The 53,857-nt window shown below is 36.6% G+C and overlaps 4 protein-coding genes across 6 annotated transcripts; 3 read left to right on the forward strand and 1 right to left on the reverse strand.

Annotated features, from left to right (window-relative positions):
• The first annotated feature begins 16,499 nt into the window (after positions 1-16,499).
• On the forward strand, positions 16,500-17,696 carry LOC136217337 (cytochrome b561 and DOMON domain-containing protein At5g47530-like). Its single transcript, XM_066003935.1, has one exon. The coding sequence runs from the start codon at positions 16,500-16,502 to the stop codon at positions 17,694-17,696; it is 1,197 nt and encodes a 398-aa protein (XP_065860007.1).
• Positions 17,697-22,076: 4,380 nt separating this feature from the next.
• On the forward strand, positions 22,077-23,478 carry LOC136220888 (cytochrome b561 and DOMON domain-containing protein At5g47530-like). The gene has a single exon (XM_066008716.1). The coding sequence runs from the start codon at positions 22,163-22,165 to the stop codon at positions 23,330-23,332; it is 1,170 nt and encodes a 389-aa protein (XP_065864788.1). The 5' UTR covers positions 22,077-22,162; the 3' UTR covers positions 23,333-23,478.
• Positions 23,479-38,775: 15,297 nt separating this feature from the next.
• Positions 38,776-39,957, forward strand: LOC136217338 (cytochrome b561 and DOMON domain-containing protein At5g47530-like). Its single transcript, XM_066003936.1, has one exon. The coding sequence runs from the start codon at positions 38,776-38,778 to the stop codon at positions 39,955-39,957; it is 1,182 nt and encodes a 393-aa protein (XP_065860008.1).
• A 4,452-nt stretch (positions 39,958-44,409) lies between these two features.
• LOC136219296 (uncharacterized) lies at positions 44,410-48,177 on the reverse strand. 3 transcript variants are annotated; one of them, XM_066006654.1, is made up of 6 exons: positions 47,786-48,177; positions 46,118-46,546; positions 45,665-45,891; positions 45,355-45,501; positions 45,050-45,274; positions 44,410-44,937 (listed from the first exon to the last, which is right to left on the reverse strand). In XM_066006654.1, exons 1-6 carry the CDS (start codon positions 48,041-48,043, stop codon positions 44,697-44,699), a joined length of 1,527 nt encoding a protein of 508 aa, XP_065862726.1. In that variant the 5' UTR covers positions 48,044-48,177; the 3' UTR covers positions 44,410-44,696. The 3 variants fall into 3 exon arrangements, with proteins under 3 accessions (XP_065862726.1, XP_065862728.1, XP_065862727.1); XM_066006656.1 differs by having other exon boundaries at positions 44,411-44,937; positions 46,118-46,569; positions 47,786-47,924; XM_066006655.1 differs by having other exon boundaries at positions 44,412-44,937; positions 45,665-45,888; positions 47,786-48,176.
• Positions 48,178-53,857: the final 5,680 nt, after the last annotated feature.

Below are 53,857 nucleotides of genomic sequence, written 5' to 3' on the forward strand. Positions count from 1 at the left end.
TCCCATTATTATTTCCCTTAAAATTCATATTCAAATTCTGCCTTTTTGCAAAAGCAACTAAGTGTTGTTTGACGACTGCAGTATCACTTGAAAATTGATTCTCATGTTGAAGTACTAAAGAAAACACTTACTTTATAGGTGGTGGTAATGGCTCCATATCCCCATATAAAAGAAAAGTAAGTGTTAAATGATTAAGAAATATTATAATTAACTATAAAATAATCAAGGCAATTCCTTAAGGTCTGGCTCCATATCCCCATATAACAACTGTGTATATAAATGTAACTCATACATATATCTTCTTTATTATGATTTTTACTTTAAAACAGTTCTAGTGATTTTAACAATCTTGCTGTAAATGGCTTTCTTACGTTCTGCAATGCTTCTACTTTTGTTGTTGGCAATGGTTGTAAGTTATTTCTTGCTTACTTGGAAGGAGTATTGTTTGTTCTATTTTTATTGAGATTTAAGATTTGTTTATTACATGCTAGTTCCGTGGCAGTCGCACAGAAAAGATGGACGCTCGACGATTTTAACTTGGAAAAGCCTATTGGAAATGGAGGTTTTGGGCAAGTCTACCTAGTTCGGGAGAAGGAGGTTAGTTGTCATGGATTACTTGCATTTCTTGATACAATTATTAGTTTTGGTGTCTTTAGTTATTGTCTTGGAGTTTATTTTTTGTGCGGTTGATTACTTGTGGTTTGCAGTAGAGTAGACATTTCTTGATGCATTATTGTTTTTAGTTACAGATAAGATTTGCTGTTTTAGAGTTTATCTTTTGTGCGGTTGATTACTTGTTGTTTGCAGTAGAGTAGACTATCTCCTTCCAAAGAATGAGTTCCAATTAAATGCATAATTAGTTTTTGAGGTTGTTTTCCCTCTATTTATCAACTGAATGGTCTAGAAGAATGGAAAGAAGTTTTCATTCCCAACCATATTACATAGATATTGCAATAGTTTTTTCCTTCTAAAGACAATAATAGCAAAGTTTATCGCATTCTTGCACCCTAAATAAATAGTCGGAGCCAAATTGATTGTATACATGTTAGAATGAGGTTTCATATGTATTTTCTTTACTAGCAAACTTGATGCGTCTCCGAGCGGTCGCTCGAGAGACTCACTAAGGGATAAGTATAGCCTGTCGTTATCAAGTAATAAATTTGGACAAGTCCACGTGATTTATACCGCAAGTACCAAACTCCTATGCTTCTGATGTTATTTAGGCTATGAGGGGTTTGAGATTGATGGTTTTAAGTTAAACTACTCCTAATTAGATTAAAGCTACTCCTAATTAAGTTAAATCTACTCCTAAGTGATCTTTAGCAAGGTAAATTAACCTGGAATGAGATGGGGTGATACGATAATATCAATTGTTAACCTAATCCGAGTCACTTATGCCTAAGGCGATTAACCCCAACTTATCCTTCTATGGTTCCTAGCGTGTGATTCCTTTGTAAGGCCGAAACTAGCTCCGAGGCTCAGAAATTTGGGTTTAATCTTTCATAAGGTTGTCAATCTTATAGGCCCTGACTTAGTCAGATTCAACTCGCAATATGTGCCTAGACGATATTTGGATTTATGAACGAGTTAACCCAGAAAGGCAAAGTATAAGCAGAAAAGCGATAACAATCAATTGAATAAAATAAAACTTAGATTAATATCAAAGATGAGGAATTGTTTGTCATGGGGATACAATTAGCCTAGGATTCATAGAATGGATCAGAGGCAAATAGATATAAAAGAGAAAGAAATCCCTTTCAGGGAACCTGTCGACCAGTGTAGACGTCTTCCTAGGACTTGAAGGATGGAAGCCTTGGATAATCCTCTTGGAGCACGGAGTTTGGTGTTCTTCAATGACAGATGGAGGAAGGAGGAGGATTCTTCAAGGTTAGGGTTAGGGTTTTTACACAAAACTAAAGATCTTCTAAGAACTAAAATTAAAAACTAAAAATTGATTGATGAAAAACTGATTACAAAAACTGTAAACTGACTAACTTTACAATTTGTCTAACTGATTATTCCTAACTAATGGAACTATTTATAATGAAAAACTAAAAGCTATTCTAATAAAAGACTAATTAGTAAAAGGCAAAAACTATTCTAATGAAACACTAATTAATGAAAAACTATTCTAATGAGAAACTAACTCTTCAAACATTATCTAATAAAAACTAATTAATTTCTGGGCATGGAAAATCAAATTATTTAAATACGAAAAGCCCAACGATAATCCCTAAAAATCTGCCAAAATATTCTGCAGAATTTTTATTTGAATTTAAACTCTTGAGTAGGTTCAATGAATCTGATCAGAAAGGCTGAGTCCAATGAATCTGGTCAGAAAAGCATCCTGATTCTGATCCTTAAAAATCTCCACCTTTATCTCTAAAAATCTGTACAAAATCTCATAAAATATTGCTTATATAATTCACCCAAAATTAATTAATAATCCTACCAAAAATCCTTTTTAATTACTTAAGTCAAATTTGATTTATTTTTTATAAGTTAATTTCTTAATTTTGGGTACAGATAAAACTCAAAATAACATATAAAGATTAATTTATCAAAAGTCACAAAATACTTGACAAAAGTTAGGAATATTTAATAAAATGCTAAAAAAGTAAGGGTAAATTCCAAAAACAACCCCTGTGGTTTCATGTTGTTCACAAAAAATACATGTGGTTTGTTTTTACCAAAAAAAAAGACCGTGTTATACGCCGTTACACGAAATAAGGAAAATGACTTAACAGTGTTAAATCTGATGACGTGGCAAGGGGAAAAATTGTCCGAATTAAAATAAAAAAATAAAAATAACAAAAAAGAAAAAAGAAAATTAAAATAAATAACAAAAAAACAAAAAGAAAATTAAATTCTTCTTCTTCTTCTTCTTCTGGACGACGTCTCCTCCACCGTACAGCGTCTCCAGCAGCTATCCTTTCACGATCCGATTCACAATCTTAAACCGCTGATTCCGAAATGCATCATCTCCGTTAACAAAACGGTACAACAACGAACCGGCAGGAATAGGACCTTCTGAGGCAAAATAGAACACCGCACTGTATTGATCCTTGCGAGAAACTTGACGATTAACGGCGAGAACAAAATATTTCAACGATTCTCCTTGGGAATGTGCCTTTCTGAGAGCGAGCATCACGCGGTTGTCAGGATAGGCGAGAACGTGATCTAGTTTGGAATTACTTTAATCCAATCCATAACGGCGGGAGAAAGCAAGTAATCGCCGGCCGGAGATTTTAACCGTTTAGGTGATGCCCAACCATTGACTGGAAATTTCTAGAAATAAAAAAGAAGAAGAGCCCAGCCGTTGACTGGAAATTTCCAGAAATAAAGAAGAAGAAGAAAAAGAAAAAAAAATATAAAGTGGCTAGCTATTCGAAGTAGAAGAAGAAGCCCAGACGAAGAAGAAGAAGAAGAAACCGAGAAGAAGAAGAAGAAGAAGCCCAGACGAAGAAGAAGAAGAAGTTGAAGCCAGAGAGAAGAAGAAGAGAATGGTGGTACAGTTTTATTATTTTAATTTTTAATTTTTTTTTGTTATTTTATTTTTTTATTTTGATTCAGACAATTTTGCCCCTTGCCACGTCATCAGATTTAACACTGTTAAGTCATTTTCCTTATTTCGTGTAACGACGTATAACACGGTCCTTTTTTTTGGTAAAAACAAACCACGGGGGTTTTTTGTGAACAACATGAAACCACAGGGGTTGTTTTTGGAATTTACCCAAAAAGTAATTCAAAACCTAAAATTGACAAAACAATGATAAATTACTATTAAAGCAAATAAAAAGATAATAAAAGATACAAAACAATCCTTAAAATTGTACTAAAATATAGAGATTTTTTTTTATCTCTATCACCTAACCAATTAGATCTTCATGCAATTTTGAAACAGTCTAATACTAGTGCCGCGCTAAAGATACTCTCTAGGAGTTTGTTAAAAAAACACAGTGAAAATCTTCTTGTAAGGGAGGTTGAAATTCAAAATCATCTTCATCATCCTAACATATGACACCTGTATGGGTACTTCTACTATAAGGTATATTTCCTTTGTTCTATTGAAATCTTTCAAAAACCTCCTTTTCTTTTATATGATTTTTTTGGTTTATCAATTTGTTCTTTTTTAGATTACCTATGCACTTTTGATAAGTTTTTCCCAAATTTGTATCAATAAGAGATGTTTAGTATTAATCCAAACAATCCTATATACAAGCCATAATAATTAAAAAGAAAAATGAATTTTGATACGAAGAATAAAGTTTTTAAAGATAAGTAAAATTACCGATTCACAACTCTCTCCACCATATAGAGAACATCTTCATTCGATTATCATCTTCTTTGAAACAATTTATGGCCATGGCTGGTAAATGTTTGCTTAGTAAATTACATATGTGGTGTACAACATTTGCACCATTTCACACTTTAACCTTCAATTTTGCACACTAAAGTGTATAATTTTATAGGGGACCTCACACTATGGTGTACAATAGGTAAAAATGACCGATCATTCCTGGTCAATACAAGTCAAACTCAAAATCATCCATTTTCAACTCATCGCTTAAGAAAAGTGGGACCCACCGAATGTATAATTACCCTATTACCCTTAAATGACTATCCTCGTCTTCATCTACCCAACCCATCTCACTCTCCTTAATTTTTGCACTTTTCTCTCTCTCTCTCTTTCATTTATATCACCCTCTCTCTCTAAAAATAAAACATGGCAGTTTCTGATTCAAAGTTGCATGACACATGAAATGTCAAAGTACTACGTGGAAGAAGCAATTAGCAATGCCCCTTTACGGACTAATGGTGCCCCGCCCCTTCACTACATGGACCAAACTAGTTGTTTTCATATTATATTTAGCTTGAAATTCAATATTATCTATGGATTCCTTTTATATTCATATGCAGATTTATCTCATTGAATATAGTGATTTCTCCATTTCCTTTATCAAAAAATCTTTTCCACAATGACTTTCTTTTCTTCTCTTCAATATCTATCTTTGGTCCACCTGCTTTGATTTGGTAATAATGAGAATTCCTCTTCTTTTAGATCATGTGTTTTACCTATAGTTATCTAAATTTTTACATGGCTGATATGTGAGTCACTGGCCATATAGGCTACACATATGTGTGGATGGAATTTGAGAGGGTCTTTGTTAAAATGATTTTTGGTTCAACTAGCTAGGACAAACTGGTTTTCATGAAATTGGTGATTCACTTTTTTATAATTTTTGAAAGTTACTCATCAAAGTACCACAAGAAACATAGTCTGTAAAGTCAGAAAATTTCATAGAAAATAGGATGAAGCATCATCATGATTGATGAGAGACAAAGAACCCATGAGCTCCTAGAGTTCATTGGGAGAAACTTGGACGACGAGATCCTGAGTTTTATGCTTCTGCCATTTATTGAAGGCATTATTGATTGAAAAAAACTTTGCAATCCTAAGATAGAAATAAGAAAAAATTTAGGGTGGGAACTTTTGTTTTTGAGAGAAAGACCTAATTTTTCCCCATTCTAAATATTTCCCCAATTGCATTTTCAAACCTAATTTATCCCAAAAAAATAAAATAAAAGGGCTAACACAATTTATCCCCAAAAAATAAAATAAATGGACTAACACAGATGAATGATTGGAATAAAAAACTCATCTCCATGAAGAACTTTAGCTTAGAACGATGACTCTAAAGCTTACCTTTTCATTTGGCTGACCTTTGTAACCACCAGAATCGGATGCCATCTCACTCTCATCTCGATTCTCTCAGCCCTCTTGTTGGTGGTTTCCCGCAAGTATACAGTTTGCACGTTTAAGTAATAAAAGATATCAATCACACAGAGAACACAATTGATACTTAACTTATATTGTTTCTTTATTCGTTTTCTCGAGGTTTATAGAAAATTGATATTTGTGAAATATTTTCTAATTCTAATTACAGAAATTAAATCTAAACTACAACTTATTCCAAAGTTAATTCATGCTAAGCCAAAAACACAACTTTAAACTTTGCTTTATTTAAAATAAATGGAATAAATTACTAATTGATTCAATTAGAGGAGTTAAACTGTTATCAGTCTTTTCTTTCGATCTTAGATTGAAAACATTAATCAAATTCAGAATCTAAACCCGATTACTCGAATTACCGTAATGACCAAATCTAAACCCGAATTTACTTAAGTGTTCAACAAAGTTTACATGTTCGAATACTAAATTTCTTTCTAAGCATTTTTACATGTAAACGCCAATTAATAATATTTAAAGAATATTGTTAAATCAAACTTTAAGTAAAACAAAGTGAAAATGGAATTGAATTAAAAGATATATTATTATTATGAGTCATAAACATCACAAGTTTAACAAAGAAGAACAAACTTGAAATGCATAAAAACAAAGTAATAATTACGGGTTGTCAATCCTTTACTATACTTCATAGGTTCGTTACGCCTTGATTTGCCTTCAATTCTGGATCTTCTTATTGAGTCTTCGAAATAGAAATCTCTTGATCCACTTTGAAGCATAAACGTAACTTGGATAAGCCTAACTCTAAGTACAAGAAATCCTAATGTATGTAATTAAATAATAGAATTTTGTGTAACTCTTTTTCTACAGAATTTTCCTCCTTTTATAATCTCCAAAATGTATGCTGGCGAGGCATGTCAGTTAGTGAAGAGTAGCCTCGATCTGGATGAAAAGATGCGTCGCTTGGATGAAGATAAGGATGGAAAAGTGCATGAACTGCTGCTGACGGGTCCGAGAATCAAGAATCTCGATGGCGACACGTTAGGGAGAGAGGGGGAATAAGCATGCGTTTCCTTGCCAGCGCGCCTCTGCCGAGATTTTGGCAATCTCGTCAATGACAGAGACTTTGCTTCTTGTCCTTGGAGAATTATTACAACTTCTCCAACGCGACTTCCAATTCTCGGACGTGACTTACTTGAAAGCTTGCTATCTTGCTCAATTTTAACCCATTTTTGCTCTAATTTAACGTTTTCCAAATAATTAATACCTTGCAAACAAAACTCAAATATCCACGTGAAATCTTTCCAAAATAAAGTACTTAACACATAAATTACACAAAAACAAACACAATTATGCATGCTAAATTAAGTACATTTTGGACTTATCACCTCTCTATCGAGTCTGGCCGTTGTGGTGCTGGTGGGTGTCTGTCTTCCTGAAGCATCCAACTAAATCATTCAACTAAGTTCTATTTCATGCCTTCAACTTTCAAATCTTGAAAAAGTATGCTTCATTCCATTTCATTTTTCGATTTCTAGCAATCATGATTATAACTGGGTTCTCTGATATTTCATGTTTCGGTTCTTTGATTATAATTTTTTTTACTGTTGTATTGATTTCAGTCTCCAATTTGATTATTATAATTGTTGTTGCTACAAATAGTACGTGAGATTCTACAGAATTAGTCGCGATTCAATAGGCTTGTTAGTATCTTGATGTAATAGATAATAGATATTGCCTATTCCTTGAAATACATATGGAAAAATGCTCTTACTTAAATAAGTAAGAAGTAAGCATTGTTTTTTTCTTGCATATATACATACTTGCCTTAAAACATACTAGACTAGTATGAGGGTTTCGTATGAAAAATAAGAGTTAGGTCTTCTTTTTTTACTGAACTGAATGCTACTGAACTAAACTGAATGTTATTGAACTGAACTTAACAATATTGATAAATGATAAGGGATATGGGCCAAGCCCAACCCAGCCAAGACCAATAAGCCCAAAGCAGGCACTCCCCACCTATAAAAGGGGACCAAACTGTTGAAACACCTTTCCACATGATTTTGATTTGACAAAATTATTTAAGTTAATCCATGATTAAGGGGCAATTAAATTTAAGTGCTTTGATTTAATTGTACTAATGTGTTTGTTCAATGTTGAGTATAATTATAAGTAAGAACAGAAATAAAAAGTACGACAGAATGAAGTCAGCATGAGCCACAGAAGCTGAGTAGAACTCGACTCATCATAATAGAAGAAAAGTCATCTTCAGACAAACGCTTGAAGATGAAGCTGACTAAAGAAGCTGAGTGGAACACAACTCAGTATCAAAGAAGAGAATTCTTCCTCTAAACTAAAGCTTGCAGACGAAGCTGACCACGGAAGCTGAGTAGAATGTGACTCAGTCTCGCTAGAGACAAAGAACAAAAGCAACGTCTATAAGTTCAAGCTGAGTATTCGACAGGACAGTGCGAATGATCCGTTTGCTAAAAGATAAGATCCGACAACTGTCTGCACCAATAACAGAAGCTTTGGAATTACGCACGGAGACAGTTTCAAGACGCATGGGTCAACTGGCCGTTAGCTAAAAGACGAAACTGACGGAAGAAGACAAGCCTGACGCCTGCTAATTTCAGACGACAGGATTGGCCTGCAAAATCTGTATGCTGACCAGTGAATGACTCAAGGAGCCGTTTGAATTCAACGGATACTTCCAGATTCAAATGATTGAGGCTTCAGGGATTCACTATAAAAGGACAAGTGCTTCACTTGGATCCTTTGCCGAATTACAAAAAGAAAAAGAGCATACATACAAAGCACATTCAAACAAGAAAGAAGATCTTACACCAAATTTCTATATCTGTGTAAAAGCTAGATTGAATTTGTATTCATCTAAAGTGTTCTTCATCTAGAAAGAATAGATTTGTATCAATTGTAAAAGATTGAGAGAGTGATGCTGAGTACTCGGTTTTAGTACTCAGCGGTAGAGAAAAATCTGAGTGTTCGGTTATAGCGCTCAGTAGGAGTTGAGTAGATGAATAGAGGAAGGTACTCTTGCATATTCAACTGCCTTGTAAACGGTTTGTGCTCTACCTTTAAAGAGCTCAGTATTGGATTGAAAAAGCCCGGAAGGACTCTAGGGACTGGACGTAGGCGGTGAGGCCGAACCAGGATAAATCTTGCTGAGTAATTCCTAACCCTTTCTCTCAATATATATATGTATGTGCTGTTTGCTTAAATTACTCAAGATATAAATTGTATAAGCTGACACTGAGTAATCAGAGTGCTGAGTTGGAAGCTGACCTTAAGTGTTACTTCCTAACTCACAAGTAAAACGGTTCTAGTCAGCCTCTGACTAAAGCTGTCTTACATCTCTCGGCCGTGCTGACCAAAACTGAGTTAAGTAATTCAAAGAATTTATTAAGTCAGCGTAATTAAGCGAAAAAGTTATATTAGTTCCTAACCCCCCCTTGGAACTAATCACACGGGACCAACACAAACATCCACCAGAAATGTAGGATTTCTCTCCTATTTATTACACTAAACCACTTTCTTACCAAATACTAACTTGACCGTCGGAGTATCCACCGGGACCATTTCCGGCGCAGGGACAATATCAATCTTCCGACGAGCCCACGAGGACTCCACTTCTCCATTAATAAATTATAATAAATAATGATGAATTATATATTATATATAAATAATTATAATTATAATAAATAATGATAAATTATATATATATATATATATATATATATAATAGATTATAAATTATATATAAATAATTATAATAATTATAATAAATAATAATCAATTATAACAAATAATGATGAATTATATATAAAGACATTTGATGCGCTGATTATGTACTAGTGGCTAATGGATCAGCTGATGTCAATGCCGCTAAACTTGAGGAGGCCCTATGCTCGTACTGGGATGTGGGGTGGAACTACTAGGATTGGGAGCGTCTCGACGGGAAGTTAAGTATGTTGGACTTGCTAAAATTAGCAGCATTAGTTGTTTGTCCGGTGAGTCAGGTACCCAATCCATGGTTCTGGACACTGAGCATGTTAGGTGTGTACACAATCATGATGGGTTATGGTTTGCTGGACGTCCATGCCCCGGCTGCATGCACGAACTTTTGGAAATTAATATGGCAGAATCAGGTCCCTAAGAAGATTAAAGGCTTCATTTGTCAGGTGGCCCATGGTGCAATAATGTGTAATGTAAATCGTGTGTGGCAACGTCCAACAGACTCTTCGGTGTGTGCATGATGCCTATATGACAAAACTGAATTACATGTTCTGAGGGACTGTGCGGTGGCAATATCTTTCTAGTTGAGACTCGTACGGCTGCTTCACTGTCCTGCATTCTTTATGGGAAATCTATCAGTATGGCTGCTACAGAATCTGAGTGTTAATGAGACTATTCAGAATGTTCATTGGCACGTCCTCTTTGCATTTGCAATTTGGTGGTTGTGGAAATGGAGAAATACATGCGTGTTTAAAAGCAATTGCCAGCCGAGGTATAACACATATCATGTGGTAAGCTATTGTGAGGAGTTTAATCAGGCTTACGTTACTGTGTTTGATAGTCGATTGGCAGTCCCTTGGAGTATTTGGATCCGTTGGCACCCGTCTGAGGAGGGATGGGTCAAGATTAACACAGATGGAGCTTGTAAAGGGAATTATGGCCTTGCTTCGACTAGGGTCTAATTCAGGATGTGCATGGTCTTTGGTTAGGAGTATTTGGTGCCAATATTGGCTATTGTACAATCTCTCTAGCTGTGAACTCTGGGGATTATATTTCGGTCTTTGCCTAGCTTGGGAGAAGGGGTTTAGAAGGATAATCATGGAGATTGATTCAAGAACTATGCTTCATCTGCTCACTAGTGTGGTTGAGATTTATCACTGTCGGGTGGTACTTGTTATAGTTTCTCGTGATTTATGAGTGCTAAATTGCTATTTATTGCATAAAAAGTTAAAACTACATATACGATTTTCACATAATTTTTTACATTTTCTGGACCAATTGGTGCTCAAACTCCCTCCCTACTGTCTAGTGGAGGTTTGATTGCATCCATAGTCCTCCAAGTATCGGAAATAAAATGTCAATATCACAAAACTTCTTTTTTTAACATTAAACTCGTCCAACTTTACATTTCATTTCAACCTTGAATAATAAAACACCTAAGCAAATAACTTGTCATACAGACTTTTATTTTCAAGCAAAGGAGTTGATATTATATTAATTAAATAGACAACTTGTTCAACAAAATATATCAAAAACAGAAAAAAAATTAGGTAAGGAACTCTGGAATTTTAAGAACCTAACAAAATTTAATATATATGTATTAGAACTTTCAAATTATAATTGACTATTATTAACTAATTAATTTTAACTTCTGAACTGATTAATTTATCACTACTTTATGATAAAAAATATTATGAACTTATTTTATGCTTTCTTGAAAAGGTTTGCTTATATATAAAAAGCAGGGTGGAAGTAGTTGTGTATACAAGCTTGTAAAGTTTATGAAAAATGATTTGCTCCATACCGCCTCCAAATTACTGTTACCGCCCCCATTTGGACTTTTTTGCCCTTTTCATAATTTTGATAAAAAAAACTAAAAATTCTTTCTCTAAAATCACAAACTCGAACAATAATAATTGAAATTATGAAAATAATTGATATGCGACAATTCGAATCTCGAAAATGGATGATTATGAGTCGGAAACAATAAAATTTACAATTTTTTTATCAAAAAAATCATGAACATAATGCATGTTTTTTGTGACGATTAGCATTTTTCGTCACAAAAATTAGAGAATTTTGTATTTTTCGTCGCTAAAAGGTATAGGATTGTGCATGGGCCCAAATTTGGTTTAGGCGGGTGCTAGATCCGCCCAACCAATAGGCTGGACGGATCCAGCACCTGCCCAGACATGGTCTGGGCGGATGGGCAGATTGTATATCCACCCAAGGCATTGTCTGGGCGGATGCTGGATCCGCCCAGACCATGTCTGGGCGGGTGCTGGATCTGCCCAGCCTATTGGCTGGGCGGATCTAGCACCCACCTAGACCAAATTTGACGTTTTTTTTTTCTTCAAAAGGTCAAAATTGTCCAAATGGAGGCGGTATGAGGTAAATTGGAGGCGGTAAGAAGTAACACCCAAAATATTTGATGCAATAGCAAATTAATAATTTTTTTATCAATTTTGAAGTTTTGGATTTTGGCGTTTTCAAATCCAATTTTTATAGAAAACGGACCAAGCATCAAAAGTCATGAGCTTTGCTCATGTGTTTGTTTTTTTTTTTTTTTTGTCAAATTCCATTATTTAGGTCTTTAGAAATGCAATTTACTGTTTAAAATATTTAGAAATGCAATTTACTGTTTAAAATATTTTATTCGATAACATCATTCGATAAATTTATCTAAAAACATAATGGATGATATTTAAGGAATTATGAGATAATGGTTATGTTAAGTCTTCATTTAAATCAGACAAAATTTCACCAATAAATGTGACCAAATAATAGATTAGGGTCAAATTACAAAAAGATTTGGATAGATTAAGAGTCAAATAAATAGGTGGTTTAATCTTAAATTTTTGGTTTAGCACATGGATGATGTAGTGCAATGCGCGGTTTAATTGCCTCCAAATATCATAATAAAATGCTAATACCACAAAACTTCATTGTTTAGCATTAAAATCATCCAATTTTGCATTTGATTTCTCGTGTAATCATTTTAATCAGATTATAGCAATAACAGTCATCTAAATTGACATGTGTACGCCACATTAGACAAAATCTCTAGGTTGATTAACAATTTTAAAAAACTGACCTGTCACCAAGCCCAATAAAGTTAAATAAGAATTGATCCGAACTCTTTTTTTTTACTTTGGACTGAGTCGGTTTAACCAAATTGGGGTTGGTGATATATCAGCTTTTAAAATTTGCTAATCCACATGGATAATTTGTCTAATGTGTCGTCCATGCGCATGTCAATTATGGTGACTGTTATTTACATAATCTGATTAAAATGGCTATAAGAAAAATCAAATGTAAAATTTGATGAATTTAATGTTCAAAAATAAAGTTTTGTGATATTGGCATTTTATTTCAGATACTTGGAGGACGATGGTTGCAATCAAACATCCACTAGACAATAAGGATCAAGGTAGACATGTTCAAGAGCCCGCCCTCTATGGGTTGGGCTTGGACATATATATTTTATGCTTGGCCCGGTCTGGTCTATGCCCGTTCAAGCCCGCACATGAAATGGGTTGGACTTGGGATTTGTCTAAAAATCTCAAACCCGACCTAGCCCGACTTACCCTTATATTATATATTATGATTTTACCATTATTTTGTTAAAAAAGTAATTAATATTTGATATATTAAAGTTTGTTAGAGAGTATAACTCAATAAAATATAATGCATATGATACACTATGTACAACATATGCATTTCCTTTTGAAATACAAAATAAAATCTTGTATACTGTTAATATTTCTTTTTTTTATAGAAATTGGGACGAGACATAACTTGGGTGGGGTAAGCACCCATGGCCCAAGAACTGACAAACCCGTAATATATTAATAAAAGAAAAAAGTGAGTGTTTGAACAATAGAAGAGGAATGAGAACAAACAAAAAGAAGGGGGAAGGGAGGAGAAAAGATAGGAAAAGTCAAGAAAACGCAAGTGTGAAATACTACAAATGTCATCATTGATAAACCTGTGTCAAAAAGCAGGAGCTGAAGGCCACCAATTGATCACTGAGAAAGAGACTCCAAACTTTGCCAATGCATCAGCAACTCTATTTCATTCCCTAAAGATGTGTGAAAAGAGAATGTTCATCCTAGAGCAAATGCTGAGACAATGCAACCACTCTTGTCGAATACTCCAAGGAACATCCATGGAACGATGTCTAAGCAGATTAACTACGTACATTGAGTCTGACTCAACCCAAAGCTGATGCCAATTTTTCTCCCAAACAAGTTTAATTGCGAAAATAACGGCTCTCAATTCAGCCATATAAGCAAAAAAGGAGGGGTAGAAAAAGCAAAACAACCTTTGGAAAAGTCTCGATAGTTGCAAAAAATACCTCCTGCTCCTGCCTCGCCAGAAGTGCCAAAAGCAGAGCCGTCCACATTGACTTTAACTCAGTCCGGAGGAGGTTTAAGCCAATAGACCATAATAATATTGGGAGCAGGAGGCAACTGTTAATATCTCATAAAACAGTATAAAAAATATAAAAAAAAATCTATATTTAATTAAATTACTGATTGTTATTTTATACTAATCATAATTTAATTTTTTTATCTTTTATTTTTTTTAGTGTAAAATAAACTAGAAGGGCGGGTTGGACTGGGTTTGGGAATCAGTTTTCTTAATCTGACCCAACCGGCCTGATGCGAATTTAGTACGGGTTGGATTGGGTTTGGACAAACTAATTACATGTCAAGCCCGGTTAGACACAGTCCGACCCAACCCATGAATATGTCTAGGTGGGAGTGAGTGGGGCTTGAGCATCAACTGGTCGCGAAAAAAAATAAAAAATTCTATGAAAATCGTATATATATTTAAATTTTTTATACAAAAAAAAATAGCAATTTAGCACTTATAAATCAGGAGAGACCACAACAAGCACCATCTAACAGTGAATTTTGGATCCGTCATTTACTAAACATGTAATAAAATCTCTATTTTTTCTTGTATTTTGCTAACAATGTAAATTTCAAGGTGCTCGTTTATTAAGTTTGAAAACACAAAATTGTTTTTTTTTTGAATAACAGCTAAATTTATTGAATAGAATCAGCTAAAAGAAGAGAATACAAGAATGAAGGAGCACAGGACCACTCCCCACGATCAGACAAAGAATTGGCCGCTCTGGCTAAACAATGAGCCGCACAATTCGCTGAACGTTTAACGAAAGAGACAGAGGAATTACCCAGCTTTTTAATAAAAGAATACAATCAAGAATAATGTCTGAGAAATAAGAAAAAGAAACACACGGCTTGTTAATCGCCAGAACCACAGGTAAACAGTCCGAGCGAACATCCACATTCCTGTATCCATTTGCCTTAAGCCATGACAACGCTTCTTTTATAGCAATAGCTTCAGCCGTTCCGGCATCAAAATAACCATGATAAGCAGCAAAACAAGCATACAAACACTCACCGTTATGATTTCGAATTAAAAAACCATAAGAGCAATACCCTTCACCATGAAAAACTCCAGCATCCACGTTACACACCAATAAGCCTGATTGGGGGCACAACCAGCGGTCAGAAACAACAGCAACCGTCGACCCAATAACAGCTGCCACCGGTGGTCCTGGAACAGCAATAGTCACTGAATTGTTGGGTTTTTTCTTAAGTTTATATCTAAATAATATTGGTCAATAACTGTGATATTATTTTTATTTTTTAAAAACATTAAAATCATTTATCTTGATTTAGAATGGAAGCCGCAAATAAAAAGATTAGTTAGGTCCTGTTTTTTATCACTTAATTTCAGTAACAATCAGTTCAGTTCAATTCAGTTCAGTTCAATTCAGTTCAGTTCAGTTCAGTTCAGCATTCAGTTTCAGCATTCAGTTTCAGCATACAGTTTCAGCATTCAGTTTCAGTATTTTATCATTATTTATTATATTATAATTATTTATATATAATTTATTATAATTATTTATCTATAATTTATCATTATTTATTATTATTATTTATAGTTTATCATTATCTATAAATTAGATAAAAGTAAGAAATGATAGTTTATTAAAGTATATATGGTTTAATAAAAAAAAATAAAACTAAAGTATGCATCCATATTTAAAAATTAGGAATTGCATCCATATTATGAATTATTTCTCAAATTTATCCAATTTATCAATGTTAGGGATAAAATTCCACCATTTTAGACGTTAGAGGTAAAATTACTTCTGACCCAAAACGTTATTTTTGCACTTTAACCCTTAATTAAAATAAAAAGTTAAGAGTTTGTATTCATATGAAGATTTGTATTTAATTTCATAGGCTTTAAATTATATATAAATTTGTATTTGTAATTTAAATTAGACTTATTTTTATTTAATTTCATAGGCTTTTATCGAGCCAAGATTTTATCATCCCGGGCTTTTATTTGATATTCAATTTAGTTTTATCTTTAATAATATATTTATTTATTATTGATATTATTAAATTTATTAGAACCATTATTATTATTATAAGTTCATTAATGTCCAATATTATCATGAAAATTATTTTAAAGTCTAATATCATCATTATTGTTAAGTTCGGTAGCATTCAGTTAAGTTCAGTATTCAGTAGTATTCAGTTAAATTTAGTTCAGTATTCAGCAGTATTCAGTTCAGTTCAATTCAGTTCAGTTCAATTCAATTCAGTTCAATTCAATTCAGTTCAATTCAATTCAATTCAGTTCAGTTTTTTTCAGCGATAGAGAACAGAGCCTGATTATACTATTGGATTAGGTTTATTTAATACTTTCCGTGAAAGTAGAAGACCGTCAAAAGCAATCCTATTAAGACAAGGATTAGCAAATGAATCAAAGAACCGATTTTGGACTAGGATTAGGAAACTATTAAGACTAATCACTCGACTAGGATTAGGAAATTTGAGTCATATTAGGATTAGGAAATTTGATCAAAGAAATAACCTATATATAGATGATAGAAATACCGATTCACAATTCGTTCATTCAATCATCATCTTCTTTGAAGCAATTTATGGCCATGGCTGGTAAATGTTTTCTCTGGTTTTGTTGTGTTGTAATATGTATTTCAATTTCCCCAACTTTAGCTCAGACCAACACCTGCAAATCCTACCGTTTCTCGACAAATCAAGAGTTTGAATCCTGCACCGATCTTCCTGTACTGACTTCTTTCCTTCATTGGACATACTATCCAACAACCATGACTGCCGATATCGCATTCCGCAAAACTGAAACATCAACAACCACTTGGATCGTTTGGTCTCTCAATCCAACCGGCCAAAAAATGCTTGGATCTCAGGCACTCGTAGCTTTCCACAATTCCGCCGGCATACCAACTGCATACACCACACAAATCGACAGTTATCAGCCGAGTATGCAAAACGGCAGCTTGAGTTTTGGAGTCTCAAACATCAGAGCTGAGTATGCAAACAATCAGATGATAATATTTGCGACATTACATCTGGATAACAGTTTGATAAAGACGAATCAAGTCTGGCAGGAAGGTCCAATGTCCGGAACTAGTTTCAGCATGCATTCAATGTCCGGGGCTAATCAAAGATCAGTTGGGACTATTGATTTTTCAACTGGTGCTGGTGCTGGTGCAACAAGAACAGCTGCTGCTTCTTCCAAAACAAAGAAAAAGAATGTTCATGGTGTTCTAAACGCAGTGAGTTGGGGTTTTATGATGCCAGTTGGAATAATGTTAGCTAGGTATTTGAAAGCCTTCAAAGTAACAAACCCTGCTTGGTTTTACCTTCATGGTGGTTGCCAATTGTCTGCCTATATTATTGGTGTTGCTGGCTGGGGGACTGGCATGTCTCTCGGCACTCGTTCTCCTGGAATAACATATAGCACGCATAGAATCCTGGGCATAACACTCTTTTGTTTTGCGAGTCTTCAAGTGTTTGCTTTGTTTTTGAGGCCAAAGCCAGATCATAAGTACAGAATCTACTGGAACATATATCACCGCACTATTGGATATGCTACTGTGGTAATGAGCATCGTCAACATCTACAAAGGGTTTCACATTTTGCAGCCAGGCCATATATGGAAGAAGGCATACACAGCCATTATCATTGTCTTAGCACTCATTGCTGCTGTTTTGGAGATAACCACGTGGCTACTAGTTCTGTGCAGCAAGAGGGAGATAAAAGACTCATCCTCTCATATCAATGGACCATCATCATCATCATCATCTACTAATGTTTAATTTTTTTTATCTTTCTCTAGCTAGCTACTATATATTTTAGACTGTTTTTTCATAAGCTTTATTTTATTTTATTTTCTGTCTAGAACTATTATTGATTAGTTGAAGCATAATTCAGATTTGAAATAGAGGATTACCATTGGTTTTTCTGCATCTTCTTTTCTGATTCTTTTATTTGTAATGTACAAACAGTTCTTTTGTGCATCGTTTTCTAAATTTTAGAGTTTAAATATATATGTTATATATTAGACCTTCTCCTACACCATTTTGTCGAGTCACTCTTATCAAATTAGAGCAACAAAAGTTAATTTCTGATGAAGCATATTTAAATCCTCCTTTCTTATCCTCTTTCCAAGCATACTTATAAGTTATTTGGCTATAGAAGAGATAGGAGAAGGCCATTTCCATTTTTCTTCTCTTTTAAACATGACAACTTGTTGAATGGTGTCATAAAAGGGAAAAACATACATCATTATTGTTGTAACTGAGGGAGCAGATACTTTGGACGAGGACAAGTCAAACTGACAGACAAGTTTATTTTTTAATAGGGATAGGACAAGTCAAAATACAAATCAAACTCTTTCTACTGCGCCATAGATGCACAATAGCAACACAAAATAAATATGTTGCCTTTATATGCTGCATTTTATATATTAATTTTCATTTTGCAACACTATGTAAAACGTGTTGCAATTGTTATAAAAACAAATTTAAATCTAATAACTCACAACCCTATTACGATGTGAAGTGTTGCAGTTGTACGTAAATTTTGCAATCTTAAGAAAGAAATAAGAAAAAGTTTAGGGTGGGGACTTTTGTTTTGGAGAGAAAGACCTAATTTTCCCCCACTCTAAATATTTCGCCAATTGCGTTTCTAAACCTAATTTATCCCCAAAAAATAAAATAAAAGAGACTTAACAGAGATGAAGGATTGGAATAAATAAAAACTCATCTCCATGAAGAACTTTAGCTTAGAAAAGGATGACTCTGAAGTTTACTTTTTCATCTGTCTGAACTTTGTAACAACCGGAATCGGATGCCATGTCACTCTCATCTCGATTCTCTCAGCCCTCCCTATCGAGTCTGGCCATTGTGGTGCTGGTGGGTGTCTCTCTTCCTGAAGTATCCAACCAAATCATCCAACTAAGTTCTATTTCATGCCTTCAACTTCAAATCTTGAAAAAGTATGCTTCATTCCATTTCATTTTTCGATTTCTGCTTGGGAACTTATTCGTGGTTTGAGTGTTGGGGTGGAAGCGGATGTTATTACTTGGAAACATTCTAAAACAGGGTTATATTCTATGAAAAGTGCTTATATTGTTTTGGTTCCTAAAAAGAATAAAGTGACTTGGTGGATTATTCCTTGGGGTTACAGGCACATTCCTAAGCATAGTTTTTCTCTATGGCTTGCGCTTCGAGGTAGATTGACTGTTAAACTAATTTAAATAAGTGGAATTTGTCTATTGATCCTAAATGTAGCCTTTGTGGAAGGCAAGATGAAACCATTGCTCACTTATTTTTTGAATGTCAAGTGAGCATGGATATTTGGAGAAAGCTTTTGTATAAATGCCAGATGTCGTATAATTCAACGCACATGTATAATTGGAGAAGAATTATCAGCTGGTATGTTAGAAAGACTCGTGGGAAATCTATTACTGCTGTAATTCGAAGGTTAGTTTTGAATGCAACAGTGTATTGGCTATGGAGAGAACGAAATGAAGTGGTTTTTTTGTCAAAAGGCCTTTGATCCTCATAAAGTGTTCAATAATGTTTATTCTTGTGTTAAGGCTCAGGTACTAAGTAGGAATTGTTATTATAGATCTCCTATATGTAATTGGGAGGTGTGGCATTAATGTGGGGACTGTTTGATTTTTATGTAGGTGTTGCTGAATTTTTTCTATCATGCTGTAACTTGGGTCAGTTCCTTTTTATAAGGTGTGGAGTTTTTTTTGTAGTTGTGGTGGAGGTTTTTTTCTTTGGGTTAAGGCTATGCCTTTGTTTTATGTACTTTGTGCTCATTCTGATGTTTAATACAATATATTTTTCATCAAAAAATAATAATAATTGCGTTCTCTGATATTTCATGTTTCGGTTCTTTGATTATATATTTTTTTACTGTTGTATTGATTTCAGTCTCCAATTTGATTATTATAATTGTTGTGCTGCAAATAATACGTGAGGTTCTACAGAATTAGTCGTGATGCAATAGGCTTGTTAGTATCTTGATGTAATAGGTAATAGATATTACCTATTCAAACATCCACAACTACTTGATAAGATAAACTTGCGAAAACACCGAACAATTTTGTGGCTTATCCGTATTGCAAACAGTTTCGTGTTTTCAAACGGTTTAATTGCCTCCAAATATCATAATAAAATGCTAATGCCACAAAACTTCATTGTTTAATATTAAACTCATCAACTTGGCTTAACTTTGCATTTGATTTTTCGTATATCGTATAGTCATTTTCATCAGATTATAGCAATAACAGTCACCTAAATTGATACATGGACGACGTATTAGACAAATTCTCCATGTTGATTATCATTTTAAAAAACTGGATGACACATTAGACGATACATGAACGACACATTAGACAAATTCTCCATGTTGATCGATACATGGACAACACTTTAGACAAATTTTCCATCTGTACTCTTTCTCTTTTACGCGAGCAGAGAAAGAAAGAGAGAGAGAGGTTACAAAAGGTAGGGATTTGGAAAAATTTCCCAAATTGCTCCACATGTTTTTCAAAATTTCAATTGTCCAACTAGTTTCTATTCTCAACTTCCAACTTTCAAGTATTTTTTTTATTGATTATTTTATTTATAGATTTAGTTTTATGATTTCTAATTTAGGGTATAATTTAGATATTTCTATTTACTTTAATTTACATTATAATTTATTTATTATGTTGGAGATTATTAATATGTTGTTTGCGTAGAGATTCTTTAGTAATTCTAATTAATTTAGGAATTTTTAATTTAAGGTTTAATTTCCTAATTGAATTGATAATGTGATAGTTTAGAGTTTTAATGAAATTGAATTGAATTGATGGGGTTTTAGGGATTTTGATTAAATTGAATTGGTGGATTAAATTGGATTGAATCGGTGAATTGAATTGAATTGAATTGGTGATATTTAGGGACTTTAGTTTAGGGATTTTGATTAAATTGAATTGGTGAATTGAGTTGAATTAGTGATATTTAGGCATTTTAGGCATTTTGATTGAATTGAATTGGTTAATCGAATTGAATCGAATTGAATGGGTGATGTTTAAGTATTTTTATATTTTAGCTCAATCAATTACTCGTGAACAGTGAACATATTGAAAAAAATCCAAAACAAATTTTATATATAAATACCTTTACAGAATCAAAATCTTAAATCGTCGTATGAAAAAAAAATTCTACATACAGTAAAACCCCCCAAGGTTTGAGTCATAGTTCCGCCACTGCCAATACAGTTAAATAAGAATTGATCTCAACCCTTTCTCTTTTTTTACTTTGGGCCGAGTCGGTTTAACCAGATTGGGTTTAGTGACATATCAACTTTTTAAGTTTGCTAGTGCACATGGATAATTTGTCTAATGTGTTGTCCACGCGCATGTCAATTATGATGACTATTATTTACATAATCTGATTAAAATGGCTAGGAGAAATCAAATGTAAAATTTGATAGTTTAATGTTCAAAAATAAAGTTTTGTGACATTGCCATTTTATTTGTGATACTTGGAGGACCATGGATGCAATCAAACAACATCCACTAGAAAGTAAGGATCAAAAGGTGGGAGTCATGGGACTTGAGCACCAACTGATCGCCAGAAAACGTAAAAAATTCAATGAAAACCGTATACAGACCTTTAGATTTTTTATGCAAAAACAAAAAAAAAAAGTAATTTAGCACTCATAAATCACAATAGATCACAACAAGCACCATTTAACATTGAATTTTGAATGCGTCATTGACTAGACCTGTAATAAAATCTCTAATATTTTCTTGTATTTTGCTAACAATGTAAATTTCAATGTGCTCATTTATCGAGTTTGAAGAAACCAAATTGCCATAAAATTGTTCATTATATCTAAATAATATTGGTCAACAATGGTGGTATTATTTTTATTTTTTTAAAACCTTAAAATCATTTATCAAGATTTAGAATGGAAGCCGCAAATAAAAAAGATTAGTGATTATACTATTGGATTGGGTTTAATAGTTTCCGTGAAAGTAAAAGACTGTAAAAAGCAATCCTATTAAGATTAGGATTAGGAAAGGAATCAAAGAACGATCTTGGACTAGAATTAGGAAACTACTAAGAGCGACTCGATTAGGAAATTTCATTCCTATTAGGATTAGGAAATTTCATCAAAGAAAGAATCTCTCTATATATATAGATGACAGAAATACCGATTCACCACCCTCCCCACCATACATACAGAGAACATCTTCATTCATTCAATCAATTTTATGGCCATGGCTGGTAAATGTTTTCTCTGGTTTTTTTGTGTTGTAATATGTATTTCTTCCCCAACTTTGGCTCAGACCAACACCTGCAAATCCTACCGTTTCTCGACAAATCAAGAGTTTCAATCCTGCACCGATCTTCCTGTACTGACTTCGTTTCTTCATTGGACTTACCACCCAACAACCATGACTGCCGATGTCGCATTCCGCAAAACTCAAACATCCACAACCACTTGGATCGTTTGGTCTCTCAATCCAACCGGCCAAAAAATGCTTGGATCCCAGGCACTCGTAGCTTTCCACAATTCCGCCGGCATACCAACTGCATACACCACACAAATCGACAGTTATCAGCCGACTATGCAAAACGGCAGCTTGAGTTTTGGAGTCTCAAACATCAGAGCTGATTATGCAAACAACCAGATGATTATATTTGCGACATTGCATCTCGATAACAGTTTGATAAAGACGAATCAAGTCTGGCAGGAAGGTCCAATGTCCGGAACTAGTTTCGGCATGCATTCAATGTCTGGGGCTAATCAAAGATCCGTTGGGACTATTGATTTTTCAACTGGTGCTGGTGCTGGTGCAACAAGAACAGCTGCTGCTTCTTCCAAAACAAAGAAAAAGAATGTTCATGGTGTTCTAAACGCAGTGAGTTGGGGTTTTATGATGCCAGTTGGAATAATGTTAGCTAGGTATTTGAAAGCCTTCAAAGTAACAAACCCTGCTTGGTTTTACCTTCATGGTGGTTGCCAATTGTCTGCCTATATTATTGGTGTTGCTGGCTGGGGGACTGGCATGTCTCTCGGCACTCATTCTCCTGGAATAACATATAGCACGCATAGAATACTGGGCATAACACTCTTTTGTTTTGCAACTCTTCAAGTGTTTGCTTTGTTTTTGAGGCCAAAGCCAGATCGCAAGTACAGAATCTACTGGAACATATATCACCGCACAATTGGATATGCTACTGTGGTAATGAGCATCGTCAACATCTACAAAGGGCTTCACATTTTGCAGGCAGACCATATATGGAAGAAGATATACACAGCCATTATCATTGTCTTAGCACTCATTGCTGCTGTTTTGGAGATAATCACATGGCTACTACTTCTCTGCAGCAAGAGGGAGATAAAAGACTCATCCTCCTCCTCATCATCCACTGTTTAATTTCATCTTTCTCTGGCTAGCTACTATATATTTAGACTGTTTTTTCCTTAAGCTTGATTATTATTTTTTTCTGTCTAGAACCATTATTGATTAGTTGAAGCATAATTCAGATTTGAAACAGAGGATTACCTTTGGTTTTCTGCATCTTCTTTATTCTTTTATTTGTCATGTGCAAACAGTTCTTTTGTGCGTTGTTTTCTTAATTTCAGAGTTTAAATATATATGTGATATATTAGACCTTCTCCTACATCATTTTATTGAGTCACTCTTATCAAATCAGAGCAACAAGTTAGTTTCTCATGAAGCATATTTAAATCCTCCTTTCTTATCCTTTACTTGAGCTACTGTTTTCTGTTTTTCAAGACTTATAAGTTATTTGGCTATATATAGAAGAGATAGGAGAAGTCCATTTCCAATTTTCTTCTCTTTTTCTTTCTCCTTTTAAACATGCTAACTGGTTGAAATTGAGGGAACAGATACTTCGCATGAGGACAATTCAAATTGAAAGACAAGTTTATTTTTTAATAGGGATAGGACAAATCAAAATACAAATCAAACTCCTACTATGTGGTCAATAGCAACACAAAATAAATATGTTGCCTCAAATATGTTACATTTTATATATTAAATTTCATCTTTGCAACACTATGTAAAACTTGTTGCAATTAAAACATAAAACAAATTTAAATTTGATAAATAGCGACACTATTGTGATGTGAAGTGTTGCAGTATGTACATTAAACTTTGCTTAATTGGATGGGTATTCAATAATTTCTTTATTGAATAAACATGTATTTTTGTCCAAATTATCCTTAGATAGTTCAACTCTGTCTGTGAGGGTCACTTGGTGGCCTTTACAGCCGGTCCCAAGCCCGGACAAAGGAGGAGGGTTGCGGTAGGTTTGTGGCGGCCAGCGTAAAACTTAGCCACATCTTATGACATGAACCATACTATAAATATCGTTGGGCGTTCCCTACTCAGCGACGCGTTGCACTTCCTAGACCCGGGTGTAGTGATAAATGTGCAAGGGTTGCTAGGTCGTCGCCCCGAAGCGGCGCGCCACCCCAGGACCCGGGGGTGGTGTCAAATATGCAAGGGTTGCGGGTAAATAAGCTAGTCCACGGTAATGGTAGGGGTAGGGGTAAGGGTAAGGGTAGTAGGTTACGCTTTGGGACATGGAACATAGGTTCTTTGACAGGAAGATTAGCTGAAATTGTAGATGTTATGAAGAGGAGGAGAATAAATATAATGTGCCTACAAGAAACCAAGTGGGTTGGAGCCAAGGCTAGAGAGATAGCTCCTTGGGGTTATAAGCTTTGGTACTCAGGAAAGGATAAGGGTAGAAATGGAGTAGGTATTCTTATTGATAGGGAGTATATTGATGATGTAGTAGCGGTGTCTAGGAAGAGCGATAGAATTATGAGTGTTAAGCTAGTGATAGGGGATGAGGTTGTGAATGTCATTAGTGCATATGCACCACAAATAGGATTAGACGTCTCTATAAGACAAGCTTTTTGGGAGGACTTGGAGGAAGTGGTGCAACAGGTTCCTAGGGATGAAAAAATGGTACTGGGGGGGGATCTCAATGGACACGTGGGTTCTAGGCAAGATGGGTTTGAGAGTGTTCATGGAGGGTATGGTTTTGGAGATAAGAATGAAGCAGAAAATGATATTTTGGAATTCGCATCAGCTTATGACTTGAGTATCATGAACACATGGTTTATGAAGAGAACATCCCACTTAGTGACTTATCGGAGTGGCGGTAATGCGAGCCAAATTGACTTCTTCTTAGTAAGGAGTGCTTGGAGAAAGAGTTATATTGATTGTAAGGTGATCCCTGGTGAGAGTACGACAACCCAACATAGAATAGTGGTGCTTGATTTTCGAAGTAGGAAATGTATAAGAAAACAAACACCACAAGTAGAGACTAAGATTAAGTGGTGGAAATTGCAAGGGGAGAATCAACAAAAATTTGTGGATGAGATGACCAAAAAAGATGTTTGGACTTGTAATATGGATTTAGATATAGATTCGATATGGACTAAGATGGAGCATATTATAAGGGAAGTAGCGAAGGAAGTTCTAAGGGAACCTAAAGGTAGCATGCCACCGGGTAAGGACACATCTTGGTGGATAGAAGAAGTACAACAAGCAGTAAAGAGTAAGCGAGAATCCTATAAAATATTGGAGAAATGTAGGAGTGGCGAGAACTACGAAAAATACAAAGAGGCTAAAAGGGAAGTAAAGAAGGTCATACGAGATGCTAGAGCAAAGGTGAATCGGGATCTGTATACAAGATTGGATACGAAAGAAGGGGAAAGAGACATATATAGAATTGCTCGGATGAGAGATAGGAAGGCGCGAGATCTCGAAAAAGTTAAATATGTGAAGGATGTGGACCAGAAAGTCCTAGTTGGAGATAAGGATATCAAGGAACGATGGAGGTCCTATTTTGATGACTTATTTAATGGAGATCGCAGACAAGATATTGGAGATATAAGTATCCATCACGATATGATGAATCATGAATGCCTGCGGAGAATTCAAAAGGGTGAAGTCAAAATGGCATTAAGTAAGATGAAGTTGAAGAAAGCAGTAGGACCTGATGGCATCCCTATTGAGATTTGGAGATGTTTGGGAGAAAGAGGAATCGAATGGTTGACGACGTTATTCAACAAAATTTGGAGAAACAATAAGATGCCATCAGAATGGAGGAAAAGTATCTTAATCCCTTTGTATAAGAACAAAGGCGATGTCCAAGATTGTGCCAACTATCGGGGAATCAAATTAATGAGTCACACTATGAAACTTTGGGAGCGAGTGATCGAACAAAGGCTAAGGAGGACGGTGAAGATCTCGGAAAACCAGTTTGGCTTTATGCCGGGAAGATCAACTATGGAAGCCATCCATCTAATGAGACAATTAATGGAGCACTATCGAAATAAGAAGAAAGACTTGCATATGGTTTTCATTGACTTGGAGAAAGCATATGATAAGGTACTAAGGGAAGTACTTTGGTGGGCCTTGATAAGAAAAGGCATTTCGCGGAAATATATTGACATCATAAAGGACATGTATGAGGGAGCATGCACGAGTGTACGTACTAGTGTTGGGAAGACTGAGGAGTTTCCTATTACGATTGGAGTGCATCAAGGTTCCGCACTAAGCCCATTTCTTTTTGCCATCGTTATGGATGAACTAACAAGTTCACTTCAATATGGTATACCATGGTGCATGCTGTTTGCAGATGATATTATGTTGGTTGATGAGACGAAAGAATGAGTGGAGAGGAAGTTGGAACTATGGAGACAAACTCTAGAATCTAGAGGCTTTAAGTTGAGCCGAAGTAAGACAGAATATTTGGAGTGTAAGTTTAGCGGCCATAGGAGTAGGGAGGCAGGGACAATCACCCTAGATGGAAGAGTTGTTCAGGCCTCGGATTGCTTCCGGTATTTAGGATCTATTATCCAAACGGATGGAGAAGTAGATGGAGATGTTGCTCATAGGATTAAAGCTGGTTGGTCGAAGTGGAAGAGTGCTACGGGTTTCCTTTGTGACCTCGGCATGCCTAATAGATTGAAGGGAAAATTCTACCGAACGGCAATTAGACCAGCATTGTTATATGGTACGGAGTGTTGGGCAGTGAAACACTGCCACATCCATAAGATGTCGGTGGCGGAGATGCGTATGTTGAGATGGATGTGTGGTCATACGAGAAAGGATCGGGTGAGTAATGAAATAATTAGGACAAAAATAGGGGTCACATCTATTGAGAATAAAATGAGAGAAAACCGACTAAGGTGGTTTGGCCATGTGAGACGTAGAGCGCTTGATGCGCCGGTTAGGAGAACCGAAGAGTGGCAAAGGGATGTAGTGGTGAGGGGTAGGGGAAGACCTAAGCAAACTTGGAGGAGGGTGATCGAGAGTGATATGAGTTTACTGGGAATTGAGGAAAGTATGGTAGTGGATAGGACGGAGTGGAGGGAGTGCATTTGTGTCGCTGACACGACTTGATTTCACGGTTTTATATGATGGTTCATGTTAGCCGACCCTGAATCATTTCGGGACTAAGGCTTTGTTGTTGTTGTTGTGTTGTATCCTTAGATAGTTGGTTTAGTTTGGGATTGACAAGGTACAAAAGAGAATCAATTGTTTTTTAACTATTAACTAAACGAGAATATTGTTATGTAATTGTGTCATTACCTTCTTTATGTCTGCAAACCTCCTCTTGATTTTACTTTTGTTGTTTCCATCTGATCTACTCTATGATATATGTGCAAGTGGATTGTGAAAGAGCTATATATATATATATCATTTGCAAACACTTATTGTCAAATATAATATGTTAACATTTAAAATGCATGCCCATTCCTCAATCCTTGATTTGAATAAAAAAATTTCCAAGTAAGCAAGAAGCAGTTAGAATATATGGAAGCAATGACTCGTAAATTCAGTGATTGAGCTCTACATGTACAATATCACAAGTGTTCTAAAAAGATGTTTCAAACCATATGGGAGGTTTTTTGAGCAATACTAATCCATGTAAAATTTTGAGAGTTGGAATAGTGTAGATAAAGATGGTTGACAAAATAGTTGTGAAAGTCGAAAGCTGAGTCGAGGCGATAAGGGAATAATATCGTCTCGAGGTGAGGCGAGAGGCGACAAACAAATTAGAAAAACATAAAAAAATATCAAACTATAACTCATATTAACTCGTTTGACTTCTAAAGTTGTAAAACAAAATAAAACTTCTAGTCCTAATAATATATCAAACATTATCATCAATCCAAATCCAAATCTTCATCATGAAGCTCATGTCATCATATCCAAAAACGTGCAAAATTTGGAAAATTAGACACTTGTAAGCTATTGTTTCATACAAGCTTATGTTTCATACATTTTCACAAACTTTCATACAGTTTCAAACACTTTCACAAACTTGTATGATAGTAGAATAAACTTTCATAAACTTTTATAACAGTAGCATTAGCGTAAATTTTCACACACTTTCATAAACTTCACATAACTCAGTAATAATAACAGAAATCACAAAATTTGGGCAGCACAACACTTGCATAAGTCATAATAAAGAGTAGAAATTTCAGCAGCATAACAGTAGGATGAAGTTGAAGAAAAGAAAAACAGAAGGAGAAGATTAGAGCAACTCTAGTGGAGGGGTTTTGGACCAATTTGTAATTAGGTGGGTACTTCCAACCAGTAGAGAAGAAAATTTTGGGGTCGCTTGGATTGGGCGAGTCGCCCAATCCAGCGAGTCTCTAGGAAGAAATTGTTTAAAAGAAAAGATGACGCGCAAAGGGAGAATTGATTGTACACCGCCAAATCCAAAGCAATCTCCCATTCACGCAATATAGTTAGCGCGTCAATGTCTGCTTTTTTTTATTTCATATGTTTTGAGTGGTGGGCCCCTACTTTTCCTATGCCTGCAACTTGGTGTCTCAACCTTTTATTTTTAAAATATAATATACATTGAAAGTGATGTATCTAAATTGTGAATTGAGTATTTAATATAATTTTTTGTTTTGGATTTCAAAATAAACATGACAAGCAATGGTAATATTTATATGTATAGTCTTTTCATTGTTTGATTTTATTAACGGTACAATTAAAACGGTAAATTTTTTTTTATATACTATAAAACATCTCATTTAACCTATAAAAATCACATTCAATTTAAACCTTCTTCTACTCTTAACACATTTATTTGAGATGGATTCTAATGATGAATACAGTCAGTATTACTCTTACGTTCCAAATTCTCAAAACGCATCGAATCCAAATTCCCAAAACCTGACCCCAAATACTTATAATTCTCAAAGTTCTCCAATCCGACCAATTTCACGTAATTTTCAATATGATCCTAATATGTCATATGCTTCGAGTCCTCCCATTCACTATAATCACGACGGTTACTTCCCTCCTGTGAATGCATCAGGTAATCGGCCAATGATGTCGAGATACTTTCCTCGTACCCCGTATCCTCAAGAACCATATATGGTTCCTGAAAATATGAGAAGAGACAGCTTTGGATCGTCCACCATGCCAGACGAATCTCCGAACACCGGTTCCGTTGCCGAGTCTGAAGTTCCAATAGTTCAGGAACCAAATGCAAACAATAAAAAAATCAACGAAAATGAAGTGGACCAATGTACGTGATGTACATTTATGCCAGAGTTGGTTGATAATAACCACAGATCCAATTGTGGGTACAGATCAAGCGAGAAGGGATTATTGGAAGAAAATTACAGGTTACTATAATCAATGGAAGAAGGAAGGTCCTGATGTGAATGACCAAATAGCTTCCTGTCATTGGTACAAAATTAGTAAGGATGTATCTGGTTTCCATGGAGCATACACTACCATTAGGGATAGCCATCCAAGCGGTCACGATGAAGCACATGTAATTAGTAAGGCCAATGAGCTATTTACTCAAAGATGTAATAAAAAATTTACTTATATGCATTGTTGGGAAATCCTCAAAGGACAGCCTAAGTGGCATGAGTTTTCAGATAAAAACAAAGCACAAGGTTCTTCAAAAAGAACAAAAAATTCTGCTTCAGGTGCCTACACTTCTTCAGGCTCAGCTCAGGAGGCAACTGAGAGTGGAACACAGGAAGCGGTCGAACAACGGCCAATTGGTCAGAAGGCAGCAAAAAAAGCCGCTAAAGCTAAAAACAATGCCAATATACCTGATGGCTTAGATTGGGATGAGTTAAAAGTGGATAGAGAGAAACGACAATCATCTCTTGATATTATTGCTCGTGCAGTTCAACAACGAGAAGTAAACCGTCTTCAGGAAATTCGTGTACAAGATTTCGCAATCCTCGGTAAAGATACCTCGACTATGGATGATGAAGCTCTAGCAGATCACCGTAAAATGTGCCACTATATTAGGACTAAGTATGAATTTTAATGTTATGTTATGTTTTTATTTTTATTGTGTTATGTTTTTATTTTTATTATGTTATGTGTATTTATTTAATGAACTTTAATTTTTAATGAACTTTATAAATAAATAAGTACTTCATTAACAATACTGAAAATACATTGAAAATATTAAAAATAATAACATTGAAAATACTGAAATAACAACATTAAAAATACTAAAAATACATGGCTTGAAAATACTAAAAATACATGACTTGAAAATACTAAAAATAACAACATTTAAAATAATAACATTAAAAATACAAAAATAACAACATTAAAAATACTAAAAATACATGGCTTGAAAATACTAAAGATACATAGCTTGAAAATACTAAAAATAACATTGAAATTACCAATCTCTCCTATTGATGAGTTCATGGCTTGGCGACAAATTCATAAATTCATAATCGATATCGTCGTCATCATCTTCATAATACTTTATGTTTTCTGAATTAGCATAAACCCCAGCAGACTCCTCTGCAAAATATATCTCTTTATATTCCTCTACTGTGGAGGAATAGTCGTTTGGAAGATTTCGCCAAGGACCATCATTCCAATTTTGACCAATGAGGTAGTTGTTTTTCTGTGCACAAACTTCTTCCAGTTGTCTAGATACGGAACGATGTTCATCCCATTGTTCACAAATAGAGAATGGATAAGCTTCATAAATCTCATGAAATGAATTAGATTTTGACAACTTTAGAAAGAATATGGCATGAATTTTCCTTTCCGTCGGACGCAATGCACAGTATTGCCTTATTTTCACACCATCAAATTGGTGAACATATCTTTCCATGCATCAATAGGCATAAAACATTTTAGGCATGTCTCAACATTCGTAGGAATATTACCTCCGATGAAAGCGTTACACCATTCTAGCATGCAAAATTCAAACGGAATGTAATGCATATAACATAGGAACCACAACATGTGAAGAGATCGGACTGGAAATTGGCCATCGGCCGGAAGCTTAAAACAAAACATATATGAGAATAAAGGATGAAACATGTCTGGAGTAACAAAAGTATTTCCATAAAAACGAACAACATCATATTGATAAGATAACATGTGTTCAGTGCAAGCTGGTCGGTCGAGGGTTTCGACAATACTCTGTTCAGGCGGAAAATTAGGGAAATTTTCATCTGTATTAGTATTAGGGTGAGATGCAGCCATTTAGGAATTTTTCGGTTGAACCTTCTCTGAATGTAGAAGTAATTGTTTCGAGTGAGTCATAATTTATAGATGTAGGATAAATTATTATTCCTTTCCATGATTTCAATGTTTGCATCATTATTCTTTGACTTCAAACTCCCCATAATTATTCGTATGACTTCAAACTCCCCATGATTGAAAATTTGACTTCAAACTCCCCATGATTCATAATTTGACTTCAAACTCCACGTGATTGATAATTTGACTTCAAACTCTCCATAATTATTTGTATGAATTCAAACTCCCTATTATTGATAATTTGACTTCAAACTCCCCATTATTGGTAGTTTAACTTCAAACTTTCCTATATATACATCTAAAATATGTAACAAACACTCATAATCTAAAATATCATCACTATCTCACCAAAATGTCTTCTGATAGTAGTGCAGAATACGAGCTAATGATACAAAGTGCGATTGAAATGATTCAAGAGGATGATGAACTTGATCTTTATTTACTTCAACAAGTACAACAACAAGCCGGCCACAATTCTGAACCTCGAAGAAAAAAATATATAAGACGTGATCGAGAAGCTGCTACAGAATGTCTGTATAATGACTACTTTGCTGCTGAACCAGTTTATTCACCTGAAGTTTTTCGCAGACGGTTCCGGATGAGTCGAAATTTGTTCCAACGTATAGTGGAAGACCTTGGAAATCACACAACATATTTCCAACAAAGGGTCGATGTGGCAAAAAGAAGTGGCTTGTCTCCACTCCAAAAATGTACAGCAGCTATGCGCATACTTGCGTATGGATCTCCGGTTGATGCTTTTGATGAATACATAAGAATTAGTGAGTGCACAGCATTAGAATGTGTGGAAAAATTTTATCGTGCTATCATCGAGGTGTATGGGCCTGTGTATATGAGGAGGCCTAATGCTGCCGATGTACAATGTTTAATTCAGATGCACGAGGAACACCATGGGTTCCCTGGGATGCTTGGCAGTCTTGACTGCATGCATTGGGCATGGAAGAATTGTCCAGTTGCATGGAAGGGGCAATATACCCGAGGAGATTATGGATATCTAACAATCATGCTTGAAGCAGTCGCTTCAGTCGATCTTTGGATTTGGCACGCATATTTTGGTGTTGCTGGGTCCAATAATGACCTTAATGTTTTGAGCAGATCCAATTTATTCCAAGATAATTTAAAAGGAACAACACCAACGGTTCAGTTTACTGTTAACAACAAGTCATATAATATGCGCTATTATCTAACTAATGGTATCTATCCCGAATGGGCTGCTTTTGTGAAAAGCTTTCCACATGCTAATGACCCGAAACGAATATGTTACAAACAAAGGCATGAGAGCGCACGGAAAGATGTTGAACGAGCATTCGGGGTACTTCAAGCCCGATTTGTAATAGTACGTGGTCCAACACGTACTTGGCATAAAAAAAACTCCACGACATTATGGATGCTTGTGTAATATTACATAACATAATTGTTGAAAATGAGAGACACACTTACTCAAGAAACTTTCCAACTGAGGAATTTTCTGAGCCCATAGTTTCTGATTACATTCAACATGGGCCTGTTCCGGATTTTGCTGCTTATCTCGCAAGGGATTTACAAATCCGCGATAGAAACATGCACGGTCAACTAAAATTGGATCTAGTTGAGCACATTTGGGAACGTTTCGGAATCACCGACATTACTACTTGAACGCCGGAAAATTTTACTCTTTCAATCATGTTTTCCTTTTAATTTAATGCATTTACCTTGTTCGTTTTTTTCAAATGTATGTTTCCTTAATGTAATGCACTTTTGTTAATTACTAAAATCGATTAAAATTCGGAGAAAAATAAATTATATTTACCTATTAATTTTTAAATCCAATTAAATAAAATTTTCAAATTAAATAAATTTATTCGATTAATATTAAATATTGGTAGATTTTTATTTAATTAATATTAATTCATTAATGAATTTTATTATTATTATAAAATAGGTTAATTGATTAAAAGTAATGAAAATTAAATATTATATGACGTGTGGGACCCGTGATTGTGACTAACCACTAGAGAGGATTTTTTTGGAGTTGTTTTGTTGAGAGGGTCGTTTAGAAATTGGTGAGGTGGAGTGGTTGGAGGGTGTGCAACCCTCCAACCACTAGAGTTGCTCTTATAGAAAGAAAATTAAAACAAATGAGAACAGAGAAGAGTATAGAAAGAAAAGAAAAGAGACAGTACCTCTTTATGTCGATAGGTGTTACTGGGTGGAGGAGAGGAAGTGTATGTCGATCGGTTCTTTTGGGTGGAAGAGAGGAAGTGCATGTCGATCGGTGCAGAAGAGGAAGTTTCTGTCTCGATGGATCAGTGCTGATATCTTTAACCTAAAAATCCCTTTTAAAAACTGTAACTTACGGCCAAAGTATAGAAGGCGACCGCCTCTCGCATGCGCGTCTAGGCGGTGGCCTTCTGAATAATGCACGCGTTCCAGTGCACAGAAGGTAGGGAAAAAGAACGCTTGCGTCGCCCTCTCGCCTCAGGCGACCCAGATGAGATCACCTTTGACAACTATGGTTGACAGAATGGTCAGGAACACTAAAAAGTGTTCGATATTTAACATTTGATTATTTTTTTATTTTTTATGCACTCTTGCAAACAAAGGTGTAATTTTTTTAGTCAGAGAATATGCATCTCTAAAAACCTCAAAACAACTTCTGCTTGTCCCTTCCAAAAGAAACTGCAGTTTTTGTTTTAGACATATATTGGCACTATTTGCACCATGCCCTTTGACATCTAGCTCCATCTAATAGCTTAACTCAGTCCTTAGAAATTAGAGACTGTTTGGCATTTTCTCATGTATTTTTAGAATTTGACTCGAATAAGTTAACAAACTGAATTAAAAGCTTTTGAAGGAGTACTTTACATTGATATAAGTGTTGAAAATAGTTTCTCTAAAATTAAGTAGAACTATGAATCTTAATTTTCAAATTGTAATTTTGTAGGATATATAAGAAGTTTGATAATAAATGTCAAATCCAAATCAATTAAGTAGATAAACCTTTATATTTACGAAGTTACGAGTCGGTAAATAGAAAATGGATTTGCATGTTAAAAAAATCTACCTCGATTAATTTTTTTTAATGACATATTGCCAAACCCAATAAAAAAATGATCTTAACCCTTTGTCTTTTTTAATTTGGGTCGGGTTGGTTTAATTGGATTGGGTTTGGTGACATGTTAGTTTTTTGAAATTGTTAATCAACATGAAATTTTGTCTAATGTGTCGTCCATGTGTTAATTACGGTGATTGTTATTGCCATAATCCAATTAAAATGACTACAAGAGAAATCAAATTTAAAGTCGGATGAGTTTAATGTTTAAATTTTCTATTTCGGATACTTGGAGGACCATGGATATAAAAAAAATTCTATTTTGTTGAAAAAGTAATTAATATTTGATATATTAAATTTTGTTAGAGAGTATAACTCAATAAAATATAATACATATGACACACCATGTACAACATATGTATTTTCTTTTAAAATACAAAATAGAATCTTACATACTGTTAATATTTCATAAAACAATATAAAAAATATAAAAAAATCTATATTTAATTAAAAGGAAAATTATAAAATTGAGTCAAATTGGAGACCCATTTACATTTTTTTTTATTGAAGGCTGGTTAACGAGAAGGTGCAAAAAACAGACATCCTAGCTATGCTGGCACCCTTGAAAATCACACCAAACCCGAACCAATATTATTAAAGAAAAAGAGAAAAGTTACAAACAATAAAAAAACAAGCGTTTAAAACAAAACCAAATCAAGAGAAGCGATAAGAACCACGCATCTCCAGATCATGCAAACAAACCGAACAACAAAAATCTGGCATAATATCCCACCAATGCAAACTATCCACCATACGACCAAAAGAGGCAAGAAAATCAGCAACTGCATTTCCTTCACAATAAATGTGAGAAATGACAAATTGCATTGAATCAATTTTTGATAAACACTCCATCCAACTCCGACGAATCACCCAAGGGACGATCAACGACCTACTATGTAACAACTGAACCACATAAGTCGAATCACTCTCTAACCAAAGGTGACGCCAACCCTTGTCGAAAGCCGAATGAATTGCAAATATGGCAGCCTTCAACTCGGCTAAAAAAGAAAAAGAAACATCAAAGGGGAAAGCAAAAGCACCAAGAAACGAACCATCTGAGGATCTGTAAATACCACCACAACCCGCAACACCCGGACTACCCAAAACAGAAGCATATGTATTAACCTTAATCCAACCAACCGGAGGACGCTGCCAAACCACATGAATAATACGAGGCCCCATAGGAAATTTTCTATCAATTCTCAATTCCCGAAGAATTTGTAATTCCATAGAAGAATTCCAAGTAAAACCTCGACCCTGATTCGCCGCTTCACGAATAGCGTTCTCCAAATACGCCTAAGAGTCAGAGAAATAACCGATGTTTCATCTTTAAAAATTTGGCTATTCCTTGCTAACCAAAGAGCCCACACAGTGCTAACAACAGCCACAGACCAAAGTTCAGCAATTTGAGAACTAAACCTCTGCTTAACAGCATCCAAAAATAGAGTTTGGAAATCACCGTCCAAAACAAGACGCCTCCCAAACAAAGAAACTCCTCGCCAAACCTCCTGTGAAAAAACACACGTAATCAAAATATGATCCGCCGTCTCCTCATGAGAAAGACACAACGGACATCTAGAAACAATAATGCAACCACGCCTCCTCAAATTCTCGTGAGTAGGAAGATAACCCAAAAAAGCCCTCCAACAAATAAATGAATGCGCATGAGGAATAAACCGACGCCAAAGAAAACCACACCAATCCAATTTCAACCTAGGAGGCCTCATCCAATCATAAAACAATTTTACTGTAAAAATACCGCTAGTCGCAGGCTCCCAAATACACAAATCCTCCATTTCAGAACTTCTACAAACCCGCTTGATATCTTCTTCCACCTCAACCGACATAATTGGTAAACCAACCCAATCATTATTGACCAAAAAATCATCCACCATATCCAAGGCACGCCTTTGCTGCAAGGCCGATAGACCCAATTGTAAAGCAACAGTTGGCCTAATTCATCTACCATTCCAAAAATTTAGATCGGATCTCCGTCCAATCCACTAACAATAATTATCTAAAAGTAAAGAATACATCCCTCTAACCGAACCCCAGATGGACGAATTGAGAAGCCAAGGCCTATGCTAACCCAATTTAGAAAGAAAACGGGATCCAACTAAGTCAAAACAAAATGATTTCACCTGGATGAAACCCCAAGCCATCTTACCTAACAAAGCCTGATTAAGCAAACACTATGCCATTTTCCCTTTCCCTTTCACATGACACAAGATACATGACAGACATTTGTTTTCATGTCGTCTGAATATTTTTCGTGACGGTATTTTAACTCTATGTCATCTGAAGGCAAAATAAAAAATGCGCTCGATTATCAGATGACGTTATGATTACAGAATCCTGTCATCCAAAGAAAATGCGCGTTTTCGTTAAATTTGATGCGCTCAACAAATGACACCTCTAATAAATGAATGTCATTATGACCAATCTTGATGGAAATTTCTCCCTGTATTAGAAGGAAAGTTATCCCATCTGCATCCGAGGACACCGCCTTCTTGCAGGATGTTATGTATTCAACCATCTTCAGAAAAATTTAATCGTGTTAGTCAGAAAAAAGGAAGATTTGGCTTCGCGAAGTATGCGAATATAAATGTGCAAAGAAGATGATGATTTTACTTCACGAAACGATGATTTCACGACGTTTGCGAGGAGAAATGTGACGCTCTGACTTCGCGAAATGAGGATACGCGAAGTTTGTGGGAGAAATTTATCGATTTACCTTGCAAACTTCGCGTAATCATCGTTTCGCGAAGTTAAATCGATAAATTTCTTCCCGCAGACTTCGCGAAAACGGCATACGCTAAGTGGATTTCTGAAAAAAAAAACGCAGAGAAAACAATGTAGAGAAAACAGTATATACTTACATTTTTCGACAAAAACAATATGATAAATTGGGAAAAACGATGAAAATAACGTAGAATCACCATTTCTTCGATGACCACAAGAAGTAAAAAACCAAGAAACGAGCAGGAAGATAAAGAACCATGACTTCGTTTTCTAAGATTAGGAAGATGAAAAATCAAGAGATGAAGAGGGGAAGAAGAGAAATACATGATGATGTGGAGAAATGGTGCAGATTTCGCACAATTTAAAGGAAGAGAGAAAGATCAAAAGTCTAGGAATCATTTGGGGAAGAGCAACCGTTCACGTAACCAGAAAGGAGAATGAGGAAGATGAAAGGGTAAGGGTACTTTGGGGAAGTCACACAAATATAGTCTAGATATGTAGTAGGTTGAGTAAATGAGTTAAATATGTAAATAGGTCTCCCATTTGATCCAATTTTGTAATTTTCCCTTAATTAAATTGTGATTGTTATTTTATACTAATCATAATTTATTTTTTTATCTTTTATTTTTTTAATGTAAAATAAATTAGCTGGATGGGTTGGACTAGGTTTGGAAATCAGTTTCCTTAATCTGGCCCAGCCCGACCTAATGTGAATTTAGTACGGATTGAGTTGGGTTTAGACAAACTAATTACATGTTAAGCGCGGTTAGACCCAGTCCGGTTCAACCCATGAACATGTCTAGGTGAGAGCAATGGGGGCTTGAGCATCAACTTGTCGCCAGAAAATGTAAAAAATTCTATGAAAACCGTATACATAGCTTTAAATTTTTTATGCAAAAAAACAATTTAACACTCATAAATCATGAGAGATCACAACAAGCACCACCTGACAGTTAATTTTGATCCATCATTCACTAGAGATGTAATAAAATCTCTATTTTTTCTTGTATTTTGCTAACAATGTAAATTTCAAGCTTGTTTGTTAAGTTTGAAAACACCAAATAAGCCACAAAATTGTTGGGTTTTTTCTTAAGTTTATATCTAAATAATATTGGTCAGTAATGGTGATATTATTTTTATTTTATTAAAACATTAAAATCATTTAGAATGGAAGCCGCAATAGAAAGATTAGCGATTATACTGTAAGATTGGGTTTAATAGTTTCCATATTATAGTGAAACTAAAAGACTATAAAAGAACCGATTCATACTATTAGCAAACTATTAAGAGTGGCTCGACTAGGATTAGGAAATTTCGTTCCTATTAGGATTAGGAAAGAACCTATATATATAGATGATAGAAATACCGATTCAATATTCATTCATTCAATCATCATCTTCTTTGAAGCAATTTTATGGCCATGGCTACTAAAAGTTTTCTCTGGTTTTGTTGTGTTGTAATATGCATTTCAATTTCCCCATCTTTGGCTGAGACCAACACCTGCAAATCCTACCGTTTCTCGACAAATCAAGAGTTTCAATCCTGCACCGATCTTCCTGTACTGACTTCTTTCCTTCATTGGACATACTACCCAACGACCATGACTGCCGATATCGCATTCCGCAAAACTCAAACATCCACAACCACTTGGATCGTTTGGTCTCTCAATCCAACCGGCCAAAAAATGCTTGGATCCCAGGCACTCGTAGCTTTCCACAATTCTGACGGCATACCAACTGCATACACCACACAAATCGACAGTTACCAGCCGAGTATGCAAAACGGCAGCTTGAGTTTTGGAGTCTCAAACATCAGAGCTGAGTATGCAAACAACCAGATGATTATATTTGCAACGTTACATCTCGATAACAGTTTGATAAAGACTAATCAAGTCTGGCAGGAAGGTCCAATGTCCGGAACTAGTTTCAGCATGCATTCAATGTCTGCTTCCAATCAAAGATCCGTTGGGACTATTGATTTTTCAACTGGTGCTGGTGCTGGTGCAACAACAACAACAAGAACAGCTGCTTCTTCCAATACGAAGAAAAAGAATGTTCATGGTGTTCTAAACGCAGTGAGTTGGGGTTTTATGATGCCAGTTGGAATAATGTTAGCTAGGTATTTGAAAGCCTTCAAAGTAACAAACCCTGCTTGGTTTTACCTTCATGGTGGTTGCCAATTGTCTGCCTATATTATTGGTGTTGCTGGCTGGGGGACTGGCATGTCTCTCGGCACTCGTTCTCCTGGAATAACACATAGCACGCATAGAATACTGGGCATAACACTCTTTTGTTTTGCGACTCTTCAAGTATTTGCTTTGTTTATGAGGCCAAAGCCAGATCACAAGTACAGAATCTACTGGAACATATATCACCGCACAATTGGATATGCTACTCTAGTAATGAGCATCGTCAACATCTACAAAGGACTTCACATTCTGCAGGCAGACCATATATGGAAGAAGATATACACAGCCATTATCATAGTCTTAGCACTCATTGCTGCTGTTTTGGAGATAATCACATGGCTACTACTTCTCTGCAGCAAGAGGGAGATAAAAGACTCATCATCATCATCATCATCTACTAGTGTTTAATTTTTCATCTTTCTCTAGCTTGCTACTATATATATATTTAGACTGTTTTTTCTTAAGCTTGATTCTTTCTTTTTCCTGTCTAGAACCATTATTGATTAGTTGAAGCATAATTCATATTTGAAATAGAGGATTACCATTGGTTTTTCTGCATCTTATTTTCTGATTCTTTTATTTTTTTAATGTACAAACAGTTCTTTTGTGCATTCTTTTCGTAAATTTATATGCTTAGTCTAGTATATAAATTGGAGCCTATATAGAAGATATAGAAGAAGCTGATTTCCATTTTTTTTTTCTCCTCTTGAACATGCCAACCTGTTGAATGGTGTCATATACGGGAACATATATATTCATAGTCTCTGGACTATAGGCTACTACTTACAGTTAAAGATCCGATGACAGTGATAAAATTCGTTTAGGTAATGAATTTGTTAATTTTTTTGAATTCCTATTGAAGTGAACACTTTCAACTTATTCTTATTTGAAATGCTAACACTAACGACTCCTAAACTTATCTACGACAGCAATACTAACATTATGACTTCTACACTTCATTTCGTAACATAAAAGTATTTAAATTTTACATTATCATAATATTAAAGTCTACAACAACAACAACAACAAAGCCTTAGTCCCGAAATGATTCGGGGTCGGCTAACATGAACCATCATATAAAACCGTGAAATCAAGTCGTGTCAGCGACACAAATTCGCTCCCTCCACTCCGTCATATCCACTACCATATTTTCCTCAATTCCCAGTAAACTCATATCACTCTCGATCACCCTCCTCTAAGTTTGCTTAGGTCTTCCCCTACCTCTCACCACTACATCCCTTTGCCACTCTTCGGTTCTCCTAACCGGCGCATCAAGCGCTCTACGTCTCACATGGCCAAACCACCTTAGTCGGTTTTCTCTCATATTATTCTCAATAGATGTGACCCCTACTTTTGTCCTAACTATTTCATTACTCACCCGATCCTTTCTCGTATGACCACACATCCATCTCAACATGCGCATCTCCGCCACCGACATCTTATGGATGTGGCAGTGTTTCACTGCCCAACACTCCGTACCATATAACAATGTTGGTCTAATTGCCGTCCGGTAGAATTTTCCCTTCAATCTATTAGGCATGCCGGAGTCACAAAGGAAACCTGTAGCACTCTTCCACTTCGACCAACCAGCTTTAATCCTATGAGCAACATCTCCATCTACTTCTCCATCCGTTTGGATAATAGATCCTAAATACCGGAAGCAATCCGAGGCCTGAACAACTCTCTCATCTAGGGTGATTGTCCCTGCCTCCCTACTCCTATGGCCGCTAAACTTACACTCCAAATATTCTGTCTTACTTCGGCTCAACTTAAAACCTCTAGATTCTAGAGTTTGTCTCCATAGTTCCAACTTCCTCTCCACTCCTTCTTTCGTCTCATCAACCAACACAATATCATCTGCAAATAGCATGCACCATGGTATACCATCTTGAAGTGAACTTGTAAGTTCATCCATAACGATGGCAAAAAGAAATGGGCTTAGTGCGGAACCTTGATGCACTCCAATCGTAATAGGGAACTCTTCAGTCTTCCCAACACTAATACGTACACTCGTGCATGCTTCCTCATACATGTCCTTTATGATGTCAATATATTTCCGCGAAATGTCTTTCCTTATCAAGGCCCACCAAAGTACTTCCCTTGGTACCTTATCATATGCTTTCTCCAAGTCAATGAAAACCATATACAAGTCTTTCTTCTTATTTCGATAGTGCTCCATTAATTGTCTCATTAGATGGATGACTTCCATAGTTGATCTTCCCGGCATAAAGTCAAACTGGTTTTCCGAGATCTTCACCGTCCTCCTTAGCCTTTGTTCGATCACTCGCTCCCAACGTTTCATAGTGTGACTCATTAATTTGATTCCCCGATAGTTGGCACAATCTTGGACATCGCATTTGTTCTTATACAAACGGATTAAGATATTTTTCCTCCATTCTGATGGCATCTTATTGTTTCTCCAAATTTTGTTGAAGAACGTCGTCAACCATTCGATTCCTCTTTCTCCCAAACATCTCCAAATCTCAATAGGGATGCCATCCGGTCCTACTGTTTTCTTCAACTTCATCTTACTTAATGTCATTTTGACTTCACCCTTTTGAATTCTCCGCAGGCATTCATGATTTATCATATCGTGATGGATACTTATATCTCCAACATCTTGTCTGCGATCTCCATTAAATAAATCATCAAAATAGGACCTCCATCGTTCCTTGATATCCTTATCTCCAACTAGGACTTTCTGGTCCACATCCTTCACACATTTAATTTTTCCGAGATCTCGCGTCTTCTTATCTCTCATCCGAGCAATTCTATATATGTCTCTTTCCCCTTCTTTCGTATCCAATCTTGTATACAGATCCCGATTCACCTTTGCTCTAGCATCTCGTATGACCTTTTTTACTTCCCTTTTAGCCTCTTTGTATTTTTCGTAGTTCTCGTCACTCCTACATTTTCCCAATATTTTATAGGATTCTTGCTTACTCTTTACTGCTTGTCGTACTTCTTCTGTCCACCAAGATGTGTCCTTACCCGGTGGCATGCTACCTTTAGATTCCCCTAGAACTTTCTTCGCTATTTCCCTTATACTATGCTCCATCTTAGTCCATATCGAATCTATATCTAAATCCATATTACAAGTCCAAACATCTTTTTTGGTCATCTCATCCACAAATTTTTGTTGATTCTCCCATTGCAATTTCCACCACTTAATCTTAGTCTCTATTTGTGGTGTTTGTTTTCTTATACATTTCCTACTTCGAAAATCAAGCACCACTACTCTATGTTGGGTTGTCGTACTCTCACCAGGGATCACCTTACAATCAATATAACTCTTTCTCCAAGCACTCCTTACTAAGAAGAAGTCAATTTGACTCGCATTACCGCCACTCCGATAAGTCACTAAGTGGGATGTTCTCTTCATAAACCATGTGTTCATGATACTCAAGTCATAGGCTGATGCGAATTCCAAAATATCATTTCCTGCTTCATTCTTATCTCCAAAACCATACCCTCCATGAACACTCTCAAACCCATCTCGCCTAGAACCCACGTGTCCATTGAGATCACCCCAGTACCATTTTTTCATCCCTAGGAACCTGTTGCACCACTTCCTCTAGGTCCTCCCAAAAAGCTTGTCTGATAGAGACATCTAATCCTATTTGTGGCGCATATGCACTAATGACATTCACAACCTCATCCCCTATCACTAGCTTAACACTCATAATTCTATCGCTCTTCCTAGACACCGCTACTACATCATCAATATACTCCCTATCAATAAGAATACCTACTCCATTTCTACCCTTATCCTTTCCAGAGTACCAAAGCTTATAACCCCAAGGAGCTATCTCTCTAGCCTTGGCTCCAACCCGCTTGGTTTCTTGTAGGCACATTATATTTATTCTCCTCCTCTTCATAGCATCTACAATTTCAGCTAATCTTCCTGTCAAAGAACCTATGTTCCATGTCCCAAAGCGTAACCTACTACCCTTACCCCAACCCCTACCATTACCGTGGACTAGCTTATTTACCCGCAACCCTTGCATATTTGACACCACCCCCGGGTCCTCGGGTGGCGCGCCGCTTCGGGGCGACGACCTAGCAACCCTTGCACATTTATCACTACACCCGGGTCTAGGAAGTGCAGCGCGTCGCTGAGTAGGGAACGCCCCAACGGTATTTATAGTATGGTTCATGTCATAAGATGTGGCTAAGTTTTACGCTGGCCGCCACAAACCTACCGCAACCCTCCTCCTTTGTCCGGGCTTGGGACCGGCTGTAAAGACCACCAAGTGACCCTCACAGGCGGAGTTCATAATCTGGACAAGTTTGATACATTATTAGCATCGACATAAATTATGATCAAACATCTATTAAACCATCATTTACTAATTTTTGATGAATTTCTTTGATTTGGATTTTAATGTTATAACATTGTAAGTTCCAAGATTTTTTATATCACAAAATAAAATTTGGAGGTCACGAGGTTAATAACACTATAATCAGAGACCATGACACCAATCAATAAGTTGACATGTTTAAAAGATAAGAGAGACAAAGACAAAAGAAACATGTTCACTTTGACAGTTTGATAAGTCACCATTAAACCTCGAATTTATAAAAATTATAGCATAAGATTTTAATAATTTCTATCCTAATATTCTAATAAATAGAGATCTAATGGTAATGGTAATCGATTAAATCGACTAAAGTAGAGATCTAATGGTAATCGACTAAATCCATTTCTTTGGTCAGTTATCTCTTGTGAAAATAATGTTCAACAATGTTCACTTTGACCGTTTGGTCAATTACCATTAAATCTTTTATTTATTAAAATGGTATCCTAAGATTTTAATAATCTCCAAGGCAAAATCTAAAGGCAACCCATCAAATTCATTTTTTTTAATCAGCCAAGTGTACATTAGTGTCTCTTTTATACTCAAATTGGCGCAAATGTGTTCATATAAGCATAACAGAAAATAGTAGCTGGAGGGAGGGATAACAAAGAAGGATGTAATATGCTTTATCACAAAGTAACTTTTGTTGCTCTGATTTGAGTCACTAAAATGATTTCACCCACTGCAAATTTGAATCCCCCATAAAATGTTACAACCCAACCAAATCATACTATGGAACAATGACTTAGAACCTATAATAGCCACCAACTTGAGCTCCAGTTTTTTTTATCATTCTTGACGTTTTTGCTCAAGGTACTCATTTTCTTTCAAAATGGCATCAAGATCAGCTTGCAGTTTGTCTACACTTAAGCTTCGGGAGGCCATGCCTGTTAGCTTCTTCTCATAATCAGCCACTTCTCTTCGTACTCTGTTGAGCATCAGGGTTTTCTCAGTGATTTGTTCGAAGCACTCATGTATGCTAGTAAGGCGTCTATAAGCTTGACGCCCTGCTGGTGTCTTCTTTGCTTCCCTGTCAAAATATGTCTCTTTTCAGTGTTGTATCCTCCTCAAAGTAAGATTCTATAGCGCACCAATTGATGGTTAAGAATAGGAAAAATACAAGGAGTAAGCAGTTCATATACCTGAACACTATTTCATCCAGAACAGCGTAGGTTCTATGGAGACGTTCTTGGATAGAATTACTTTCTAACTGAAGCTCTCGAGTTTCCTTCAAGATCCGCTCGATATCAGCATCCTGTTTCCCGCTGTTTTTGGTGATCTCCTTTATCTGCTCTATATAGGATGACCGGGATGGCAGTTTAGGCTGGTTCTCAAGATCCACCAATAGATTGGAATGTTCCACCTCCCTAAAAAGTAATGAAATAAATATCTGTTATAATAATGCATTGAATTTTTCATCACATTTTAATCTTGCTAACAAACATACCGCCTATGAATTTCAGACAAGATGGACTGCGTTTCCAGTTCAATTTCCCTCAACTTTTGGAGCTTCTCTTGAGCTCCTGGTATGTTTGCATATAGAGACTCCTCTAAACTTCTCTTTCTCTCCTCCAGAGGCTTTCTGAAAGCTTCCCTGGAGAAATCAAGTATATCATTTTTACAATCTATGTAACTTGTGCTATAATATTTGTTTATTTAAAACTCGGTCAACCAAGAATTTTGTAAGAGATTCTCTTTTTGGGGGGAAGATACAATAGAGTGCATATTAACATACTACAGAAACAGTAATATCCTACCATTGCGAATTTAATTCCACAATATTACTTTTACTGACATCTACTTGCTTGTTAAGCCGCTCAAGGTAGAATTCAATTGGATGTTGGTCATCAAATGCCATTTCTGCTGCAGCTTCCAACAATTCAAACTCCTGGTCAAGCTTCTCTAGTTCTGATGCCCTTGCATTCACCTCTTTCATGAGAAGTCGTTCTTGATTTTGTAATATTTCAGTCTCATGTCCTGTCTGCTAGAACAAACAAAATTGGAAAAGAGCATCAGCACTTCTCGCTCACTTTATAGCTTCAAAATAAAGTTCTTGAACTTTTTCTCCATCATAATTGAAGCTTTTGATTCCTTTTTAAGATTTCATATTCAGAAATTTATAAAAGAAAAAAAATAGTTAATTAAACTACACAATTCATCTTTTCTGTCATTTAAACTCAAATTTACTCCTTGCATGATAATGCGTATACCTCGGACAACTTGTTGCAAATAGAAGTCACTTTTTCAACAGGCTCTTCATCTTTTTTGTCAATGCTTTCTTCACTTTCAATCACATCTCTACCTGACTCTCCTTCTTCAGCACCTAAAATATTTCTAGTTGCAACACCAGTTAGCTTATCCTTGGTAGACCCGCTAAAGGATGCATCTTTAACCTCAGAATCAGAAAAATCATCATTAACAATATGAACACTAAGATCATTGAATTTTTCTAGTGGATGATTATTATCAGCCGCTTTCATATTGTCTTTCAAATTTTCAGCTTTGCCATTCTCTTTTAATTTCCGTATGGAACTTACATCCTTTAGATCAGGCATCTTAATCCCATTGGATAACTCAGAAAGCCTCTCCACCAGGAATCTCACCAGTTTATACAAGTCCTCTTCAGAGGGATACAGGAGCTGCCGTAAGTAAGACATATAATCTGTTTTAAAAATAATATTAAAATGATAAGAATAGCTGATAGAAGCAACATAACACGACAAAAAAGCAAGCACATTCAGAAGGATCAAACAATTAGAACAACATACATCAGGTTCAGAAACAAACATTATCTAGAACTTTTTGAATGACAATAATTACAATTCCTAAGCAGCATTGAAGATCCCTGGCCATGAGGGATAGATCAATACCACCAGTGACAGATCCAGGATTCATTGACAGGGGTTGCTTGGGAGGTTGACTAGTGATATATGGTGCTCAATTGATATTTCTTGGGTGCTTTTGCATAGAAAATTAAAGCTCTGTACGCAACTTTCATGGAGTTCTCTGGCAACCAGTGGGTGCTCAACCCCCTGATCCCCTTAGATCTGTCACTGATTACCACAAAAGTAAGTGCAAGACAGCTACTGAAATTTCTCAGCCTACCAATGTCAAATTTCTTAGAGCTTTCTGGTGTTAGCTAAATAGGCTATATACTAGATTGTTTGGGTCCGATGTGCTTATGTTCGTAAAATCTGAAAGTTCGTAATTATATATGGAGGCAGCATGCATATGGCATCATGATTTCTAATAACCCAAATTGCTCAATGAAATCTTGTATTGTAAAATTCTCAAGAAACAATTAAACAATTGCAATACGTCCTAAAAAGTATTGCTACAAAGTTGCTTGAATTCGGAGTCAGATAGATAACCTACTGATTTCACATTAGAGCCCTCTCTAGGAAACACTTGCATTTACACGCCCAAAAAAAGTTCAAAACATTCCAAATCAAAGCTCTCTATTGGATAACATCATCACTACAAGGCAAGCACATAGATTGAGAAAAGTAGTAAAAATCTAATTATGCTTATTTAATCCATGGTATTTCTAATTTCTAATAACCTAACTTAACCTAGAGTTAAACTGATTCTGATTAAGTCATTAATTTCTAATAGTTTGTAATTACCAAATAATCTAACTATGCTTATTACATCCATGGTATTTTTCTAGTTGCATCACATAAGGAACTCGGATTCGGATCAGAGTATTCTATCAAATACTTAAATTGAAGAGAAAAAACACCTCAGCTATTGGCAATGGTAGAAAAAGAAAAAAGTAAGCAGTTTTCCTCCATTTCCTAGCAGTCAAACACTAATCCAACTCTAAATTACACTATAAGGCAAGCACAGACGTTGAGAAAAGTAGTAAACAGAAGTACCTTGTAGTAAGTCATATCTCCAATATAGCCGAGCCTCTTAATAGCTAAAGCGATGTCCGTGCAGATCTTGAACTTATCGACTAAGGAATCAGGTAAAGCTGAAGTGAAATGCACAGTTGGATCAAGGAGATCAAGCGACTGAGCGCAGATCGAGACCAAGGTTTCCGGGTTCAAATCTCCGACTGAAAAAACGTTGCTTGGGATAGAAACGCCGGCGTTGTCGAGCGACTTCAATAATATGTCTTGGTAGTCTTCCATGAAGATTTGTTATCACTCTATCGATGGAGTTGGAGGGAAAGAGAAAATATGTGTGAATGGATTTCACTTTCCCCTTGGCTTTGGTAGTATTGGTTTCCGAGACTCGTTGTTTGTCTTTTGATGTGAAGGCCAAGGGAGCCATTTTAACAAATTTTTGAAGCTTTTCATATTATGATAAATCTTTTTATTATTATTATTATTTTTTTTTGTTATGACTCATAAGGAATCATTCAGTTGTCAATGACGGTTGATCCGAGTGGTAAGGCGTTGAACCACTGTTTGACAGGTTTGATATTGGATTTCCTACTCCATCAAAATTTAGCCATCATTGATATGTGATCTGTAAATTCTATCGTAAATCCTCATTGAGGTCGTGGTTTGCCCTGACCTTTCCATTAGAATAAAAAGTATAGATACGACGTAGAAATTAAGAGGAATACGACCTCTCATCCATACTGGCTACAACCAGTACAAGATTCACAAAGGGAAGGAAAAAGATTACAGAGTGCAATAAAAAATAGAAATCATATCCTTCTTGTAAGTCGATTCCCGTTGAAAAAACGTTGTAACTCATACTTCATCATTTAGTAGTAGTACTATCATGTGATTCAATGCTACATCGGACTAATTATTTTGACAGTTTATTAAATAAAAATGTCATGTGAAATACTCTCACAAGACATACATAATTAAATACATTGTCATCTCAAAAACCTTACTATAACTGATAACTTGTCGGATTTAATTCGATGGTCCTCGTCATAGTTACCTGCAAAATAAAACCGGAGACAGGATCTCCGGGAAAACTCTCCGACGATCAAGTCAGTTTTATGTGGAAGGCTAGTAGATTGATAATAGTATTAAGGGGAAAAATGTCAACTTACCTCCCCATTTGCTTTCATGTCTCTTTTATAAGTATCTCTAGGTAACCGCCGAGGGCGGTTACTCTTTCTATGCCACGTCCCTTACGTGGCCACCAACATGGTTTCGTTTGTTTGAGTGGGAGGTTTAATGCACTGTTAGGATTTCGGGGCGGTTATCCGCTTTACCCGCTTCCTTTATTAGGAGCCCATTTGATCTTGAACCATGGGCCTAAGTATAGGTTGGGCCCGTGTTTATGATTCGGCCCGGTTTGGCTTCGCGGATCATCACATGCCTCCCCCTTAGTTTGGCAAGAGCCCTTTAGGGTCTTTTCATATGTTATAGGCAACTCTTCGTCTTTGTCTGGATATTCAAAATTCGAAAGTGGTTCCTTCGTTCTCCGTCATTTCCTCTCCGGCGTCAACATCTTTGCGTTCGTTCTTCTCTGTATTCTTTCTCACATGTAAGTTTTCCCCTTCTGTAACTTGCAGCTCGTTCAACTATTTCTTATTTCTGTTCGTTCCCCTCCCTGATATGTCGAACCCTGAACTTGATTTCGCACCTTTCGACGAAAATTACGATCGCGAGGTGTCTCACGAGGTCGAGGAGATGGTTGATGAAGTTTCAACTAGCTCTCCTAGGTCGGACTCTCATCCCGCCGATTTTCTCCATTTGGCGAATACAACTGATGAGGGCCTAGGTTTCGACCCCAAGAAGTTGATTCCACCACTTGTCCCAACTCCCCGTTTATTACCGAAAAAGGATAGGTCCGGAAGCTTAGTTTGCCGCTAGACGATTGACGACTTGCGGGAGCAGTATCCTTGGCTTCAAGGCCTGGAGACAAGCATTCCCGGGGAAAATAGAGGGCCTGGCGACTACCCAAAGGGGTACTTTACCATTTTTGTCGCCCAGATTATCTGCGGTTTCACGTATCCGCTGGCGGATGAGATTGCTTCCATCCTTGGTGGTTATGGAATCGCACTTGGACAACTGCATCCCAATGGATGGGCCGACTTAACCCTAGATAAGTTTCTGGCGGATTGTCTGGAGGTTCCCCTCTCGCTCAAGATTTTCTCTAAGCTTCATCATTTCAAGAGTTCGGGGGAGTACTTTACTTTCATCCGACAGAGCGGTTACTACGGCTTTGATGAGAAGTCGAACAAAATCCGTGAGTGGGATAAGTCCTATTTCTTCATTAAGTTCCATGAAGGGAATCCAAACTTTCTTCGCTGCTGGGGCCGACCCAATGTAAAGAGTTTGAACTTTGGTTACCCCAGCCAGGAAGAATCCGCTATTATAAAGTTCTTGAAGAGTACCCCTCCTTTTGTATGGACATATGATCAGGCATTCCATATGCTAAGAAGCCGAGTAGCGATTGCCTACCACGAGGGAGATCGCGTTGTCTATATCCCTTATCGCGTTTTTGTACAAGGTACTATTAACTTATTTCCAAGTTGATGATTTCTTTTAACCCTTTGCAGGGGTGATCCTTTATCTGTTGCAGGGGCGAATTCTCCGGTGGGGGCGACTTCTGTTGAGGCGGCTTCCCCCATAATTGCTTCCGTTTCACAGGGCCCCGCTTCTGTTTCTGAGGAGCTTCCCTTAAATAGGAAGCGGAAGAGTAATGTGGATGTGGAGTCTTCTCGCCCTAGGAAGAAGAATACCTCCGTATCCTTGCCTGTCGGTGGTACATCTACATCCACTCCATCCAAAGCCAAGGGCGGTACCCCATTTCATGAGGTATCATAATTTATTCGCTCTTCTTGCGTTATTTATTTTCTCTTATCAGTTTTCGTTGTTCTCCTGACCCTTCTCCTTGTGTATCCATAGCTGATTCCTGATATCAGCGGATGGTGGACCAGAACCTTTGGTAAAGCCGTGAGCTTTTCCTGTAGGGACATTGTTTCTTCCATATGCAATGTCCTTGGGCGACTTCCCTCCGCTTCTCGTGTGCGCGAACAGGTGCCGCTTCCGACTGCCATGGAGGGGATTGAGAAGCGTGCTATAGAGGTATATTGCTTTCTACTCATGTTCCATCCCTCAAATGCATGTCTCCATTCGCTCTTTTTATTCACGTATCGTCCTATATGCAGATTATCAATTTCGCGGAGGGTGCTCTCTGCAGGGATGCTGAACGAGCTAGAGAGCTGGAAAGCCTTGGCACTGAATTGGCGACTCAGAAGTCGCTTTTTGATGATGTCCAAGGCAAAGTAAAGGCCCTTGAAGGTGCTTGTCAGAAGGCCATCAGCGAGAAGGAGGAAGCTCTCAAATCCCTCCAGGCTAAGTCCGATGAGCTTCAGAAGGTTATTAATGATCTGAATTCGTCCAAGGAAGCTTTGGAGATGCAAAAAAGGAGGGCCGAGGAGATCACCGCTGAAGATGGTGCTCGCATCTATTGGTATGGAGAGCGGATTCATGCGGCTTATGAGCATGGACATCCAAATCATGTACTTAATCGCCCCAAGGTTCCCATTCCTGAAAAGGATTTAGCTGAAAAATGGGACAAGTTGGAGGCCGAGGATGCCGATATGGATGAGGTACTTCTCCTAGATTGGCAGAGTTTTCATGACTCTCCAATTAGCTGTGAGATCCCAAATCAGAACGTAAGGAGGGGTACCACAAGATGTTTCTCACGTTGAACAAGAGGTACCTCGCTCTGATGCGGTTACTGATTTGACTGTTGGGGATTCGCTTGAAGCAGATCACCCCACAGGAGAAGATGAAGGAGCCGCTGAAGGCGAAGGGGGCAACAGAGGCGAAGGAGAAGAAACTGTAGTATAATTTTATTTATATCCGAACTGTTGTATGTAACAAACTGCCAGTATATATATCAACCGAGCGACTTTGCCGCCGCTTTACATATATGCGCAATTATTGTTTTATTCTTCTTCACTTTAATGCCGGTTATTTTCGTATGCGACCCTTGCCTCTTGCCGACTTCATACTTATAATTTTTCGTAGTTAGTTTTGTTTTCATTAGGGTGGCCAGACCCTTTTTGCAATATTTTGAGTACTCATTTATTCGCTTAATTTTATGCCTTATAATTTTTCAAATAATCATAAGGTTAACCATAAGGTTTTGCGAATGATGCGTAATCATGCATCCGCCTTTCTTTTGTAGGCAACACATTTATGTGTTTAAGGTTAACCATAAGGTTTTGCGAATGATGCGTAATCATGCATCCGCCTTTCTTTTGTAGGCAACACATTTATGTGTTTGTATTAGCAGTTTGAAAAGGACCTGCATTCAGCCGTAGCATACTGAATAATTGTAACCAATGAACCTCTTTATTGATAAAGAAAATAGACTTCTTGTTACATGGGTACATAACTGTGTGGGATCAAAGCCTCATTAAAACCTTTTATCAGAAAACCCAGTGGGAAAAAACTCATAAAAGGAAAAAGAGTACTCGTCATTTCCCTGAACTACTCGGCCTGTTTATATAGGCGTAGATTCTCTAGATTCCAGGTGCGCGGGAGCTTTTTGCCGCTCATTTCTTCTATTTCAAAAGTTGATGGTCCCAACTTCTTGGATACCCTGTAAGGCCCGATCCAGTTGACGCCCAATTTTCCTTTGCCTTCTCTGGACTGTATTTTATCTGCTTTTTTCAAGACCAAGTCGCTCTCATTGATTATCACCTTTCGCACCCTTCTGTCATGATACTTCTTGATTCTATTGCGATATACTGCCATTCACATGTAAGCTTTTTCCCTTCGTTCTTCAACAGAATCCAATGCATCTCTAATGTTGATAGGATTTTGGGTGTCGCAGTAATAAATTACCCGATCTGTAGGCGACTTGATTTCAACAGGTAGGACTGCTTCGGCTCCATAAACCAGCGAGAAAGGTGTTTCGCCTGTTGCTGCTTTTACAGAGGTTCTGTATGCCCATAACATATGAGGTATCTCATCCGCCCAACCTGTTTTCTTATCACCTAGTCGCTTCTTGATTCCCTGAATCATGGCCCTGTTGGTAACCTCTGTCATACCATTCGACTGGGGATGATTTACGGAAGAAAAATGATTCTTGATCCCCATGCTTTCGCAATATGCTTTGAACTTGACACAGTTGAACTGGGTGCCATTGTCGGTTATAAGCGTTTGTGGGATTCCAAACCGCATGATAATGTTCTCTCGTAAGAACTCGATCATTCGCTCAGGTGTTTGAGCGGTTACTGCCTCCGCTTCTACCCATTTGCTGAAGTGGTCAACTGCGACTATCAAGTACTTCCTTTTCTTTGTTGTTTCTGGGAACGGACCCACTATATCGATTCCCCATGTCGCGAATGGCCACGCCGTCATTATAGTGACTTGTTCGGCTCCGGGAATATGCTTTTCATTTGCATGGATTTGACAGCTGTGACATTCCGCTACCATCTTCTGGGAATCCTCCACCGCCTTTGGCCAATAATAACCCATCAACTTGACTTTTCTTGCCAACGCTGCGGATGCTTCATGTGCGCCACAAATTCCTTCATGGAGTTCTCGCAGCATGTAGTCTCCTTCATTGCGGCTAATACATTTCAACCATGGACATGTATATGATTTTCGGTATAAAGTTCCATCCCGAATTGAGTATCTTGCTGACTGCCCGAGTAGCTTTCTAGCTAAACTTTTATCAACCGGCAAATCTCCATGTTCTAGATAGTGGCGGATGGGCATCCGCCAATCTTCATCGTCTTCTAGCTCTTCGATGACCATAATCTGATCGGCTTCGAATGCTGGTGACGACCTTATTTCCAAATTACATGCCTTCTGACTCCATGGGTCTCTACTCGCTGCTGCCTTTGCCAACTCATCAGCCTTTGTGTTCTGGCCTCTTGGAACATGCACCATCTCCCAGACGACTCCTTTATGTGTTAACTCCTGCGTCAATCTGCCGACAACCTGATGGTACTTGACCAGATCCTCCTGTTTCACCAGATAATTTTTTGTGAACTGATTTATCATAAG

The sequence above is a fragment of the Euphorbia lathyris genome, chromosome 2, assembly GCF_963576675.1.
Source record: "Euphorbia lathyris chromosome 2, ddEupLath1.1, whole genome shotgun sequence".
Classification (NCBI taxonomy): Eukaryota; Viridiplantae; Streptophyta; class Magnoliopsida; order Malpighiales; family Euphorbiaceae; genus Euphorbia; species Euphorbia lathyris.

Coding starts and splice junctions, on each gene's coding strand:
- LOC136217337 (XM_066003935.1), top strand. CDS start 16,500: ATGGCCATGGCTGGTAAATGTTTTCTCTGGTTTTGTTGTGTTGTAATA.
- LOC136220888 (XM_066008716.1), top strand. CDS start 22,163: ATGGCCATGGCTGGTAAATGTTTTCTCTGGTTTTTTTGTGTTGTAATA.
- LOC136217338 (XM_066003936.1), top strand. CDS start 38,776: ATGGCCATGGCTACTAAAAGTTTTCTCTGGTTTTGTTGTGTTGTAATA.
- LOC136219296 (XM_066006654.1), bottom strand. CDS start 48,043: ATGGAAGACTACCAAGACATATTATTGAAGTCGCTCGACAACGCCGGC. Junction 45,502..45,664: donor GTGGAATTAAATTCGCAATG/GTAGGATATTAC, acceptor TGATTTCTCCAG/GGAAGCTTTCAGAAAGCCTC. Junction 45,275..45,354: donor TTGTCTGAAATTCATAGGCG/GTATGTTTGTTA, acceptor ATTACTTTTTAG/GGAGGTGGAACATTCCAATC.